Here is a 64535-nt window from a genome sequence, read left to right as displayed (position 1 = left end):
AGCTCCATGAACCCTAAAGTTCATGGAATTTTTTCAAACGGCTATATTTTGGCGCGGATTTTTGGAGGGAACATGTAGATTGCGCGGGGGATCTAGGGCAGGGTTTGGCATTCTTGATTGATCGCTCCATGGATTTCTCGGCTCACATCCTCGCGGCCAAGACGGCATTGCATTTGTCTGCTGTTCCTGAGGCTATTCTGTGCCGGAGCGAGCAGATCGATAGGATAATCAAGTTCTCCAAGGATTGCCTGCTAGAGAGAAGGCCAGGCAGTCTCTACGTGTGTGGGTGTCCTGGAACTGGGAAATCGCTGGCAATGGAGAAGCTAAAAGGCCTCTTGTCACAGTGGGCGGTCGAGGTAAAATCCCAAATAGCTAGACACTTGAGTTTCATCTTTGTTTTTCTATACAGGCAGGGATTTTACCACCGGATGTGGCTTCTGTCAATTGCACAACGCTCACAGATGCTACACAGATCTACTCCAGGGTATGAACTTTTTTTCCTTTGTGCTTGGACGATGGAATGCTCGTTTGTTTCGCAGATTTATCACTCCTTACAACCAGGCGCTGACGATGATCGAAGCGTCGGGTACCAACAACTTAAGAAGTTACTATCGTTCAACAGGGGTGCGAAGAAAATGCAGTATGTTTTTGTTTTCCTTGCCACTTTTTGGAATCGCTAAGCTTTTCTTGCCAGGCTTTTAATCATCGATGAAATGGACTATCTCATAACCAGAGAACAAACTGTGTTGTATGAGCTGTTCCAATTATCCGTTTTGAAAGACAGCAGCTGCATTCTAATAGGTGAGCTGTTTTCTACGCGTTCTTGTGTGCTGATGCTCTTTTCTTGTCAAAGGAATTGCTAACGCCATCGATTTAACTGAAAGATTTCTACCAAGGCTGAGAACTTTCAGCTGTAAGGCTTGCGCTGATGTTTATTCTGTTTGTATCTTATTGTCGATCGTATTGCAGGTAACCCGGAGGTCATCACATTTCCTGCGTATACCAAAGACCAAATTTTCGCTGTCTTGCTTCAAAGATTATCGGTAGAAGACGGCAACACATCTTGTCTTTGAGTATTAACATTGCCTTTTCCAGTCTCTATCGGTGGCTACGTTTCATCCTGCAGCCTTGGAGCTGTGCGCCAGAGTAAGTTATTGCAACCACCTTAGCTGATGTTCTAATCTTTCAATGGAACAGAGGGTATCTGCTGCATCCGGGGACATGAGAAAAGCCTTGTACGCTTGCAGGTTGGTAATTCCCTGTGACTTCTTATGATTCTTAACTTTGGTGCGTTGCAGGACTGCTCTTGATCTTTTTGAAGCCGAGAACAAAAGCAAATCTACAGAGCCTGAAGCGACGTGCTTGCAAAGGGATCAGTTTGTGCAAGTTGATCACATGGCAAGGGCGTTGGCCAAAGTTTTCCGTTCTCCTGTCATTGAAACTATTCAAGCTTTGCCAAAACATTCGCAGGTAATACCAGTGTTTGTCATGCGTTATCTGCTCATTTCGTTATCGATGTACAGATGGTCTTATGTAGTGCCGCTAATCTCTTCCGGAAGAGAAAGAGGGACGCGCCATTAGGCGAGGTAGGCGTTCTTCAAGTGTCAAAATTGATGAGTGGACTTACGGGAAGCTTTGCAGCTGAATAAGCAGTACCTGGGGTTTTGTAAAACAACTGGTATGCGCCCTGTATCTTCTCAAGAATTCTCTGGAATTTGTCAACTAATTGCCGACCAGGTATAAGCTATGTGGCAAGACAAACTAGTGTTTAATCTTCGACATTTCAGGGTCTTCTTGGCCTCGGTACAGCTCGCGAAGATCGTCTCAGAAAGACAAAGTTGCAAGTAGACCATGATGACGTCGTATTTGCACTACAGGTTCGTCTCGCACTGTTTAAACACCACATTCGATATTTACGTTCTTCAAGCAGGGAGTTCGCTTCTTCCGAAACAGCCTGTTGTAAATCTACAAAGGAGACAACAGCTAACTTCAACGATCCACCGGTGCGAGCGTCTCAACTATTGTGAGCACCACACTCGGACATTGCTGCCAGCAGCACGTATGTTCCGTCGTCCTGCGGATTCAACTCTAGAGCTTGCTTTGCTGCTCGGCTTCCACTTCGACCATCACTGTAACTCTTACAAGCGCTCAGGAGCGATTGCCAGTCGACGTCTCCCGGCTTAAACGGCATGCTGGCGATGACTTCCTCGGCTTCCTTCAGATATCCCGCCCGACCAAGCAGATCAATCAGGCTTCCATACAGCTGCTTCGTCGGATCAATGCCAAAGTCGACAGCCATGGACGCGAAGCAGCTCAAAGCGGTGCGGACGCTACCGCCATGGTTGAATCCGACCAGTATCGACACAAAGCAGACATCATCCGGAAGAACTCCTTGAAGCAGCATCCTTTGGAAGTGATCCAGCGAAGTTTTGTACGACATAGTTGGGGTAATCGAGTTCAAGGCCCCAGTCCAAGATACAACGTCACACTCGGGCATGGTCTGGAAGAAGCTGTGAGCTCGAGCGTACAGACCATTGTGGACAAATCCGCCGAGCAGCGCGTTCCATGACACAAGAGTCCTCTCCGGCATCGAATCGAACAGAGCTTTTGCTTCGTCGATATAACCACTCCTTGCATAGGCCGAGAGCATTGCAGTGAAGGAAACCACGTCCCTGTGAGGCATTCTTGCGTGGAACAAGCTGGTGGCTTTGTCGAGATGCCCGCTCTGGGCATAGCCATACAGCACTGCGTTCCATGACTTCACATCAACAGGCATAGATAAGGCTTCCATAGCCAACAGCGCCTCGTCCAGATGCCCAGAAAGGGCATTCACCGCAAGCATCGAATTCCAGGCCACAAGATCCAGTTCGGGTAATCTCACTAGTAACTTCTGTGCTCGATCAAACTCCTTCTCTTGCGCGCAAGCGGCGAGAAGAGAATTCCAGCCAGCCAGGCTCCACACCGGCATTATTTCTAAGAACTCTAGCGCCTTTACAAGATGCCCATTTTGGGCAAGTGCCGCAAGCATAGCGTTCCATGCAACGACGTCCCTCTCCGGCATGCCATCAAAACGTTCTCTCGAGTCCTCGATCTTCCCTGCCTGCGCAGATCCAGCAATCATCGTCGTCCACGAAGCCAGATCCCTTTCCGGCATCGCTTCGAAAAGATACGCTGCTTCGTCCATATGCCCCGAGAGGGCATATGCAGATAGCAGCGCGTTCCACGAGATGATGTTGCGCTCTTCCATCCGCTCAAACACATCCCAGGCGCCCTCCACCTGGTGGCATTGCGATTGCGCGCACAGCATCGCGTTCCATGACACAAGGTTCCACTCGGGCATGGCGTCAATGAGGCGGCGCGCGTGGGCAAGATCTCCGGCCAGTGCAAACGCCGACAGGAGCGACGTCCAGGCGATCACGTCGTGCTGCGGCGACGAATCGAAGATCTCCAGCGCGCGATCGAGGTCCCCGGTGGCAGCGTACGCGGCGAGCATTGCGTTCCAGGCGACGCGGTTGCGCGAGGGCATGGACTCGAAGATGCCGCGGGCCTGGGTAAGATGCCCGGCTCGGGCATATGCTACGAGCATGAGAACCCAGGTGAAGGAATCTCTGCAAGAGGGCGGGCAGAGGTTGTCGAAGACGTGGCGGGCGAGAGAGATGCTCCCGCATTTTGAGTGCATCTCCAGCAGCAGATTGCACACAAAGGTGGTGAGGTTTTGGTGGGTGCAAAGGATTTGGTTGTGGATCACCTTTGCATTGCTCGCAGTCTTGCATGACTTGATGAGCCTCTCCAAAGACTCGCTGCATGATGAGAGCATCTATTTAATTCTGGCCGTCCTGCCCGGGCACAACATCGTCTCCACTCCAGTGAGCTGGGCTATGGTGGGAATGGAGTGGAGCTGGGCTATGGTGGGAAGCATCGCGCTTCGGTCCTCATCCATCTCAGGATCCATATCCTATGCCAAGACCCGATGCATGGCTCTCGAGCCAACAGTTATTCGAAGAGGCTGAAACACCGCAGCATTGAACTCTTGAAAGACAAGCAGACGATGGAGATCATCCTGCCAAGGTAAACAAGATTATCTCCATTGAGCTATTTGGGTCCAATCAAGATATCCTTGATCCTCGGCTTTTGAGAGAATGGCAGGCCATGGAAGCTCCAATCACAGACTAGTTTATGATGATATTGCCCTTCAAATTGCAATGAGAAGTTGAGGAGTTAGAATGCCTGTGGGCAAGCATGCAACCAAGTGAAAAGAGTTTAATATTGCACTAAGCCAATTTATAGAATCAGCACGTGGAGACTGCTAGAATGAGATTCTCAACATTTCAACCCGTGTTTAATTCTATGCTATGGAGGTTTATGGCTTTGACATGTATAGAGATGCTAAATGTCTTCACCATGTATCTTAAATTCTTCATGTGAGAAACTTGTACCAATGAGTTTGTATTACAATCAGTTTTATCAAAAGTAGAGGTAGTTATCAATGTTTATCTAAGGTTAACAATAGTCATCTAAGGCTAAAGTTTATGCCAGTGGAAGAGAATAAAAATAAGTTATAGTTATTTGAGATCAAATGTTTAGTATCTGGATTCTAGCAACACTGGTGTGACATATAGTTATTCTAGTTAATTTTTAAACTTGTTAAATTGTGATATTTATCCTAAAAATGAGAATTATAAATTATATAGTTGCCTGGGTTGAAAGTCTGTTACAATAGTTTAAAAATAGGGTGAACTATCAATTTTTTAAAAAACTTATCTAATTAACTAAAAATTGAAAAAGAATAATTAATAAATAGCAAACTATATGGATTTGTGAGTGCTTGGAATATGGAAAGGGAATACAGAAAATGTGCATATCAATTAGCCCAAAAACCCTAGCTTATATATAGGAGCGAGTGGTCCGGATTGAAACCAATCCAATGGCTACCAAAATCCCACTACACTAATATTAGTATACGGCATCATAACCATACATTTAGCCCTCACATCATCCCCTCCTCTCGGAATAATAGAAGGCCGTCAAGGTTTTCTTGTAGACAGGCTGGAATCTAGAGGAATGTTAGGAGGAGGCATCGGTGGATCTGTAGATGGTATTAATTGCTCCTGATCCCTTTGTATAAAACATTTCAACCACTGCACATGCACAATTTCTGGAGGATTGGCCTGTTGGACGTCATGCCGAACTTCATAAACTTGCGGTTCAACTTGCCGCAACACGCGATACGGTCCTTTCCACTCTGCAAGGAGCCCCTTAGATAAACCACATATTGTAAGATGGGGAAAACAGACTAACACCAAATCATCCATTTTGTACTCCGTAGGTGGACGATGATGGGAGTTATAGTGCTATTGTTGTCCAACTTGTACACAGCCTAAGTGTTCGGCAGCAGTCGAACGGCTCATTAGGACATTCAAAGGGATGATTGCGAAGTATGTAAACTTTCAGCATTTGGATTGGGATGGTTATTTGCCGTCTCTTCAGTATGCCTATGTCACAGGGGTGTAGAGTTGTGGATGATAAGCACTCGTGAAAAGTGTGGCGTATCCCTAACCGAGATGTCAAAACATGAAATGCCTCAGCCATAAAAGCAGGACCATTATTTGAAAGAATCCGTTCTGGACAAGAATGCTAGAACACCACTCGATTGAGGAAGAAGTATCCAACAGCAGTTGTAAAGGCACTAACAAGAGCACTAACTTCCACTCAATGAGTCAAGTAGTCAGAAGCAATAATAACCTACTCATTGCCAACAGTCGACTGTGGAAAAGGTCCTATAAGATTAAACACTAACAACTCCAATGGACGGGAAATTGCAATTGACTCTAACTGTCCTTCCGTAGCACAAGGGGGAGTATTACGAGCTTGGCACCAAATGCAGCTACGCACATACCGGATAACATCACGTCGCATCTCCGGCTAATAGAAAGACCTGCGCAGTTTCTCGGTCACACGATGATGTCCCATATGCCCACCTAAAACAAGAGAATCATGGTAAGTATGGGGAAACCGCGGAATAAAGACAGAAGGCACCACCAGCCGTAAATGATCATCAGGATCCGTCCCCACAAAATAAAGAAGGCCATCTTCAAGGCGATATTGAGAATGTAAATGCTGGAAAGGCAAGCCATCAGTAAGTGATATAGGATTTTCAAACGCATTTCGAAGCCTTCGAATCCATAGCTCAATCTTTTGAGCCTCGCGAACTTCATCAAGAGAAGGTAAACCTTGCTCTGCGCCTTGTGGACACTGAACGTTAAGTACAGCAACTGTCGATGGCATAGAATCCTCGTCTAGAAAATTCACAGATGCTAGAACAACAAACTCATCAGAAACATGAGAAGAGAGTGGAGAAGGAAGAGAAGCTTGAGAAAGGGCATTAGCATCAGCCATAGAACTCCTTGGGTGATGAACAACATCAAAATCATATATCTGAAGCTTCAAAACCCACTGAGCAGTATGACCAACCAGGTTCTTTCGCTTCAATAATGAAGTAACGGCAGCATGGTCACCTTCAAGTAATATTTGAGAACCATGTAGATATGCATGAAGTTTCTCGAAACTCTAAACTGCCACTAAACACTTCTTCTTTGTCATGGAGTAGTTCACCTCTGCTGGTTGTAACGTACGGCTTATATATGCAATGGGATGATGCTGACCAGGCACACTCGGGCTCTCTTGCATTAACACACCTCCAAGACCAATGTCAGAAGCATCTACGCGCAAAATAAAAGGTCTAGTGTAGTCAAGATATGCCAAAACTGAAGGAGTCTTTGAGATCCACAAACACTCGCTCACAATCTCAAGACCAAATGAAAGATGATGTTGATGACTTCAGTAACGCTCGCAATGGTGCAATGCGATCAAAAAGATGATCCACAAAACGACCGAGATACTGCACCTTGCCCAAGAAGCACTACACATCATTCACACACTTCGGAGTAGGGAACTTTAGAACGGCTACAAGTTTGTCAGGATCAAATTGCAAACCTTCACAAGGACACTCAAACATTCTAAAACACCAAGAAGTGGTATTTGGTGTTATGAGGGTATTAAATAAGGCCCAAAGGACTAAGTCTCTAACGAATAATTCCCAATGATGGTTTTCTTCAATGAGCATTCCTTTTATAATATTGATTTACTATATCGCAACATAAATAATTTATCCCCCATTAGGGTACAATGCGTACAATGAGATACACATTGTTCTCATACTTGGATTTTATGATCCTCTTTATCCTTCATAGAGCACAACACACTTCTATCCAAATGCTTCTACCAATCCCTTAAGACCATTCCCGAACTTTACTTGAGTCATCCAACTTTTTGGACTTTACTAATTTGATAACCCATGAGGTCCTACTATTGAAGTGTCAATTCACTAAAATACATCTTCTTGTATTCATGTCTTACTCACAAGGACTATTTTTAGAAATGTTGCTCTGACATTTGATTATTTCCCATTTTCTATGGGTTACCTTTGCCCCTTAGGACTATTCGTCCATATGATGAGAATATCGACTCATCTTTTGAGCATACCCCCAATTCCTTGGGTTTGTTCCAACATTTATAAAATGTAGCTCCGGTTACCATTTCAAGGACTTGTGTCCTCATTTGTATTTGATTCCTACGGTTGTCAATTCTAGTCTCAAATTCATGAGCACCGAGATGGAGTCTGAGATGAACCCGAGATGGAATCTGAGATGGAGTCCGAGAAGGACCCAAAATGGAGTCTGAGGTCGAGACTGCAACCAAGACTGAAACCGGGACCAGGACCAAGACCGAGGCCGAGGCTGAGACTGAGACCAAGATTGAATCCAAGTTTGAGTTTGAGTCCAAGTCCAAGTCTGAGTCTGAGTCCGAGTCCAAATCTGAGTTCAAGTCAGTACCCAAGATAAGTTGTGTCCTTGGACCCAAACACGCACTTCGACCGTTTCAGCTTTAAACCAACATTCCATAGCTAATCCAACACTTTACACATATCACGAATGTGCTCCTCCCACGTCCCCTCTGAATGAATCAAGACATCATCAATGAAGTCAGCAGTCACCTCTGGTATATCACAAAGAACCTTATCCAGCATCCACTGAAAAGTTGTTGGAGCATTGTTCAAACCAAATGGCATCACCAAGAATTCATACAAACCAAACGGTGTATGAAAAGCAGTCTTAGGAATATCTTCCTCGGCCATCGGTACTTGCCAGTACCTAGAAGCAAGATCTAGTTTGGTGAACCAACAACTTCACCCCAGATAATCCAAGAGATCAGCAGTGTGGGGAAGAGGGTACACATCTGGAATCGTCACTTCATTTAACGGATGATAGTCGATGCAGAAACAAATACTCCCATCAGGTTTCGTCACAAGATGAGGTTCACATACCCAAGGACTCTGCGACTTCTGAATAACACCCTTTTCCAACATCTCCTTGACGTTTATACATAAAATTTTGATCTCCTTGTGTGACCGACGATGAACAGGAATCTTGATTTGACGAGCATCCCCGGCTGGAATCGGATGACGTGTGGTAATCTTGGCCCTAGATGATAGGTCAAATTCAAAGAGATCAAAATACTCCTTCATGAGTTGGTCAATAGCTGCAACAGAAAGATTGTCGAAGGGATCGGAAAAGGGAAGAGCAGAACAAAAGATGAAAACACAAGAGGAAATAATGGGGGAACAAAAGTAATGGAAGCAAAGGTAGAAGTAAAGGGACGAAAAGGTACGGAAGAGGTACGGGGGGGGTGGGGGGGTGGGGGGCAGGGGGGGGGGTTAAATCCCCTAAATGTATAATAGGGATAGTGGGTAGGTTGGGTAGGTTGGGCAACTAACCTGAGGCATAGTCTAGCTCTTGTTTGTGTGCCTGTCCTTGTTCTGCGTCCGGCTTGGGTCTAAGCCCAAGTTTCATTCCATGCTAGCTAGTGGAGTATCCATGTCCTCATGTTAGGCCACCGGTATGCCGAAATAGCGCCAGACTCCGTTTGTGTAGCGCACGTGGTTTTGACCCTTTATCCTATGGTGATTTACCATAGGATAACACCACGAAGCGGAACCTAACCCTCTTTGTGCCACGTAACAGATGCCACATGTCACATGCCATGTGTCCATGCCACGTGTCCACAAGAACCTGAGGTTTAGGGCCTTGGGCCACTGAACGAAGGAACAGTGCCAAACTCCCAAGCATGGAGCCGAGGAGTGACAGAACCGAACTACAGAGCAACTCCCAAGCATGAAGCCCAAGGAGCGAAGGGACGGGAGCCCGGAGCGACTTGGAACAGTCCTGGAGCAACCATCATCCCAATGCCAGGACCAACACGCAAAACGGAGCCAAACGGAGTCTAGCGCTATTTCGGCATACCGGTGGCCTAACGCGAGGACATGGGTACTCCACCAGCTAGCATGGAATGGAACTTGGGCTTAGACCCAAGCCGGACGCAGAACAAGGATAGGCACGCAAGCGAGAGCTAGACTATGCCTCAGGTTGGTCAGCCATGCCCGACCTACCCACTATCCCTACTATACATTTGGAACCCCCCACAGCCCCCCCCCCCCCCCCCCCCTTGAGGAACACACGCTTTGGGCTTTCACCCCAAGCCTCCCTTAGTATCAGGAGTTAGTCTCTGGGACAAGCTCGAAACTTACTAAATATGGAATGTCCTTAGATTACGAATTTGGACACGAGACGAACACCATTGTGTTCAGGACAATCTCTACATTCCGTAGATATACCAAATGAGCGAATCTAGATACTTTCCATAAATAGCATTTGGGACCAAAATGAGACTAACACAAAGGGCATGATAGCGAGGGTGTTTGGCAGACACGGTAAGCTATCATGTAGCGATATTGAGAGACCAATCTCAATACGCGAGGGTTCTTGTCAAGCCAGTGCAAGACAGAGCAAAAGAGAACTAACAAGCCGGGCCAAGTATGCTCAGCTAAATAGACACTTAGGAATTCCTTCCTTATGCTCATCTGGCCAAGTACAGATGCAAAGTCCAGTTTACTAACACTTGAACAAGAGGGGCTAATAAAGGGAACCAGCAATACCGACCTCCTGCCATCGTGGCAGTAAGGTAAGAGTGTCCGTAAGGACTGGTCGACAGGTAACTTTCGATACCCGAAGTCACATTCGCGACACTCTCCCCCCCTAGGGAAGATCGACGTCCTCGTCGATGCATACTCGAGTCTAGAATACCGCCAAGGAAACAACTCCAGAAAAAGTTCACGGTACTCACACTATGTGAGAAATGCACCAACTTAAATGAGTTAGAGGTAACCTCTTTGTCTAACGCGGATGTGCTACCAGCTCAGACACCTTCCGGCCGTTGCCGACAAGGAAATGACCAATGGAGTCAGCCACCCCTGCTGCTCTGGGAGTCACCCAGCTTACAAAAGTGTGATACGCCCCTGCCCGCAGGGACATAGAGAGAGAAGCCAGAGGCTGCAACCCTCCTGAGCAAAGAAACCAAACCCGTCGGTAAGGTTTAGATAGACTACTGGAAATAGGCAGTTAGAGTTGTTTACACAGTCACGCCCTTTCAACGAAATAAGGAACATCGACAGAGAGGCAGGTTATGTGACCAGTCGACAGTAGCTACCCCATGACTAGAGATTTCAACATGCACACGAAGTGCCGAAGCCAGTCTGCCTATACTGGCCCAAACTCAAAGATCAATAGATGGACAATATCAAAGTCATAGACAATGATATCTTAGAGTCTTAATTATCAGTGAATAAATCTTAGATTAGAACACAAAAGTATTCCAAGTAAGTTATCATCCGATAAACCAGTATTATAGTAGATAGGAACCACCAAGATCATCATAATTGGTAAACATAGGATTCACCATCAAACAAAATTTAATAACAAGTATATCATCAAATAAACTCAATGATAAAGTTTAACTATTAAAGATTGCAGACAGAATGCTAAACAACTTACGAAAGATAACTCAAAGAACACAAAGTATCATTGACTGACAAGCAAAATGCTCGCGAATGTATCACCCAAAGGAAATAACATCCAAATCTATCAAAACTAACTCGAACAACAATCAACAGAAGAGAATGAATGTGGTAAGATCAACAAACACTCATTCCTGCCAACTATCACAAAAGCCAATCGGAATAGATCCCAGCCAACAATACTAAGGAACTCAAGTTGTTTAAGCAAGTGTTAGCAACATCCTACTGATGTCTCAAACCCAAGAGACCAATCCAGAGCAAACCACAAAGAACATGTGGTATTGCGAAAAGCCAAAAGGTATCAAAGAGAACAACTAACCATCATGAAAGATCATCAATCATTCTATCAATAAAGAAATGCATAATAATCATCGAAAAAAGAATCTACTATCCCGAAGAACAGCAAATCATTCTATATCAACAATAATCAAGCAAAACCTTTTTGACAAGGATAATCAACTATCCCAGATGATAGTCAATCATCACCAATGATTGCCAGATGCAAATACTAACTTCAACATCGAAGCAAAAGAGCCAAAAATGCCTTCACCAATAACTTCTAGCAAATGAAACAATGAGCATGAAAACTCAAATAACCAAAAGCTTGAAGAAGTCTATAGCCAAGTCTTTCTTAACAATGATCACAAGTCTCACATGAACTAACTTCAATGCTAAAGAAGAAAGCATGGTACAACCCACAATATCTTCCTCAACATATCCATAAGCTAAATTTCATATTGCCAAAGCTAATGAAAAGCATATCTGCATCAATCCAAAAGCTAAGCATAACGAAGCTATGCTCAACAAGTGATCATCTAATCGATCCTCCATGAATCTATCAATAGCAAGACGTAACTCACTTCATAGCAAGCACAAGTAGAATCATCAATGATCGATATATCCCAACTGAAATCCAACAAGGATTCAATCACTAATTCCTTCCTTTTATAAAGCTAGCATAGTCCATGACTAAATCACTTTTCAAGGAAAAGCTCAAAACTCAACCTCTACTAAACAATCTTGTCTAGAACACAACTAACTCAAACTTGCCACTCAGTTCATTTGAACGTCAATACAGTTGCTAACTAGCAAATGCATGAATGCTAATAACATAAAGTTACAGCTCAAGCACCAACACTATCTCCATCGAGACTAATGAAACTCGACATCAATCTTTTGAAGAGATATCTCAGTCCACTCAAATCTCAATATCAACAATGTCAATGGCAAGGCATCACTTCAATGCCATTAACACCATAACAAAGCTAAAAGAAAGCACGAGTGTATCGCCACTCAAAGCTCTCTAGCAACCAAGCTAACCAAAGACGAAGATACTTTACTCAGTATCCGAGACCAATCTCTCAATAATACTTAGTCACAGATAACACTTCCTCAAGGAGTGAATCACCACGTCCAAGACTCAATGAAATCCAACACCACGGACTAAATGTAACCAAATGATATTGACAGAGATAGAGTCGACATGCCAACATGGAAAACCTATATAAGTCTAACGACACGATCCTCCGCAACACCATCCGGTAAAGCAAGCCCATCACTACTAAATCTTTATTGAGTGAAGCAAGTGTCAAAAGCCCTTGACAAAGTCTACAAGCAATCACTAGTTGCAAAGAAACCAATAATCACTTGTCTTGCCTTTCACAAGACCCAAACACTAACTTATGCCATTGAGTCATATACTTGTCCAGCATGAATATAATACCCCAAGCACGAGATAAAGGTTCATGGACAAGTACAAATTAAATGACCACCCGAATCCAACTCAACCGCAATAAGCTCACCAATGCGTTTAACCAACAGCTCTGAGTATGCCTTGAAGAGGCTAGCTATACATGACCAACACTTAGCCGAAACTAAAGTGAAAACCATGAGATGGATTTATATCGGTACACAACCTCCTCATATACAAAGCTACAGTACGGGTACCAACATCTCAAACTCAAACAACTAAGTTGAACATCACCATCCTCAGCCAAGGTGTAGGGCCACCAAGACCAAATCAAGATCAGTGAGAGCTCACTACTCTCATAGAGTCTAACGAAATGCAAAGTGCAACCTGCCACCAAGCATAACGCTACAAAAGAAAGGCACAAGGGTCACCTTTCTAGAAAAGCGCAACGGCCACTTTTCTACACCAACACCAGACTCTATCCAACTCAATTGCCTTAGCCCCAAAAGTCAGCATCCCTTTCGGGTTGCATCATACAAACTACTTACTAAGGTCTAAGCCAACCAAAGTCAACTCCAACCCCTTCACTAGTTTGTATTAGCTTACGAAAACGGAATGGTTTTCGGACAAAATGATCAACAGATCAGCCATTGGAAAAGTCTAAGAAAATTTGTGGAAAATTTTCCATCCTAGAGAAAGAATGACTCTCCGTCTAGGAATACAAACTTTCAAGATTAAACCAACTTCCTCCTACAAACAACTTCATATAGGTTCACTTCAACACCAATTCTCATGACCCATAGTATACTTAAGCCTCGAACATCTTTTTGCCCATTCTTTCGACATCTAACTCCGACATTCATAAAATGCAAATGGAACATCCAAGGCTTGATCACGAAGACCATATCTTCGGATATCCATATTGCACTAACACTCTTCTTCAACCACCTTCAAGATCCAATATGAAGCCCAAACACTAACAAGAAAAATGACATAGAAAATCAAGCTTTAAGGAAAATCCTCATCACTTGAAATAACAATGCCACTTCCACTAACACAAGTGTTAGCGATGTCAATGCTTTAACTACACACCTTCTCCATCCAATAATCTACTCCAAGTGTTAACGGATAAACCAGCAAGCTATAGCAAGTGAATGCTATAACCCTTTCCAACATGTTATGGGCAAATCCTCAAGGAAACAAAGAACCAACTTAAGCTTAGCATAATGGACCACTATCGAGAATCTAGTCAAAGCTACTACAATGCTACTTCGTGTAAGTAGACTAGCTTCACCATCAACCACTTTGGGGTTGATCATTGTTTAACCAAGCAACTTCATAAACACATTGTTCATTATCACATGGATATGATATAGAAATCACAATGACCATCAATTGAGTAACACCACAAGTAATGTCTATGTCATTACTTCAAAGGTTTATGTAAGTATCAAGTGCAAACTCGATTCGACAAAATGCAACATAAATGCCACACTTCACCGATAGAGATTTACAACACTCAGCACCACTAACTTTTGTTCACAACATAGACAAACTCATGCCACTCTCTTTTCGACCAAACTCAAACACTGATCCAACACCAAGCTACTCAAGGAGCAATAGCAAGGTTCCTTGGAAAAGAATTGAGCATTGCAACCCTAGTCTTCCATAGCAAGCCTAGACAAAATGGTATAACGTTTCACCGCTATCCATCCCACAACTCACCATTTGTAAAACCATCATCTCCAACATGCATCAAGGTAGAGACTCTTGATTGCATAATGTGAACACGAGCAATGAGTCACACCTCGTTGCAAATCATCTCTCCAAAAGAGAAGATGATTTACGTGTTTGATCCTTCGTCCCCGACGACTTTCTTTTCGGTCTCATCTTTGACTAAACCTCAAGCTTGCTTTCGCACTGCCTTCAGTCTAATCCAAGAAAAGTTTATGAGAGAGCACAACAATGATTACTTGAACCAATAGACTAATCCCTATAGTCTTGATTAATCCACTTGTAACCATGCCTAGGAAGGATCCACTAGTGCTGTGCTTAAACAGCTACGGACCAGCCTATTTGCCACTCATAGCAAACCCAGGGAAAGTTTGCTTTCACCCACGGTACATGGAATAACTCATGGAACCACCGATAGGCTAATATTAATCCTGCCAACTCAAAGTATAACCTCGAGTTGCTAATGTTGCCTCACTCACGAGCCCAAGCTCAAACTCATGTGTACGGAACATCTCAAATCCATCCTATGAACCCAAGAGCAAGCTCACACCATAAGGTACAACAAGGTAACAATATCCATACCCAAGGAACAAATTGCGAACCCTTTGCACATAAACATGTACCCACTCGGATCATCATTTTCATCTCTGCGTATGCAACGAGACTAATTGCCCAATCTCATTGTATAGTACTCGCTGAGACTCATCCTCTGATACCAAATGTAGCGCACGTGGTTTTGACCCTTTATCTTATGGTGATTTACCATAGGATAACACCATGAAGCGGACCCTAACCCTTTTTGTGCCACGTGATAGATGCCACGTGTCACATGCCACGTGTCTATGCCACGTGTCCATAGGAACCTGAGGTTCAGGGCCTTGGGCCACTGAACGAAGGAACGGTGCCAAACTCCCAAGCATGGAGCCGAGGAGTGACAGAACCGAACCACGGAGCAACTCCCAAGCATGAAGCCCAAGGAGCGAAGGGACGGGAGCCCGGAGCGACTTGGAATAGTCCTGGAGCAACCAACATCCCAATGCCAGGACCAGCACGCAAAACGGAGCCAAACGGAGTTTGGCACTATTTCAGCATACCGGTGGCCTAACGCGAGGACATAGGTACTCCACCAGCTAGCATGGAATGGAACTTGGGCTTAGACCCAAGCCGGACGCAGAACAAGGACAGGCACACAAGCGGGAGCTAGACTATGCCTCAGGTTGGTCAGCCATGCCCGACCTACCCACTATCCCTACTATACATTTGGAACCCCCCACAGCCCCCCCCCCCCCTTGAGGAACACACGCTTTGGGCTTTCACCCCAAGCCTCCCTTAGTATCAGGAGTTAGTCTCTGGGACAAGCTCGAAACTTACTAAATATGGAATGTCCTTAGATTACGAATTTGGACACGGGACGAACACCATTGTGTTCAGGACAATCTCTACATTCCATAGATATACCAAATGAGCGAATCTAGATACTTTCCATAAATAGCATTTGGGACCGAAATGAGACTAACACAAAGGGCATGATAGCGAGGGTGTTTGGCAGACACGGTAAGCTATCATGTAGCGATATTGAGGAACCAATCTCAATACGCGAGGATTCTTGTCAAGCCAATGCAAGACAGAGCAAAAGAGAACTAACAAGCCGGGCCAAGTATGCTCAGCTAAATAGACACTTAGGAATTCCTTCCTTATGCTCATCCGGCCAAGTACAGATGCAAAGTCCAGTTTACTAACACTTGAACAAAAAGGGCTAATAAAGGGAACCAGCAATACCGACCTCCTGCCATCGTGGCAGTAAGGTAAGAGTGTCCGTAAGGACTGGTCGACAGGTAGCTTTCGATACCCAAAGTCACATTCGCGACAGTTTGGCTCCGTTTTGCGTGTTGGTCTTGGCATTAGGATGCTGGTTGCCCTAGGACCGTTCCAAGTCGCTCTGGGCTGTTGTCCCTTCGCTCCTTGGGCTGTATGCTCGGGAGTTGCTCTGTGGTCCGGTTCCGTCACTCCTTGGCTCCATGCTTGGGAGTTTGCCACCGTTCCTTCGTTCAATGGCCCAAGGCCTTGAACCTCGGGTTTCGCACCACTGTCCTTTGGATATGTGGCATATGACACATGGCATATGTCACATGGCAAAAAAAGGGTTTAGGTTCCACTTCGTGGTGTTATCCTATGGTAAATCACCATAAGATAAAGGGTCAAAACCATATGTGCTACAGATATGCAACATTTCTGAGGTAAAGTGCATTATCTTGATCATTTTTTTAATCATCTTTCTAATTGCACTACACCGTTACAAGCATTACTGAAGTTGTCAACATCGTCTTTCATCTGGTTTATGGACTTTAAGCATGTGTTTACAGATTTTAAAGAGTTATTGACAATTGCACTTGACCTTTTATTTTATACGTGGATATTTTTTATATTTGTCTTGGAAATATGTTGATACAAGAGAGCCCAAGTGTGTTTGATTAGTGTTATCCCATTGCATACATCAGTTGTATATTACAACTAGTGGAGGTGAATTACTCTATGGTAGAGAAAAGGTGTTTAATAGTAATCATATTGTTTAGTGGGCTTTTGAAGCTTTAAAAATATAATTTTGATATTGTTTATTGTTTGGGGAGATCTAAGGCTAATACTGACACCCTTTCTCGAGCTCTTTTTCCTTCTTTGCTATCTTCTCATATTTTTACGAGCTTATTGTTTCAGCATCTATGGATTTTTTGGACAAAGATTCCATATCATTAGTAGTTATTGTACTTGATTTTCATTGTTCATAAGATGCTAAGAAAAGCATACTTTTTCTTAATGAGGTTCATGAGGCTTAAAAGGTTAAGCTATGGATCCAAAGGTTTTATAATGGATTTATATCACTTCTTAATGACTTTCCATTTCAGCATTTACATTCTCAATATCGCCTTAAAGATGATATTTCTTTATTTTGTAGGGATGGATCATAATAATCATTTATGGCTAGTGATGCTTTCAATCTTTATTCCACGCTTTCTCTACACTTACCATGATTCTCCTATTCTAGGCAAGTATATGGGACATTATTGTGTAATTGAGAAATTACATAGGTCTTTCTATTGGCTGGAAATGCCACCAACTCAAATAGATGGGAAATTGCCATTGACTTCAATCCTCCTTTCACAACAATCCTCCTTTTACAACTACGCACATACTAGATAACATCATGTCATATTTCCAATGGCAAAGTCTTTCTATTGGCTGGAAATATGACATGATGTTATCTGGTATGTGCGTAGTTGCATTTAATGCCAAGCTTGTAATACTTTCTCTCATGTTGTGAATGGAGGATTGAAGTCAATTGCAATTTCCCATCTATTTGAGTTGGTGGCATTTTTTATCTGATAGGGCCTTTTCCATTGCTTTTAACTATTTGACTCGTTGCATGGAAGTCAAAGCTCTTGCTAATGCATTTGCAATTATTGTTAGATACTTATTTTTCAATCAAATGGCATTCCAACAATCCCAAGAACTATCAGAGCGAATTCTTTAGGGTTCTATATTTATGGTTGAGGTATTTCTTATTTTAACATCTTGGTTGAGGATACACCACATTTTTACAAGTGTCTATCATCCACAGTCAAATGGTTTGGTGGAAGGGTTTGTTCAGACCTTCAAATGGATGATTATGAAGTACATGACATTTCAACATTCGGATTAAGATAGTTATTTACCATCTTTTCACTATGTGGTTGTCACAAGGGTGTAGAGTTCTGTTGGTGTTTCACCATATAAACTTCTATATAGTCATAATCTGATATTATTAACAGAGTTGAGTTTACCTTTGTAATTGCCACAAACTACTGATATTAAATCTTGGGATCAATATTTGACAAGCATTTTGTGAGACACAAAATCCCTAGACCCCAAAGTGGAGCCAAAAGGGTGCCACATAATAGTGGCCAAAGTGAAAACTAAACGAACGTAACACGTTTGGACTAAAAGCTCCGACTTGAAAGGTCGAGAGTGGGAGTAAAACTCCTAACAAAGTGCTCGAGAAACAAGCACAAAGCAAACAATAAGTGAGTCTCTAGAAAAGGGACACAAAAGGACCTGAGATGGAGTCCGAGATGGACCCGAGATGGAATCCGAGATGGAGTTCGAGATGGAGTTCGAGATGGACTCAAGATGGAGTCCAAGATGGACCCAAGATGGAGTCCAAAATGGAGTCCGAGATTGAGTCCGAGATGGACCCGAGATGGAGTCCGAGATGGACTAAAATGGAGTCCGAGATGGACCCGAGATGGAATTCGAGATGGGCCCGAGATGGAGTCCGAGATGGAGTCCGAGATGGAATCTGAGATGGAGTCTAAGAAGGACCCAAGATGGAGTCCGAAGTTGAGATCGAGACCGAGACTGGGACTGAGACCGAGACCGAGACCGAGACCGAAGCCGAGGCTGCGACCAAGCCCAAGCCCGAGTTCGAGTCTGAGTTTGAGTTTGAGTCCAAGTCTGAGTTCAAGTCTAAGGGGGTGAAAGCCCAAAGCGTTCGTATCCCAAACCCTGAGGGGTTTGGTGAGCTCCAAAAGTATAGTAGGGGGAGGACTCCAGTGGAGCCAGTTTAGCCAGGAAAGGCCAGTTTGTCCCAGGAAGGCTGTACCCAAGTGTTGGGTGATGGGATAACCACTGGGAAGTCCAAAACTAAAGTGAATACGGTCTGACAAGCTGGGTAGCTTGGTGAAATGTTAAAGAGCTAGCTTTAGTTCCCCCAGGAGATCGAATGGTCGATACTCCCAATCCAAGTGTGGGTGGCACTACCTACTTGGATACTTGGCGTGGCTCAACGGAACCTCGCTTTAAGCCCATGGCTAGAGCACCTAAAGGTGGAAGGCAGGGAGAGTACCCATGAGGCTCGTGTAAGGCCATGGTGTTCCGAAATGTTGTCCCAAAAGCCCAAATTGAGGAAAGGAAGAGGAGTAGTCCTTTGGTGTAGTGATCAAGAATACAGTCAGGTGGTGAGGAAGTCCCAGAGGACCGTGTGATTTAATGGTCGAGTTTGTGGGCCTCAATCTAGTGGCAGTGTTGGCGAACATGGCCATAGGCAGAAAGGGACTTGGTGGGGACCGAAAAAGGGATATTGAGGAAGGCTATTCCCCATGCCTACGGGCATCCTAAGGATGCTAAAGAGTGGATCTAAGATGATCACTCATGGACGAATAGCCCAGTCTTTGAGAGACTGGGCTGTGATGTAGGTGGTGTCAGACCACCAGTGTGACCAAGGTGAATGGGCATAGCCTTAGTGTAACGGGCTGATATGTCGGTGGTACCTTGGGGTGTCAATCATGGGATCGAACACATGGACCACTTGGACCAAGTGCAATGGTTGAGTGGCATGGATGCCATTCTTGGGGCTAGCAAGTCCCTAAGTCCAAAATAGGACTTGTAGAGATTGTGAGTGAGACTCCTCCAAGTGGTCGGAGGTGTGATTAAATGATTAAAGTAGAATGGAAAATTTAGTTGCTTACAATTTGGTATTGGAGTTGTTCTTTAGTCCGACTTTTATTGGTGCTCAAGTATATCACCACTTGGTGTTGGCATCAGAAGGTCCTAGGAGTGGGCCTATCCTTGAGCAGTAGCAAGTCGGGAAGACATGGCTCTCCACTACAGTTCATGTGTGAATTTGTAAGCAAGGTGGTGGATAGAAAAGGGCCAATAATGGAACGACTTTGGGATCTTGGGAATAGTATAAGGTTTCCTCAGAGAGCTGAGGATGTGATCCAGATGAGCTTTGACTTAGCAAATTGACTAATATAGTTGTGGTAAACAACTATAGTTGGGATCACGGGAAAGATAGAAACTCCAAAACAATAAAGGAGTCACAAGATTATCCTCATATAATTGAGATTGGTTCTCATGAATTTGAGACCGGAATTAATGACCATAAGAAGGGTCAAATACGGACGAGGACACAAGTCCTTGAAATAGTAGCCAAGGCTACCTTTTATAAATGTTAGACTAAACCCAAGGAGTTGGGGGTGTATTCAGAGGATGAGTCAGTATTCTCATCATATGAACGAATAGTCCTAAGAGGCAAAAACAGCCCATAAGAAACGGAAAATAATCAAGTGTCAAAGTAACACTTGCATGCGTGGTCCTTATAGGTAGAACATGAATACAAGAAGTTGTAGTCTAACGAGCTGGCACTTCAAAATAGGACCTTATAGGTCGTCAATTAGTGAAAGCTAAAAAGCTAAATGACTCGAGTGGAGTCAAGGAATGGTCCTAAAAGACTGGTGGAAGCATTTGGACTGAGGTGTGTTGTACCCCACGAAGAATGGATATGAAAATCGTGTATGACAATCCAAGTATGAGAACCGTTGGTATCTTATTGATGGCAAAATGTGCCATATTAAAGTTGTGGGAAAGGTGTTCCCAAAAGAAAGCAACTTTGACACAAAGTTGTGTATAAACTCTATAGTGCAATGCTAACGGATAGTTGGCATGAGAAAGAAATGTATTGGTATGGGCAAGAACCTAGACATGATAAAGAAGTGTTGTAAATGTAGGCTTATGGAGCCTACGTAACTTTAATATAACAACATTTTCGACAATCTTTCTTTGGTTTACCAATTCCATTGCCTTACTCACCTTAGGAATCTTGTTTCATAAAAGCAATTTTAGATTTCAAACTCAACCACCTGAGTCACCACTTTGCATATGAGTCATATAGTATATTTTCATATAATCCCTCAATCGAGTCTTCAATTCTTTCATGAAATACTATTTTATGTGCCAATCAATAATGATAATGGATGGTGCAAGTTGACTTAGGGTATTGGTGAAAGTCCAAAATAGTCTTATTGTCCTTCTGAATCCTTGTTATAAACTCATGTAAAAGTCTTTGACTATTTAAATTAAGGAACTGATCCCTAAACTTTTACTCAAACCAACTAAGTACAATCTTACATCCCTCTAGATCGCCCAAGAATTCTTCTTTTAAGGAATTTTATTAGATTTTAGCTAATCTAATGGACATTGCACTTCCAGCCTATAATAGTGTTTTGTTATAAAGAAGGTCACCAACAAATTTTGATTTTTATCTAGTTTACTATCTCCCTTAAAGTTAGGCAATTTAAACTTGCTAAAGATAATAGCATTTTATTCATATGCAACAAAACTTTTTAACTCTCTAAACATCCTAGGAGGGTGAATAAGTGGTCCTTTATAAACAGACATTTCAAACATAAAACTATAAGTAACCAAGATATGAAAATCTTTCTTTTAGTGAACATTTTTATATCTAATTGATTCAGTTTTTTTGCGCCCCAACCAAAATAAATACTCTTTTGTTAAGGGGTCTAGAAACAGCCCTCAAGTCCCCTTGACCCCCTTAGTCATAAACTACTTAATCACTAATTCAAATATTTCTTTTTTTAATTATATCCTTTCTTTATATGCTTTTGTTTCTTTGACATTCTTATTGTTGGAACTTTCCAAATAACTTGATTATGATCTTTTGGCCTCCACAATCATTGTATCCACTTTCATAAAAAAACTCCTATGATTCCAACCATTTTCACTTCAAGGAACTTTTTATTGTAACATTGTAAAATTGCTTCATCTAGAATCCATACCCTTTTCTTCTATTAAGAAATTTACTTTTGTGAATAAAATAAAATTATTATGTGGTGGCTCCTCTCGATTGAGGAACTCAATGGGTTATTATTTCTTTACTTGGAACTCTTATTGACTTTATGCTTCTACATTATTGGAAAAGCTCATAATATAATTTGGTAGAATATTAGCCAGTGACATGTGCTAACTAAGCGAATTGAACAATTTCCCCTTCTTGGATGGTACAAACTATAGGAGTTTACACTTATGATTGAGTTATCAAATATATATATTCCCATTTATTTATTCTTTTTATGATTCTTAGAATTTCTTATTTCTCTCATTATTATGTAATGATTAATTGCATATTTCTGATTCATTACAACTAATTGATGGATATGGTGGTTATTTAAAATTTAAAAATGTTTGGCTTTCTTTGGGAGCTATTCTACACTCTCCAAGCTCATACAGTGCTTAACAATACCAACTATCTAATCTGCATTCATTATTTGTTTCTATATGTACATTCAAACTTTGAAAACAATTGAAAACATATTCTAATTAATGAGACTACATTAAGAAGTTTTCAAGAAAAATTATTACCATAATTTTTAGTGTTGAAATAAAGGTGGAGAAAAAAATTGAGTAACCCGTTTTCTAGGATGTGAAAAATCTTCTTCCCCCAACCAATCCCTTAGTATGCATAATAGGTAAAGTTTAAATTCTCAATTGTTAAATGTTGTGCTAGAAAGATTTAGGACTTCAAGAGGAGGTAACTAGATTCCTTTATTTTCTTTCTTTACCATATAAAATAAATTTCCAAAGTAAGCTATTGGTATTTATTTACTCATAAAGCATTTTATTAACTATTATATTTTCATCATAATAAAGAGCATCTAAACCAACAGGGTTGAGGTTTTGAGACATACATACATATAAGATTTATTAATTATTTTCTCATAAAATTTTATATTGACTCTCTTAAATCCCTTACGATGAGTAAATGGAGAATGAAGAATATAAGCTGTTGGTAATGTTAGTTTTTATTTAATTATAAAATTTTTCACTATTTTATTTTATAAATCTCTCATAATGAAAAAAAGGAGGATAAACTCATAAACTTGCCATGATGACATTTAACACTTGAGGATATAAGGTTTGACACTCATATCTTAGTAAAGTAGCTAGTTATTCTAAACATAAATATTTTCTTTTGTAAATCCCTTATAATGAGAAAATGGAGAATGCATCTGAGTAGTAAAAAAATGAACAAAAATGTTATTTACAAGTAAATTTTTAGTAGATTTTATACTCATTATTTATTAAAATTTTAGACAAATTAAAAACAGTGCATACCAATAACTCAAGATGGTATGTACTGACCTCACACTCATTAAATAATTGTTATTTCTCATTATTATTTATGTCTTTTGCATTCACCAGTAGAAGCCAAGTAAAATAAAAAAATCCAGGTAAATATTTTATACAAATAAAAAAATGCAATTCACTATTTTTGCATATATTAAGTGGTCAGGCATACTTTCAAGCACTATCCTTATTATACATTTAATAACTCTACAACTTTAAAATATATTTGGATTTCATTTGGAGTTATTCTACCTTTTTCACACTTCACATAATGACAATTTAAGAATGCTAGCTATCTTGCTTACATCCATTGTTATTTTTTCTCCACACCCTCAAAACAATTGAAATTATGTTTCAATTACGTTACAAAGTTTTCAAGAAAATACTAAAACCTTAATTTTTATTACTAAAATAAAAACAAAGTAAAAAATTGAATAGCCTTTTTTCCAAAATGTGGAGAACCCTCCTCCCTCACCAAATACCTAGATATACATAGTAATAAAGTTTAAATTTACATTCGCCAAAAACTGCATCAAAATCGAAAGGATTAATGCTAAAAAGTTTTAAAGGTTTAGGAGGAAATAGTTATATTTTTTATTTCTTTTTGTGGCTACCAAAAAATTGTTTTTAAGGTAAACTATTAGCTTTTATTTACTCAAAAATTTTCTTACTCACTCTTTTATTTGTAAATCTTTCACAATAAATTACATTTAGACTAATAAGGTTGAAATAGTGAGACATATATACTAGTAACTTTTATTAATTATTTTATTATAAAGCTTATATTCATTTTTATAAATCTTTCATAATGAGCAAATAAAGAATAAAAAATACAAGCTGTCGGTAATACTAATTTTTATTTAATCACATATTTTTATAATTTTATTTTATACATCTTTTATAATGAGTAATGGAGGATGAGCCCTTAGGACAAAGGCTTTAATACTTGCATGCTAAAAAAGTAACTAGTTATTTTACTCACAAAACTTTATATTTAATAATTTTTTTTTTAGTTCTTTTATGATGAACAAATATAGAATACCTTTAAGTAGCAAATAAATGAATGAAAATGTTACTTGTAAGTTTTATACTCACTGTTTATTGAGATTTTATGGATGAAAAATAGTGTATGCTAGTATCTCAAAATAGTATATATTGATTTTACATTCATTGTGCAATTCTTATATCTCATTAGTGTCTACATCCCTTACATTTATAAGTAGGAGTTAACAAAAATTAAAAGATTAGTTATATTTTCATATATAACATTCAACATTAAAATATATTTAAATTTATTATGGAGCTATCTTACACTCTCCACAACTCACATAACAACAATTTAAAAATATTAGATGTTTAAGCTGCATTCATTATTGTTTTTATACTCGTGTCATGCAAACTTTGTAAACAATCAAAGTTATATTTTAATTAATATGATTGTGTCAAAAACATTTCAAGAAAACTCAAACCCTAATTTTAAAATTTTAATATTGAAATAAAAATAGAGCGAGATATTAAATGGCCCCGTCTTGAAAATATGAAAAACCCTTTCTCACTTAATTCTTAGTTATGCATAATAACAAAGTTTTAATCTTCATCCCCCAAGGGCTACATTAGGATCAAAAAGATAAACACTAGAAAGATTCAAGGCTTTACAAGGAGGTAACTACATTTTTTTATTTTCTTTTTTTATTACAAAAAAATGATTCCAAAGTAAGTTATTTACTCATAAATCTTTTTAGTCACTTTTTTGTTTTGTAGATCCCTTACAATGAGTAACATTTATATTAGTTTTAAAAGTTATATAGTAGTAAGTTCTGTTAGTTATTTTGTCACAAAGCTTTATATCCATTTTTGTAAATCCCTAGTAAAGAATAAAAGTGACTTATATACTAGTAAATTCTATTATGTTACAAAATTTTATTTTCACTTTTGTAAATTCCTAATAAAGAATAAGCAATAAAAGTTGTTAATAATATTATTATTTAATCATAAATTTTTAAACTATTTTGTTATATAAATCTCTCATGATGAGCAAGGGGAGAATAAACCCCTAACATTTCAAAATAAAGGACCAAGTAAGAATCTAGTAAACTAGAAGAAAACTAAATCAAAAATCTTTAACAAAATTTTAAATTTTATTAAAACCATTAAAAACCAAGTGCATTCACACTAGCACTTATAATCTAATTAAAAATATTCCAAAAACAATTTTAATTTCTTTCAAACATTATTAATCACTTCAAAAAAAGGGTGAGGCCTAGTTTAACCCTTCCTTATCATTTCCCTTGTTTTGAAGCAAAAATAAAAAATAAAAATGAATGCAAATTAGATAAATAGCATTCTAAAATCATTATTATGCGAATTATGGAGAATGTAAGATAACATTAAAAAAAGTCCAAGCATATTTAAATGATAGACCACCACTTTGTTGATAAATTCATTATAAAGAACCAAAGATAATCAATTGATCACTGTATAATAAAAAGAAAATGTATACCAAAATTCTTGAGAATCACAAAAAGAATACATAAATTGGAATGTATACCTACTAGCTCAATCAAATGTGTGAAGTCCACTTTTGAAGACATTTTCAACCATGTAAGGATTGAGAGAAGAAAAAAGCTTTTGGCTAATGGAAATATTTAAATAAAACAATGAATGCAAAGTTCATTGCATTCTTACTTATATAAATAAATTTGATTAATTTTTTATTTTATTTGGCTTCTACTAGTGAATGTAAAAGATTTAAACAATAGTGATAAAAAATAAACATTAAATAAGTGTGAAGTCAATATATACCATCTTAAAACACTAGTATATGCCATTCTCCATTTATGAACTCTCGATAAATAATGAATATATAAATTAGTATAATTTTACTTACAATAATATTTTTTCTCATTCTTTTGCTACTCAAAAGCATTCTCCACTTGCCTATCATAAGAAAAGTTTTTAAAAAAACATTAAATATAAAGTTTTATGAGTAAAATAACTAATATTTAAATGTTAAAGTCTTTATTCTTACGTTCTAGAGGCTTGTCCTCCTCTTACTCATCATAAAAGATTTATAAAGTAAAATAGTTAAAATATTTGTGATTAAATAAAAACCTAACATTACCAATAGTTTATATTCCTTATTCTCCACTTAAATGGGGGGAGGGTTCTCCACATCCTAAATAAAAGATCATTCAATGTTTCATTCTACCTCCATTTCAACACAAAAAACTAGGTTTTAGTGTTTCTTTGGAAACCTTTTTGATACAAATTTCAATGCAAGAAAAATAAGTAAATATTACTTCACAAAATTGCTCAAGGATTTTCTATTGCTGTGAGTTACAACTAAAATTCTCTAAAACATTTCAAACCAAGGGCAATTTCACTAGTACTCACTATCTCTTCATTACTCACTTGGGGGTTTAGGGTACATATGCAATTTCTACCCAAAGGTCTCCCCATATAAGATTATATTTATTAAAAACTTTTACCAATCAAGAAAAGATGGCATCCTATTCCTAACTTGCAAGATTTAATTGGGTTTGCAACTATCATTTGAATTTGATAAGATTTTTGCTAAAACCAAGGCTAAAAGGGACTTTACCATGTAGATTCTATTATGTGCATTTAAACAAGAATTTAATGAGCTATGAGGAAAAAAAATAAGGATTATTTTATAAAGTTGCTCAAGAACACTCTATTGCCAACCATAAGCTATAACCAAAACTCTTCAAAACATTCCAAAGCTCACTAATCTGAACATTTATAATCTCCTCACTAAGAATACTCCAAGAACACCTTTAAACATTGTTAAACATTTGTCAATGCTGTTGTCACCCTCTTTTTTCTTGTAGGCTCTCCAACTGATTTCATCTATATCTTTATTGTCCTTAGATCACTCCCAAAAAATATCTATACATCTTTATATCACATCTTAAATGCTATGTCAATCAAAACATGACTTTTGATTGTTTCCAAAGTGATTTCTATTGCTATCCTCCTCCTTATATCTCCTACTCCCATGTTGGGTAAAGCATTCCATGTGACCTCAGCAAACTCCCTCAAAGCTTGAATGGCCTTCTCTTGCATCACAGCAAGCTGTTTATCAACACAAGCTCATTGTTGGAAAACCAGCAGCATAACCCCATAGAAGTTCAAGTGGAGACTGTAACATGTAGGTATGAAGCAGCCCTGTGTAGAAAATTGATCCCACAAGTACAAGGGCATGTACTTGCCATGCTAGCGGTGGAGCAAACTAAAAGAACCCATGTTCTCACAAAGGAAATCACAATGAATGCAAACACTCCATCATACCAATCGTCAGGGAGAGGTGTGAAAAGTCCGCAGCATGATATCACCAGCATGCTCATTATGGAACAGATGCCCCCAACAAGAAAACCGTATGTGTACGTTTTCTTTCCACCAAAGAAAACATACATAGTCACTACATGGACACCCTTGTAAGTCTCTAGGAAAAGAAGAGAAGAAAACTGACCTGAGAAGAACCCGGCTGCTAAGAAAGCAAAGGTTCCAATCATTTCAGATACCTCTTCAGATAGCTGAGGTGGCCAATGTATGATAGCCATATAAAACCAATATGCAGTGAAGCCATGACAAAGGTAATCTTGATCACAAATGGATTACGTGGGCTCAACAATCCCTGCTCAATAGGGTACCCTAAAATTTCCCCTTACCCAATGAGATACTATTTTCAGCTTCAAGTACAAGATTCTGAACGAGATCCTGGGATGAATTGCAGCGTATTCCTACAACCAGCTCCAAGAGAACTTGGAATCATCTTGGTACCAGTGCTTGCTCCACTCCTGCCACATCTCCTCGATTAGGATTTTCTTCGTCTCGGGCAAGAAGAAATGCACAAAGAGCGTCATCCATGTTTACTGCACTGGTCAGCAGATCTCAAGAGAAAAGACTTCGCTGGGAACCAGGCAACTCAAGACCACACGAAAGAAATCACGTGAATGCCTACTACGAATCTCTTTGAGCTCTTCGTTCCTCTTGAACTCGAACTAGCTAAAATAATTCTAGTGGCCACTTTGAAAATCATTGATCATGATGGTGATCACTGCCGAGTAGAGTGAGGCATTGTATGGAACCCAATCGACTGGAACAGAACAAGAGCATAGCTGATGCCTATGACTTGCTGACAGTATGGGATGAGCACAGCCATTGCAAGCTGAGGCTCTAGAGGAGTGATTTGCCTTGCTCGAGATGGCCTTTGTTTGGAGTGTCGGAGAGGAAAATGGCTGCAAAAAGTGAGGAGTGATGCTGGGACTGCCACAAGGCCTAGTGAGAGCCTCCTTCCCCAGAGTTGGAGATTAGCGGTGCCATAATTGATGAGATTGGCACACAAGACCCCAAAGTTGATGGCTTGTTGGAACATTATGTTGATGGTGTGGAAACACTGAATGTGCCAAAGCGTAATGCCTTGAGGTCAAGTTGGTAGGGTAATGAGAACCCCTTCCCAAAGGAATCCTAATGGAAATGGGAATGGCATGGCCTAAGTTGAAAGACATGCAATTGGAGTGTGGTGACCCAGATAATGATGGAGGTGTGGAAGCACCAGCAATGAATTATAGGACTTGACATCTATAAGGCAACTAAGCAAAAGGTGTAAAATGATTGGTTAAATGGGTAGAAGGTAATTACCCAAGACTTTTTAATGGCATAAGGAAGTTAAATATACCCTTATAGGAGATAAATTGCTTATGTTACGATATAATGAGTCAATGTTAAAAAAGGAAATGCTCATTATCATTGGGACACCCAAACACTCTAGAACACTAGGAGGTGGTGTTTAGTGTCGCGAGGGCAATAGATAAGGCCCAAGGGACTAAGTCCCTAGTGAATGATGGACTGAAGGTTCTATCCAAATTTCCAAGGTTGTGGAGACAAAAAAAGACTGTCTACCCGAATTGAAGGAAACCAAAATGGAATTTTGGCAAGGTTAGTGATGGGCATATAAAAGCCCATAAGTAGCAACGTTAATCCCGGTATGTGGGGTTATAAGTTGAGCATACCCAAATTAAGGAACTACTTCCTAGGATATCAGATAGATTCATCCCTAAGAATACTTGCTACGGCATAATAGAAAGTGCAAAGTTATCCTTTTAGTCTAGAGGAAAATAACCAAAGGAAAAGTGTGAGGCCAAAAGCAAATAGTAAGGGAATAAAACCAAACCATAGGAATCAAATTGCATAACCAAGGGTGGTTATGCCAGTTGGGAGTGGAGAATCAAGTGGGTGCTTGTAAGCTCTTAAGTTTAGACTTCCCGGGAGGTCACACAGCCTAGTACTATCCAAACCCAAGGACGGTTAACCCCAAAATATCCCAAGACCCTTAACCGATTGGAAAAGGGGGTGCACTCTTATTCATGGGCCCTTTCCTTCTCCTTATGAATTGTTTCTCAAGTCATTCTCTTTGGTTGTTTATAGTGCTCAAGCATATTGTTACTAGCAACCGTGATGCCATGGAGAATCTAAAGCATGAAATTGTCCATGTTAGACCATATGGCAATTAAAAAACTTGCGAAAGGAGAAGCCTTAGCAAGCTAAGGGACAAAGTTCCTTCAAAGGTTCCCAAAGACAATTCTAGGTAGCTTGGTACCTAGAAAGCCAAGTGTAAATGGTTTATAGAATGCACGAAATCAAAATGGTGCAGCAGAAACATGGCCTTGAAGCTTGCTATAACGCAATGCTATCAAGGTTGAGGAAGCTATTCCCGAGCGCTCAAAGGGATGGCTTTGAATGAAAGTTAATGGTTGAGGACTTTCACGCTTGTGCATGAAACCATGTTACGCTAGTCAGATGACTTGCTAAATGAGATTGGCAAGTCAGGGGAACAAATCCCCTAGTTGAAGGTGCCAACTTCAAAAGGTGGCTTATGGGGCCAAGCATGGAGGAGTCTATGCATGATCATAGACTTGTCAAATGAGAGGACTTGGCAGTGTGGAGGAATTAAGTTCTTAAGCTATGATCTGTAGCGCACTTTAAGTATAAATTGATGCACCGGCGTGGGGAGTCATACTAGACATCCTACGCAATACCGTCCATAGATGCATATACAGAGGTTGGGTTCGAGTCCCGACCCTCTAGTGCTTGGGTTCGAATCCCAAATCACTAAGGCGTGGTGATGGTTTAGAATATGAGGACATTCATTTTTCGGTGATCATGGACTCTCAGTAAGGAGACTGATTTGGGCACACCACCAAGCGAGGGATGCCTCGGAGTCATAATACACAGTTAGATTGCTTAGTGCGAAAGCTCAGTATATCTAACTTGAACTCTTTGGTGCAAGTGGCACCAAGGACGTGGTGAGTGAGATGGGGACACCTAATCTCAATTTCTATAGACCCTTGGCCGTAAGGGCTAGCTTGGGTGCACCACCAAGTGTGGGGGATGCCCCCGGGGTCATGGTTAACAACTTGAAGGTCTAGAAGACCAAGTACCTCTTGGCAACTCTGTTAAGGTGTCAAGGTGAGATCATTAAGTGATCTTGTGGCAAAATATGGACAAAGTCCTTGGTTGGCTAAGAAATAAAGTTCCTGGTTTAAAGTGTTGATTTGAACTATTTATAATGGTGTGGCTTGGTTAAGATGACCAAGTGGGAAAAGCACCTAAGGGAAATAAGTTATGTCCATACGATGGCATAGTGAGTCCGAGGAAAGTAATCTTTATAAGAGACTCATGGGAGGGCCACTAAATTGGGCTATGAATAAAGCTATAGCAAAAAATGATAAAGAGACATACTAGGGGTAAACACCCTCTGGACTTGGCAAGCAAAGTTTTTGCTATAGAACCGAAAGGATACCTTGAGAATGGAAGTAGCAATCTTATGTTGTTGGGTGCAACTATCAAAGGATAGAAGCAAAAGACCAATGGCTAAAAAAAGAGCCATGGGAACCATGGGAAAGAATCCAAAAGGCAAAGTTAGGCCAAGAACACTAATGTGTTAGGGACTAACGAATTGTGGAAAAGGCAAGATGTTTCCAAAGATGGATTCCCAATTGCTCTGATTTGGCGAAAGAAGAATCTCCAAAGGAGAGAGCAGTAAGGTAGCCAAATGATAGGGGCATGGACAACCTTAGCACAAATTATGATAACTGGAACTTAGTGCCTAAGGAGGCACGAAATACAAGAAAGGATGATAGTGCCCTTAAATAGAGAACTTTTTAGGATGGGGAAGTGGAGTTGCACAATTTGTAACTGTTGTTAGATACTTATTTCTCAATCAAATAGCATTCCAACATTCCTATTTAGAACAAATTCTTTAGGATAATGGTTCCGTATTTATAGTTGAGGCATTTCTTGTTTTAACATCTCAGTTGAGGATACACTACATTTTTACAAGTGTCTATCGTCCACAGTCAAATGGTTTAGTGGAAGGGTTTGTTCGGACCTTCAAATTGATGATTATGAAGTATATGAAATTTCAGCATTCGGATTAAGATAGTTATTCACCATCTTTTCACTATGTGGTTGTCACAAGGGTGTAGAGTTTTGTTGGTGTTTCACCATATAAACTTCTATATAGTTATAATCCAATATTATTAATGGAGTTGAGTTTACCTTCACAATTGCTACAAACTACTGATATTAAATCTTGGGATCAATATTTGACGAGCATTTTGTGAGACACAAAATCCCTAAGCCCCAAAGTGGAGCCAAAAGGGTGCCACGTGGTAGTGGCCGAAGCGAAAGCCAAACAAACGTAACACGTTTGAACTAAAAGCTCCGACTTGAAAGGTCAAGAGCAAGAGTGGAACTCCCAACAAAGTGCTCGAGGAACAAGCACAAAGCAAGCAATAAGTGAGTCTCTAGAAAAATGACACAAAAGGAGTCCGAGATGGACCCGAAATGGAGTCCGAGATGGAGTCCAAAATGGACCCCAGATGGAGTCTGAGATAGAGTCCAAGATGGACCCGAGATGAAGTCCGAGATGGGCCCGAGATGGAGTCTGAGATGAGCCTGAGATGGAGTCCAAAATGGAGTCTGAGATGGAATATGAGATGGAGTCTGAGAAGGACCCGAGATGGAGTCCGAAGTCGAGATCGAGACTGAGACTGGGACCGAGACCGAGACCGGGACCGAGACCAAGACCGAGACCGAGACCGAGGCCGAGGCCGAGACCGAGCCCAAGCCCGAGTCTGAGTCTGAGTTCAAGTCCAAGTCCAAGTCCGAGTTCAAGTCTGAGGGGGTGAAAGCACAAAGCATTCGTCTCCCAGACCTTGGGGGGTTTGGTGAGCTCCAAAAGTATAGTAGGGGGAGGACTCCAGTGGAGCCAGTTTAGCCAGGAAAGGCCAGTTTGTCCCAAGAAGGCTGTACCCAGGTGTTGGGTGATGAAATAATTACTGGGAAGTCCAAAACTAAAGTGAATATGGTCTGACAAGCCGGGTAGCTTGGTGAAGTGTTCAAGAGCTAGCTCTAGTTCCCCCAGGAGATCAAATGGTCAATGCTCCTAGTCCAAGTGTGGGTGGCACTACCTACTTGGATACCTGGCGTGGCTTAACGAAACCTTGCTCTAAGCCCATGGATAAAGCACCTAAAGGTGGAAGGCGGGGAGAGTACCCATAAGGCTCACGTAGGGCCATGGTGTTCCAAAATGTTGTCCCAAAGGCCCAGACTATGGAAAGGAAGAGGAGTAATCCTTTGGTGTAGTGACCAAGGATATAGTCGGGTGGTGAGGAAGTCCCAAAAGACCATGGGATTTAGTGGTTGAGCTTGTGGGCCTCGATCCAATGGCAATGTTGGCGAACACGGCCATGGGCAAAAAAAGACTTGATGGGGACTAGAAAAGGGATATTGGGGAAGGCTATTCCCCATGCCTACGGGCATCTTAAGGATGCTAAAGAGTGGATCTGGGATGATCACTCATAGATAGATGGCACAGTCTTTGAGAGATGGGGCTGTGATGTAAGTGGTGTTAGACCACCAGTGTGACCAAGGTGAATGGGCATGGCCTTAGTATAACAAGCTGATATGTCAGTGGTACCTTGGGGTGTCAGTCATAAGATCGAACATGTGGAGCACTTGAACTAAGTGCAATGGTTGAGTGGCATGGATGTTATTCTTGAGGCTAACAAGTCCCTAAATCCAAAATAGAATTTACGAAGGTTGTGAGTGAAACTCTTCCAAGTGGTTAAAGGTATGGTTAAGTGACTAAAGTAGAATGAAAAATATAATCGATTACACATTTTTCCACTAGTCCAAACAGAGTTTGTTGAATGCCTAAGCCATATACAAGTGGAACAATAATAGTGCATCACAAAATATAAATGTTAAGAGTTATCATATGAAATAATGTCTTAATGAATATCTCAAAATAAATAAAATATATAAAGCTTATAACTCTTTTAAGTACTTATTATAGTAAAATATGATAGTAAATATTTTCTAAAAATTTATTACTATCTATAAATAATTAATATTATTTACAGTAAATGGTAAAAAGCAAAAATTTATGTAACAGAATTTATTGTGTAGGTACTTATTTAAAATCCTCAAAAAAGTATAAAAATTATGGAAGTAAAAATCTTTCTGAAGAGCTTTGTTTAAAAAATTATCCTCACCAGAAGAATTCCTTACCTTTGTATCTGGCTTGCTTGACAATGGCTGCGGCAACCTCATGGTTTTGACGTCCACAAAGCGCAAAGCATTCGTCTTCCAGGAGCCCTCCGCTGCCATTTCCATCCTCGAGCAAGCAGCACATTGCCATCAGGGTCTTGCTAAAACCAGGAGAAGTCGAGTGAAGAGCTCGAGCGATGTCTTCCTTCAAAGGCATCGTTTTCTCTCTTTGACAAGTCTCGTTTCTCAAATAAAAAGACAAGTAAGCCAGGCAGTACGACGTCCGGAGCCACTGCTTCTCGGCTTCTCTCAAATCCATATCCCAAACTTTGCGCTCCAGCTCCACTGCTAGCTCTCCCAGCTGCTTGTGAAACTCCGACTCCACCATTGAGGTAGCATTGAGCAGCGCGTCAAATCTCTGGCTTACATCCCGGAGCTCTTCTTCCAGTCGTTTTTCCAGAGCACACCTCTCGCACCGGCATTCCACTCTGATGGACTCCCGCCTCATCGGGTTCCAGGGAGCGAGAGCACTGCCATACGATCGAACGAGCTCCGTCTCGGCCTCCATATCTCTTGCGGCCACCACCAAGAGAGCCTTTCCAACGTAGTGGACACCAACGTTTGGAAGGCACGAATGGTTCAGGAAGCTTGGAAGCGTCCACAAGCCATCGAAGTCTCTGGTGACAAGAGTGTCCGCTGCCTTTCCATTCTCGTTGATGCAGTGGAGGATGTTTGCGATGCGCGTAACATCGAGAAGGAGCTCCTCGTGGAGCTCGAGAGAACCTGTGTTTGGCTGGAAGAGTTCCATCTCTGGGACCTCGTTCTTGTCGATAGTTAATCCTGTGACAGGATCGCTCTCGGCCAAGCTGTACACTTGTGCCAGAGTCCTGGGAGAAGCCATGCAGGCTCTCAGCACCGCCGTGAGAAGAGTGCCAAACTTATCCACCTCCAAAACCGGGCAGTCCTCGTCTGGAAAAACCATTGCTACCGCGTTGCTGACGAGAAGAAGTTGTCCCACGGAGACGCTTTCGGTGAGAAAGAGGCCCCTCCCTCGGCCATCTCGAGTCATCGCCACCTTGACGGGACCAACGAAGTCTGCAAGCTCCGGGGCTCGATCCTCTTCCACATTTGCTCCAGCTGCGAGGTAATGCTCCGAGAGATCGTAAACTCCACGTTCGCTTTGCTCGTTGAAACGCAGCGAAGCATCGTACAAGCTCCTGTAAGTTGGAGAGGCTTCTACTTCGGCCACCTGCTTGAAGCACGAGGTGGAAGATCCATACTGCTTGAGCCCGAGCAGCACCGCTCCTTTCACTGCGAGGCTCTTGAAGTCGTGACGATCCAGTGCCAGTGCCTTTTCGACGTCGGCCAGTGCCTCCTCGTAGCGCTCGAGCTTGATACGTGCCTCGGCTCGCCTCACGAGAGCCACCACCATCTTGGTCTCGTCTCCACAAGCTCGGAGACACTCGAGACAGCGAGTGAAGAGATCCGCCGCAGCCAAGAAGTTTTTCCTCTCGTCGAGTTCCTTGCTTCCCCAGCTGAGATAAACATCCGGCTCGCCAACTTCCATGCGAGGGAAGTAAGAGACGATCTCGAGCGAGAGTGGATTTGGCACCCAGAGTGCCAGGCCCTGGCAAAACTCCGCTTCCACCAAGCATGGGTGCTTCACAAGAACCTCCGCGCCCTCTGGAAAAATCCTTGCCACTTCTTCCTGTGAGGAATTCCAAAACAGCGAGTTGAGAGCCAAGACCCTCGCCATTCTTCCACTGTCGTCTTCCAGTGCCGTCACGGCCACATTGGAGCAGCGAAAGGCCTCCACTCGGAGAAACCCGTGAAGAACACTGCCCGGATTGGCTCGGCCGGGCTCCAGATCCACAAGCCCCACATTCTTGCAGAGAGTGGATCGACTCGTGACCAGCGGCACCGGAAAGGAGGGCAATCCGTGCGGATCCATATAGCTAGGGACGCAGCCGCGGTACGTACCCTGGCTCTTGCTTACCGCCTCCATGGCCGCGGACTCTTGGCGGAGCTGCTTGTGCGCGGCGACGACGCCGGCACGGCTGAAGCTCTGGAGCGCCGCCAGCACCGCCTCGTCCGCCTGGAATACGCCGCCGACCAAATCCTGGGCGTGGAGATTCTCCACCACATTCCAAACAGCCACTCCCGCCATAGCCAGGAAGAAACATTAGGGTTTATCCATATGAGATTTATGTTAAATAATATGTGGTACATTCTTAGACGATTAGAATATGCCAAGATTTCCCAGAAAGAGTAAATTCTTGAAGACAAAGACTACCAAACGAGGAAATGGTGTTCCTAAACAGGATCGTTCGAGCAGGGATTTCTTCCAGCTCCAGGAACAAGATCATCAAATGCCGAGGTAAGATCTACTGTCGAATTGAATCCAAAATGGATAGAAAATGTGTTATAGCTGCTGTTGCGTGGGAGCCTGGAGCTCCACTCCAGATCGAAGACATCGAAGTCTCTCCGCCTCAATCCAACGAAGTCCGGATCAAAATCACGCACACTTCACTGTGTCAGACGGACATAACGTTCTGGCAAAATAAGGTACTCGTCTTCTTCAAGTTCTCGAAGTTCTTCCCCGATTTCTCTTTTTTTCTCTCGATTTCTTGTTCCTTAACTTCCACCAGGGAATGAAGCATTTGTTCCCTCGCATTTTCGGTCACGAAGCCGCTGGGTGAGGACCAAAACCGCTGTTTCTTCCGCAACGTTTTTTCCCAAAATCAAACCTTGATACTTCCAGGATCGTCGAGAGCGTTGGAGAGGGCGTTAGCAATCTTTGTGAGGGCGACCACGTCATTCCAATCTTCACAGGCGAGTGTAGCGACTGTAAGTATTGCAAATCCCAAAAGACCAACCTGTGCGGCTCGCTGCGAGTCAATCCCGAATATGCTGGAGTCTACGGCGGAGATGGCACCCGGTTCAAGCAAGGGAGCGTCGAGATCTCCCACTTTATGGGAACTTCGACCTTTAGCCAGTACACCGTTGTCAACAAAGGCTGCCTTGCCAAAGTCCCCAAACGAGCTCCCCTTGACAAAGTTTGTCTTCTAAGTTGTGGCATCACCACGGGTACTACTTTTCTCGATCATCCATCCTTCCAAGCTTTTACTTCTTTCAGGAGTGGGAGCTGTCTGGAACGTTGCCAAGCTCCAAAAGGACGACACTGTGGCGATCTTTGGGCTCGGCACCGTGGGACTGGCTGTGAGTTGTCATGTTCTTGCCACTCGAGTCGAGAAACCGGGAACTAGATCCAGTGTCAATGCAGATAGCACAGGCGGCCAAGTTGTCTGGTGCTTCCAGAATTATTGGAGTGGACATCAACTCTGAGAAACACGAGCTAGGTGAGCGCTTTGCTTCTAATCAAGGAAAACTCAAAAGAGAAAAAGAGCTTACTTGGTGTTTTGAACTCGAAGGCAAGCAGTTTGGTATCACAGACTTCCTCAATCCTCTAGATCACGACAGGCCCATCCAAGAGGTGTACCAAAATCCACGAGTTTTTGTCAGATCATCATCTTGCATGCTGCTGCTGCTCGCAGGTGATAATGGAACTCTGCCAAGGTGGAGTAGACTACAGCTTCGAGTGCATTGGAAGCGCTGCGTTGATGCAAGCGGCATTCGAGAGCACGCACAACGTTTGTGAATCCACCTAGTTTGTCCAAGCGTCGATTCTGATGTGTGTGTAATCCAGGCCTGGGGAGTGACCATCGTTGCCGGAGTTCCAAGCGGACCAGCAACTCTCAGCACGGATCCGGTAAAGTTGCTCTTCGGCCACTCCTTGAAAGGAACCATATTTGGAGGATACAAACCATCGCAGATCCATGAACTCGTAGAGAAGTACATGCGAAAGGTACTGGTATAGAAATGCTGTTTCCTTGTTCATTTTCCCGCTACAGGAGATCATGGTTGACGAGTTCGTGACGCACACTCTTCCGTTTGAAAAGATCAACGACGCAATTCAGCTGCTGATGCAATCACAGTGCCTAAGATGCGTAGTGAGCATGCACTGAAAACCAGCTGGAAGCAAGAAAAAATCAGAACACGGCTTTGTCAAAAATTGACTTATTTTAGTGTTCTTCCACATTGTTCTGATTAGTGCAACTTTGCCACCTTTCTCTTCAGCCGGAAAGCTAACGTACCTGAGTGTGAGCGTTAACAATACAAGTCCCTTAGAGACTTACCATTTCGAGGATTCCTGTTATCCGCCAATAGTTTTTCAAGGGATAATCTCCTAAACTCGAGCTCTTGGCAATCCTGGCAGTCCTGGCTCCTTGGCTTGTTCCTGGTGGCCATGCATAGGAAGAAGCAAAGGTTTTGGAGATGGTCTCGAATTCAGGTTTTATAACGACGGACAAGGAGATTATCCGGAGCTGCATGCCTGGAAAAACTATTGGTGGATAACAGGAATCCTTGAAACCGAAAGTTGGCCAAGCTCGCCAAGAGGTACCATGCAGAGGAGCTCATGGTCTTCAGCCTGGGCAACATTAGGATGGTCATCACCAGCAAGCCGGAAGTGGCACGAGAGCTGCGAGTTTGTGGCAAGCAGTCGGCTTGGCTCCCTACGGGGAGCACTGGCGTAACTTGTGAAGGATTGCGTCCAACTATCTCTTCTCCAGATTGCTGCTCATGAACCATTGCATCAGGAGGAGACAAGCAGGATGATTGAAGCGATGAGTACCTTTGCGGTGGACAACCACAGCCTTGTTCGAGTTTGGGACTTCTCCAGCAAGCTTCTCTCAACAATATCAGGCAGACAGTGTTCGGCAGGAGCAATCTGTGTGGACAACTTCTCGTCAAATAAGTCATACCATTTCAAGCTCAGTCGAGAAGATTTTTCTGCCGAATGCAACAATGCAAGCAATTTTTTTATAAGAGAAATATTTCACTCTTCACAGCTAGATCACTTTACAGCCATGGGACGAGTGGCCTAAAAAAAACCATCCAAAAGCTCATATCCACTACTATTATATATAGCTGACTATCCAACTCTTCAAGATAACACTTACTTGGGAAAGAAGGCAATTGGTGGTATTTTTAAACATGAAAGTTTAAATATAAAAGGAAAAAAATTATGAATAAGAATGTATTTTTTTTCCAATCGATTACAAATTTTGGGATATTTGAGGTTAAACATCTTTATTGGTGACTTCTTATGAAATCCAAAAACTTACCAAAGATATAATAACCATTAAATCTAAAAGATTTGAGTATTTGGCATATTCTTCTTAGAATACTTAGGGTTTATATCCCACAAATGAAGCTATAGACTTGCTGCCGTACAGCAGTGCGAGGCTAGAGCCACTAAAGACAAATTTCGAGTGTGGAATTAAGGTGGAGGATGTGGTTGAGTGTCTCTTCTCCCGAGGACCTTGCTGAATTCTTGTCTCAGACGAGAGTGGCCGGGATCACATTACTCTGCTTTGCGATGGCCAAGAGAAGTTTGTTGCATTGCACTGGGATGGCATACTTGAAGAACAGGCGAAGGCCAGAAATTTGATGACTACCTTCGAGGGGTCCTCTGACTTCGTAGTTAAGGCCTTGCCTCCTGCACAGAACATCCCAAATACCATGAGGCGGTAGCGCTGAGGCATGTCGTCTTTGGCCAGGTAATAGTCCCATAATAGTTATTCTGCCTGAGAGGATAAATTTATGTGCAGAACGAGTATACTGCATTCCTGCAAGAGACCCTCCTCGGCAAGTTGCTTCAAGAGCATCCTGAACGTGAAGCGGATGTTACTCTTTATGCTGACAAGCACCCATCTTCCTAAACAAGGCTCGTAAAGAGTATGTCGAAGACATCACAGAGGCATTCGTCAACAGGAAGAGACGTTTTCCCAGCCTGTGTACAATGGATCCGGATAATGAACAAGAACTAAGAAGTACCTGGACGAAAAGCGAGACTGGGAAATGGTTCTACTTAACTTCAGGACTTTGAATGCATCAGACTACATCAAGAAGGGCTATGTTTGCAATGGATCTTTTTGCACCAGCTATCTCTATGCGGTACATGTAGAAGCGGCTTTAGAGCGCTTGAAGGGCACAGTCTATTGCTCACCAGAGTTCAAGAACCTTCTGCACAAACTCAAGAAAGCCAACGTGATTTGGCCGGAAGTGGGGTGGACTTGCGAGGGTTTTGTCGGAGAGGCTATCCACGGGTTGAACTTTCAAGGGGAACAAATCGAAGTATTTAAGCTGGAGGCTTTAAAGGGTGAACCAGCAGTGATCAGGCCAGATCAATGGAAGCCGCACCAGGCAAGATACATGTTGCCTGGGAAGTACCCGTTCAAGTATGCAGACGGCGTGCTAGCGTGGGTAAACGAGCAGCGAGTGTTACATATCCTTGCACTTCAGGTGACTGTTAGTCCAGAAACACACGGGAAGACAGAGTACAAGTGTGTGACGCAAGAAGAGATTCAACACTGGTATACTGGACACTGCATGGTGCACTGTGTGTACATCTGCCCAGCCCCGACCAAGCGCAGAGCTGTTTCACATAGTGCAGAGGAAGGGAAGGTAGCATACACGACGCATGAGCTTGAGCTGAGCCAGTGCTTTACCAACCTTGAACAGGATGAAATCGACATTCTTAAGAAGCTGGGCAACCTGAGGAAGGTAGAAGCGGAACGAAGGAAAAAAGAGCGTCTCATGTACCAGGGGGGCTATCAAGTTAGTCTTAAGACCCTTCCCCAAGAATGACAGAGGTGACTGAGCAAAGACCAGATATTTTCTCTTAAGGCTTTCACCTTGGGATACAGACATTTTCACCGTGGCAGACTTTGTGAGTTGGTATGTTTTTGTTTGAGACTGTTTAGTGTTGAATTTACCTAGATATATAGTAGCATTCGCATGCTCCATGGCATCGATCACAAACACTAGTCGCACACTCATCTAGATCACACTCATGCTTCTCTCACAAGGATCTCACTTCGCCAACATGCTAGCAAACATAATCACGGAGCTCTTCTCCCGATACGAGCATGTAAGATAATCTCCATCAGTGGAGAAAGGAAGCAATGCAAAGAGGACATGAAGACTTTCACCTCAAGCACGTCCTTCGCTTCATGTACCTCCTTTACTCCTGCCTATAAGTTATCATGGAAGTAGGCTACAAAACTGATCACCTCCATAGCCACAAGCTTCATGCCTCGACATTCCATCTGATCACCTCCGGGCCCATGGGAAAAAATTAAGAACAAGGAAAGAATCTGTGACTTCGACACACTCCTTGAGCATAGCTGGAGGTTCTTCCACAGGTCCATGTTGAGTGTCAGTGAAGAAAGGGAAAAGAAAACAGGGACGTAATGTCCTCTTGTCCATGGCGGCAACTACATCGTTCGACATGCTGCCTCTCTCCGCTGGTGCAGTTGGCAATTGATGTGCTTGAGGATCGCCATTGCTCGAGATTGTTCTCGTTGAGTTATACGAATCGGCATCTTCTTTATTTCTTCTCTCTCCTTATACATCCTCTTCTTCTCTTTAAAGATCCATATTCTGTCGCGAAGAGTCGTGGCCGGGTGGCAGAAGAATATTCCGAGAATATTCCCGGGATTCTGGGGTGCTATGATACGTACACACCAGATCTTGTCCCTGTTTATGCTGCTGTTCCAGCAAGAACCAGCAACGTACCTGGACGGGGTTGAGCTCAGCATTCGATCGTTTGCTTTCGCTGCTGCCAGCTCGGCCATATTGCTCCCGAGTGCCCGAATACTCGTGCTCCAGTCGACTACCAGCCAATCTGCGGCATCTGCCACACTCAAGGCCTGCACACTCAGGAAACTTGTCCTCACCGGCTGCGCCAAGAACCAGACCAACAAAATGAACCTCCGTCGCCTTCGAGCTTCTCAGAGTCCCGATGTGGACACACTCTGTGCAGCCTTGTTTTGGAACTCTGGCCGCCTTGGCTGTTGCCCAAGCAGATCGCGCTCCTGCAGCCCAAGAGCCAGCACCAACTCACCATTCGTTGCGGCTCCTCAAGCGCCAAGCGCGCCTCCCTGAGCGCCAGCAGCAGCGCCAACCTGCATGCCGCCTACAAGCGCCCATTTTGCTGCCATCCCCGCTCGCAGCTACTCAAGCGTCCTTCGTTATTTCTGGGTGCCCTAATGAAACGGCCAGTTTGAGGCATTGCCGCCTCTTCCACCTCGTGCTACCATAGTGCCAACACCAGCAGCCGCTCAGCCCATGGCTCCTGTGCCTCAGCATCCCTCCTCTCCACCACCTGCCCTCACAGCCGAGGAGATTGAGCGAAAGAAGGAGCAGGTTCAGGAAGATCCAGGCGAGCATAGGTCTCATACGGCGTCAGATTCACTGCGCTGCCACCGTCGATGGTGGCAGAACTGATTTTATGTGTCTGGATTTCAGCGTCCACAGCTGGAGCGGCCATAATCCACATAAAATGGCCAGACGCTTTGAACATCAATTTCTTCGTGATGAGCACGGAGTGCAGAAGAAACTGGTTTGCGAAGATCAGGTGCTGCATGAAGTAGCTGGATAAAACGGCATCTGATTCTCCAGGTCGCGGAGAATATCATACAGGCGCGTTTCCAGGTTGAGCACCCATTTGTATCTTTTCTTTCGCTCAATCTCCTCGGCTGTGAGGGCAGGTGGTGGAGAGGAGGGATGCTGAGGCACAGGAGCCATGGGCTGAGAGGCTGCTGGTGTTGGCACTATGGTAGCACGAGGTGGAAGAGGCGGCAATGCCTCAAACTGGACGTCGGCCCGTGGAAACGTAACCGTTTCATTAGAGCACCCAGAAATAACGAAGGACTCTGCGGGGATGGCAGCAAAATGGGCACTTGTGGGCGGCATGCAGGTTGGCGCTGCTGCTGGCGCTCAGGGAGGCGCGCTTGGCGCTTGAGGAGCCGCAACGAATGGTGAGTTGGTGCTGGCTCTTGGGCTGCAGGAGCGCGAGCTGCTTGGGCAACAGCCAAGGTGGCCAGAGTTCCAAAACAAGGCTGCACAGAGTGTGTGTCCACATCGGGACTCTGAGAAGCTCGAGGGCGACGGAGGTTCATTTTGCTGGTCTGGTTCTTGGCGCAAGTTTCCTGAGTGTGCAAGCCTTGAGTGTGGCAGATGCCGCAGATTGGCTGGTAGTTGACTGGAGCACGAGCATTCGGGCACTCAGGAGCAATATGGCCGGGCTGGCGCCTATATTGCTCGGCCAGGGTACTCATGACTGGCTTTCGATCGTTTGCTTTCGCCAGTAAACTCCCCAATCCTCCCCTTCTAGAGAGAAGGGAAACGGTTCAGCAGTTGGCGACGATGGCACGGCACTTGGAGTGGCCTGTGCTGTCGGAGATGGTGGAACCGAAACTGCACGTCGTTCGTAACGGGCTGCCCGCTGAATCTGTTGATGCCGGGTTCGCTCCTCGTGCTCGAACTGTGCGAATTGTTGGTTTAAACACGCTTTCTGCTGTCTAGTTCCAATGATTAACAACGCTACCTTGGCTTGGCTCCCTCGCTCAAGCTCTAGTAGCTTCTTTTATTAATCAATTGGTTCGGCAGTAATGAAGAAAGGGAAAAGAAAACAGGGACCTAATGTCCTATGCGTCGATGGCGGCAACTACATCGACGACATGCTGCCTCTCTCCGCCAGTGCAGTCAGCGATTGATGCGCTTGAGGATCGCCATTGCTCGAGATCGTTCTCGTCAAGTTATACGAATCAGCATCTTCTTTATTTCTTCGCTTCTCTCCTTTGTCGCAAAGAGTCGTGCCCTAATTGCTAAGGTGCCAGAAGAATATTCCGAGAATATTCTGGGGATTCTACAGTCAGTTCAAACTTTACAATGTGCTGTGAGTGTCTCCAAGCTCTTGAGGTTCATCGTCGGAAAAGTTTGTGAAATCCATGCAGGACTTCGTGTCCTTCGGTATCATGGTGACTTCCAGGTGGGCAGGAGTATCCCTTGCTGGAGATGACACCCGGTTCAAGCAATGGAGCGTCTGGGAACTTCGGTACGTTGTCAACAAAGGCTGCTCCCCAAACAAGCTCCCCTTCTCAAAGTTTGTCTTTTAAATTGCTGGGTACATTTCTCGATTCAAGTCATGATCTGGACTTTTTACTTATTTATTAGAGTGGCTTACCTAATTGCGTTTCCACATGGGCCACCCTCATCAATTGTAGCTGTCTCCCAAATCAAGGCTCTTCCAATTCCGATCTTTGAGCTCGGCACAGTGGGAGTGGCTGTGAGTTCTCGTGTTCTAGCAACTCGAGTCGAGTGTCAGTGCAGATAGCACAAGCGGCCAAATTGTCCGGTGCTTCCAGGATTATTGAAGTAAATATCAACTCAAAAATATTTCGAGCTAGGGTGAGTGCTTGTTTCAGATAATAGAATCAAAGAAGAAAGTTTACTTGTGTTTTGGACTCAAAGGCATATCACAGACTTCCTCAATCCTCGTGATCACGACAAAATTCATGAGCTCTTCGTCATTGTGTGCTGCGGCTGCTCGCAGGTGATAATGGAACTCAGCCAAGGTGGAGTAAACTACAGCTTCAAGTGCATTGGAAGCGTTGCATTGATGCAAGTGGCATTCCAGAGCACTCACAACGTCTGTGAATCCTCCGAGTTTCTGATGTGAATATTACCAGGCTTGAGGAGTAACCATCGTTGCCGGAGTTCCAAGCGGACCAGGAACTATCGACACGGATCCGGTAAAGTTGCTCTTCGGCCACGCCTTGAAAGGAACCATACTTGGAGGATACAAACCATCGCAGCTCCATGAACTCGTAGAGAAGTACATTCGCAAGGTACTGGTATAAAAATGCTGTTTCCTTGTTCATTTCCCTGCTGGGTACAGAAGATCAAGGTTGAGTTCGTGACGCATACTCTCTGAAAAATGTCAACAATGCAATTCAGCGGCTGATGCAAGGACGGTGCCTGTACTGAAAACGATCTGGAAACAAGAAAAAAAGAGAAAATAAGAACACGGCTTTGTCAAAAAAGTCGTTCGAGGGCCCAATGCAACCAACAAGCAAACTTCTAAACAGTGTTCTTCCCCAATAGTTTTTCCAGGCATGCAGCTCAGGATATATAAAACCCAAGCTCGACTTCAAAACCAAAAAGTGTCTCAAGCTTCCCTTGCTTGCCTGGATCATGGAGTTGTTTTCTGGGTTAGATCCAAAGGTAGATCCTCACTCTGCCTTTCTTCGCCCGGCATTTCACCGATCATGCATGGAGATTCGTTGCTGCTGCTGTGGCCGTGCGCAGCAGTCTCGGCGGTCCTCGCTCCTTGGCTAGTTCCCGGCGGGAATGCATGGGGGAGAACGCTGAGAAGCAGACGATCCGGGGCCCCGAGGATGGCCAGTGCTTGGAGTAAGCTCGCCGAGAGGCCTTCAGCCTGAGTAACACGAGGATGATCATCGAAGTGGCACGAGAGCTGCTCAACAGCTCCGAGTTTGCGGACAGACCTCTCAAGCAGTCGGATCAGCAGCTTCCGTTTGGACGAGCAATCGGCTTCGCTCCCTATGGAGATTACGGCGTAACTTGCGAAGGATTGCGTCCAGCTCTCTCTTCTCTGCTCACGAACCATCGTGTCACAAGCAGGATGATGGGTACCTTTGCAGCAGACAACCACAGCCTTGTCCGAGTTCGGAACTTCCCCCAGCGAGCTTCTCTCAACAATATCATGCAGACGGTGTTCGGTAGGAGATTCGAGGATGGCTCCAAGGATGCTGCTGAGCTCTCTAAGATGGTGAAGGAAGGTTTCGAGTTGCTTGGTGCGTTCAACTGGGCCGATCATGCCTGCTGTCAAGGCAGTCGATCCCCAGGACACCTTCCAACCTTCGGGTGTGACGAGCTTTGTCCATCGGTAGCAGGGTAGCAAAGCTGTGCAGCCAGACTTCGTTAGCTCTCCTTGGATGGTGAGGACAAGCTCGACGACGCTAGTTCTTTGGGTAAATCTTCACAGGAGATGATTTTCCGAGAGTCGCTCTCCTCACCAAATGGATTCTCGCAGAGCTCGTCATCCATCCAAAAGAAGTTGCGGAATGAGATCACTAGCGTGGTTGGAAACACTGGAGTTGCCAAGTCTGACCAACAGGCGTAGAAGGAGACTTGAGGATGCATCCTCCGGGTCCCTTGCTCTCTTGGGCTCGTTTGGCGATTCACGACGTAAGCTTGGCTGGCCGTGGTCCCTGCAGGGACCACGGCCATGGTGAACATGTGGTCATCATTCATGATCCATCCATCTGGTCCGAGCCTGAGAGATTCAACCCGGAGACATGTCTTGAGCAGGATATTGACGTGAAAGGGACCGACTTACGTCTCGCTCCGTGTGTCCCGGACGAGCTCTCGGTCTTGCTCCAGTTTTTCTCTGGACTGCTCGACTGGTGCAAGAGTTTCGAGTTCCAGGCAGAACCGAGTCATCCCGTGGATCTCACCGAACTCTCAGAGTGAGATGGTCACACCTTTGGTGGTAAAGGTGCTATAGCTGTTTGTACCTTCAAAAAAGTTGAAGGCCGGCAGATTACCATCAATGTCTAGGAATGTGGTCTCCCTCTTCACATCTGGAAAGTGTCTTTGTTTCTCCGAGAAAACTTTACAAATTTTTCCGTCGCGAGACGAATAGCCAGATGAGAAACAAAGGAGAGAAGAATCACTTACAGTTACCGGGAAAAGCCAAGAGTAAAAAATATAATGGATATATTTCGAGGAATTGCACACCTCGCTTCCAGATGCCCCACAAAGGCATTCACAGCAACCATGGAATCCCAGGCTACAAGGTCCAGCTTGGAGTAGTAATTCGTGCGGTTGATCAAACTCCGATTCTTGCGTGCAAGCGGCGAGAAGAAAATTGCAGCCAGTCGAGCTCCATACCGTCATTGTTTCCAACACCTCTACCACCTTTAGAAGATGCCCCTTTTTGGGCATAAGCTGCAAAACGTAGCGTTCTACGTAACTACGTCACTAGCCGGCATGGCATCAAAGCAAGCTCTAGACTCCTCGACTTTCCCTGTCTAAAGAAAGATCATCGCAGGGCAGCTACTGGGCACTCGATGGTCTTGCAACCAAGTAGTCCTCGACGTTGTCCAGGCCACACCAAGCTCTCACCCGATCGATGCTCGCGGGGGCATCCATTTGGAAGAACTCCTTCTTTCCAGCGTCCATCCGGGCGGACATAACGGCGTGCCGGATCGCCGCGTGAACGGATCCCGCCAGAAGAAACGGTGGCTCTCCCGCCGCTGGACAGAGAAGAAATGCCGCTGTCAGTCAAGGCAAAGCACCGAGATAGAACTTCTTACTCTTGGAGGAGAGTATCCTCTTCTCGTGGACGGGACTGTTGAGGAGCTCGATGTTGAGGATCTTGGGGAGATTATCCGCGGTCGGGGGCTTGTACGTCCAAGTTCCATCCGTCAAGAGCCGGCCTTGCTCGTCCATGACACACTCCTCGCTCACAAAATACCCGAGGCCTTGCGCGAAAGCTCCTTCGATCTGTGCTCATTGCCGGTTTCTACCACGAAGAATGGAAGCTTTGGCGATCGAAGCTTACTTGTCCGATGTCTACTGCTGGATTCATGCTCTTGCCGCAGTCGTACACCATATCCGTCCTCAAGATCTCCACCTCTCCCGTTAGAACATCGACTTCCACCTGATGGTTTCATGGCGAGAAATCTCTCACGTTTGGACGAAGATCTGAGCAATGGATCTCACTTCCATACCTCGCTCGCAGCAGCTCCAAACGTAACATAGGCCGCAGCCTCCGGGGCAGCCACATACAGCTCTTGTGCTGACAGATTTACATTCGCCATCTTTGCCTGTTCGAAGAGAAGAACGACTTAGAATAGTCGAAACAAAACGATCGAGAAAGAAGGAACTTACAGCTGCCACGATGGATTCCCAGGAAACTCCTTCACTCCCTTGCAAGCTCGCCTTCACGGGTTTTAGTCTCTCCACCAGCGCCTCGCAACACATCCTCGCGGCCTCGCAGCTGGACTCAGACGCAGTGCTCCCGGCAGTCCAGCTCCCGTTGGGCATACTGATAGAGTCCGTTTGCACGACACGGATCTTGGAGACTGGAACTCCCTGTTCCTCGTCGCCAAACAGCTCGCTCAGTGCAAATGCCGCTGCCTGCCGGACTTTCGTCCACAGTCCCTGGCCGAGCTCCACTCCCCCCACCTCCACCACCACGGATCCATCCAGGAACACGCTCGCTCTCGCCGGCTTGGGGACCAGGAACACCAAGTAAGTTCCCTGGACGAGATCCAGCCCCCGTTTCTTCCACAAGTTGGCGGAGTTGAATCCTTTCGTGAGCTCGAGCCGGCTCTCGAAGCTTGCTCGATCTTTCAGCCTGCGGAGCACCGTCGGGAGCGTGAATCCTTCGCCGCCACCTACGAAGTCCCGCCCGTAGAAGGCCTCCGCCGTGTGGAGGGAGTGGAGGTTTCGTTCCATGACGATGTGGAAGTCGAGGCCGAGCTCGGTGGCGACGTGCTGGATGATGGTGTCCGCCACGAACGATCCCTGGCCATCTCCGGGCGCTCGCATGGCGCTCCGGCTGGGAATGTTCGTCTTGCAGATGATGAACTCGGCGTCGAGAACTCCCCAGTTGAACTTCTTGAGCGCGTGGAGCATGTTTCCCGTGAAAAGCCACGACATGTCCATGGACCAGCCGGCTTGGATGAAGAGCTTTGCTTGGAGAGCTGTGACATTCCCGTCGGAAGTGAAGCCGGCTGTGTAGACGGCCTTGCAAGGCTCTCGCCCTCCCATCATCACCATATCGGTTCTTCGATCCAGGCACAGACGAACGGGGCGCTGGAGATTAAACGCCGCGAGAGCACAGGCAGCGGCCACCTGTAGACATATCGGAAACAAGGTGATGTTTCGGACGATGGTATCACGGAAAAACTGCTTACCAGACAAGCTTTTGAAGCTTTGCCCCCGAAAGCTCCTCCAACTCTTTTGGTGATGACTCTTACGTTGTGCATGGGAATTCCAACGCAGGTTGCGACGCTCGCTTGGACGTGCTCCGGAGCTTGGCAAGCGCTGAACACTGTCAGGCAATTGTCTTCCTCTGGGACGACCAAGGCTGTGTTGGTTTCCATGTAAAAGTAGTACTGGCTGGACATCCTCACCTACAAGGTTCTCCAAAAAATTGGACCTTGTGTCTCTACGAAGAAAGTTTTACGTACCTCCGCGTCTTTGATGATATGATCGGCCCTTGCGAGGCCTTCGGATATGTCACCGTGCTGCTTTTGCAGTGTGCTTTCGAACCACGCTGGGATTTGGAAGAAGGATCCTCTCGCCACAGCGTCTTCGATTGTGAGAATTGGCGGCTCTCCCAGCGATTCAGTGTCGTAAGTCACTTGGACTCGTTTCGCAGCTCTTCTCGCATTCGCAGGCGTGTCGGCAATCTTAAAGAAGAAAAACTTAGCTTTCCCGATGAGATATCTGGTGAAATATCTTACCATGATTCCTATTGCCTGTCCCACGCACTCAACAATCTCCTCGGCAAACAGTATTTCATTGGCGAGGTCCGACTTGATTCCAACGTTTCCTCCACCTGATGGTATGTCTTTGACGCTCATGAACGAGACGGCACCGGGAGACGCCATTGCGGCAGACACGCTGATATCTTTGATCTTCGCGTAAGCTTTCTGGCTGCAAACAAATGCTGCGTGGAGAGTGTTGCATGGAGAAGCAATGTCATCAACGTAAACAGCTTCCCCTGGGAGGAACAAACTGGAAAAGTTAAGAAAACACAAAAACGAGAGGAAGAAGTCACCTGATACTTGCAAGTTTCCCATGGTTTTCTCGGAAGGCTGGCCAAGCGCGCGTCTCTTGTCTCGCTGATGAAGTTCCTGGCAGCCTCGAATCAAGCTTTGCTGGCAAACAGAACCATCTCGAGCGATCGATTGTTTGTGGTGGCCACCTTGTCCAAGTTTTCGTTTGAAGAACTTGAAGAAGAAACTCACAGCAAGAGCCGCTCGGTAGGCCGATTTCCTCCTTGAGTTTGTTTCTAGAGTCAGCAGCGACTTGAGCATCTGGATTGCTTCCAACAGCACTTCCGCCGTGATAATCTTCCCTTTCAGAAACTCTTCGACTTGGATAGCACGAATGGCGTGCTTGTCACCAATGGCTCCGAATGCAAGCCTCGAACTCTCAACTTTGTAGAGAGAAGAGCCCGACGAAAGTTTAGAGAAGCGAACGACAAACGCAGCGTTTGCATACGCTACTGCATTTCCCAGAGGTCTCGGTGATGCTCGGTACGTCTTAAACTCGGCCGCTTCATGTGATCTTAGTGGTAAGAAGATCATTGTCAGCAACGAGCTTGGATAAGCATCCACTCCACCACCACCTTCTAAAAACTCTTTCATGCTCTGGATTACTTGCTTCTCAGGAGAAACCAGCAGCTTCAACGTAGCACCGAATCCCAGAAACACCGTCGCGATGTCCGAATCGAAGCCAAATTTCTGAGCCATGATCAAGTTGCCACCAACACTCCCCGCGTTTCTAACGTGTGGAGAAGCAACCTTTCTCAAGTGTTTCGCAATAGCACTGCCAGCTTTCTTAAAGTTTTCGTCGAGAAAGTCGATGAGCTTTGCGATGCTCACTGCAGCACCGAACTCAATGCCGTCGCTCCTTGCTTCTACGACATGGAGCTCCGGAATCCTGCTGATATCGATGAAGACGCTATGATCCCAGTCCCTGTACACTCCAGCACTGGTGTTTCCTACCACGATCTTCACCTCCTTGCTCGTCTTGGAACGCGCTTGGAAGTGTTTGAGCAGTCCAAAAGCATGTCCAAAGCTCGTAGCGCAAATCCACTTTTCGTGCTCGATCATAGCAGAAGTGCCATTAGAATCTTGGACAACGTTAGCGGATTGCCTTTGAATGATCTCCTGCTTGAGAAACTCCGGGAACTTTGGATCGTCACCCGGATCATAGCACGGCAAAAGCTCCAATCGACCATCCTTCCTGTCCTTCCAGAAGATGTTCAGGCCGAGATCTTCAACGTCTACACTGCTTCCAAAGCTCTTGCACACGTCAACTATGGGCCTGTATCCCGTGCAGCGGCATAAACTCCCCTGGATCGACTGCTCTAGAGCACCACTTTCATACTTTCCACCATCCACAGAGACCCTTCTTTGCTGGTTCTTGAGGCCTCCATAGAGCGACATGCACATACCAGGCGTGCAAAACCCACACTGGGACGCGTGAAATCCCAGAAACCTTCGCTGGACAGCGTGGAGCCGAGTTTTGGAGCTCCCCAGGCCCTCGATCGTCGTCACGGCGCGGAGATGAAGAGAGCCCAGCAAAGCCAGGCAAGAGTTTATGCTAACTTCCTCCACGCTGTCTGTGGAGGCATCGTAGCGGGAAGCCACCACCACGCAAGCTCCACACCCCCCTGGATGTTTGATCATATCGTCAGCGAGAAAGAAAAAAAAGAGAGCTACCAGATCGATCGATCTAAGTTCTTGTAAAAAAAACTAGTTTTTTACTTACCTTCTCCACATCCGAGCTTGGTGCCCTTGAGATCGGTGTGGCATCTTAGAAATTCCAGCAGCGTCATGCTGGGATCGACATCGCTGAGCTCGATCTTTCGCCCATTGAGCGCAAAGAGAAGCGCCATTCTCCCACCACCTACATGGCGCCTCAAGAACCCGTGAGCAGTGGAACTTCAACTAAAACCCCTCGAGAAATTTTAGGTTGGGAGGGATGGGCCATGGCGACGATGGCGCTGGAGATGGCGGATCGATGGCGCATGTCCAGCTCCACACCGGCGGGCGCATGCCCGTGATCGGGCTGGGAATGTGGCCGGGATACTCGCAGGAGGAGAAGAGGCAAACGGGAGCAACAGTGAAGGCCGCTGTCGCTGTAAGCATCAAATTTCTTTCTTTTCTCTTCGTAGCACTATCTAGCTCACTGTTTGCTCTTCTTCCCAGGCTGGGTATCGTCACTTCGATAGCGCGAGCGTCTATGGCAACGAGAAAGATGTCTCTACAACTTAAGAGTTCTTCCCTCTTCTCTTTTCTTACTCGCTTCGTTCATGCATGTGTAGATTGGATTGGCGCTGCAAGAGATCTTCCTTAGTGGTGCAGTGACGCGTGGGGATTTGTGGATTACGTCCAAGCTGTGGTTTTTGGAAACGTTTTTTTTTTTTTGTCCTCTAAATAGATTTTTTCTATCTTCTCAGGAACCCTGATCACGATCGTGTCCAAGAGGCTTGCGATCAAACACTGCAGGATTTGCAGCTGGACTATCTTGACCTTTATTTGGTAAGATATCCGGATTCTTTGTTTCTGTCTGTGACAAGAGGACATGCTTGTGTGTAGATTCATTGGCCTGTTCGTGTGAAGGAACACTACCAACAGGAAGATGGCACTCGCAAAACTGAAATCGTCCCCTTGCAACTGGACGAGACCTGGAAGAAAATGGAGCAGCTTGTGCGCACTGGCCGAGTTCGTGCAATCGGTGTGAGCAACTTCTCGTCAAAGAAGATCGACCACCTTTTGGCGAACGCCACCATCGTTCCTGCCGTGAACCAAGTTGAGTGTCATCCGGTGTGGCAGCAAAAGGCTCTTCACGACTACTGCACCTCCAAAGCCATCCATCTCTCTGTAAGTCCTGGATTGGATCTCGTTTTCCGTTGGAACTCAATGCTATTCTTATTGTCAGGGGTACTCTCCTTTGGGAAACTGGGGTCCGAAAGTCCTCGGCCATCCCATCGTCAGAGAGATCGCGGACAAACTCAGCAAATCACCAGCGCAAGTAGCACTACGCTGGGGAATCCAGATGGGTCACAGCGTCCTTCCGAAGAGCTCCAATCCCGATCGGCTCAAGGAAAACCTGGACATTTTCGGATGGAGCATTCCGGACGAGGATTTCCAAAAGCTTTCTGGAATCCAACAGGTTTGTCACTCGCATTTTCAAAGCAAGCCGACTTTTCTCTTTTTCTACAGGAGAGGCTGATCAAAGGAACAATGTGGGTGAACGACACATCTCCATACAAGAGAGTCGAAGATCTATGGGACGAGTAAAAAACTTTAACCTGTATATGCCCTTTAATGTTATGCAAGGGTAAAAAGGTTTAGTATACGTGTTTAAATTGTGGGATTAGGGTTAGGGCTCTTCTATGTTCTTTATCGAGCATGGGAGTGATCAACGAAGAAATGCTCAAGCGACGAGCAGAGCACAACGAGGGGATCCTTCACAGTCTCGGTGATGCTCGGTACGTCTTAAACTCGGCCGCTTCATGTGATCTTAGTGGTAAGAAGATCATTGTCAGCAACGAGCTTGGATAATCATCCACTCCGCCACCACCTTCTAAAAACTCTTCCATGCTCTGGATTACTTGCTTATCCGGAGAAACCAGCAGCTTCAACGTAGCACCGAATCCCAGAAACACCGTCGCGATGTCCGAATCGAAGCCAAATTTCTGAGCCATGATCAAGTTGCCACCAACACTCCCCGCGTTTCTAACGTGTGGAGAAGCAACCTTTCTCAAGTGTTTCGCAATACCACTGCCAGCTTTCTTAAAGTTTTCGTCGAGAAAGTCGATGAGCTTTGCGATGCTCACTGCAGCACCGAACTCAATGCCGTCGCTCCTTGCTTCTACGACATGGAGCTCCGGAATCCTGCTGATATCGATGAAGACGCTATGATCCCAGTCCCTGTACACTCCAGCGCTGGTGTTTCCCACCACGATCTTCACCTCCTTGCTCGTCTTGGAACGCGTTTGGAAGTGTTTGAGCAGTCCAAAAGCATGTCCAGAGCTCGTAGCGCAAATCCACTTCTCGTGCTCGATCATAGCAGAAGTGCCAGTAGAATCTATAGCGGATTGCCTTTGAATGATCTCCTGCTTGAGAAACTCTGGGAACTTTGGATCGTCACCCGGATCATAGCACGGCAAAAGCTCCATTCGACCATCCTTCCTGTCCTTCCAGAAGATGTTCAGGCCGAGATCTTCAACGTCTACACTGCTTCCAAAGCTCTTGCACACGTCAACTATGGGCCTGTATCCCGTGCAGCGGCATAAACTCCCCTGGATCGACTGCTCTAGAGCACCACTTTCATACTTTCCACCATCCACAGAGACCCTTCTTTGCTGGTTCTTGAGGCCTCCATAGAGCGACATGCACATACCAGGCGTGCAAAACCACACTGGGACGCGTGAAATCCCAGAAACCTTCGCTGGACAGCGTGGAGCCGAGTTTTTGGAGCTTCCCAGGCCCTCGATCGTCGTCACGGCACGGAGATGAAGAGAGCCCAGCAAAGCCAGGCAAGAGTTTATGCTAACGTCCTCCACGCTGTCTGTGGAGGCATCGTAGCGGGAAGCCACCACCACGCAAGCTCCACACCCCCCTGGATGTTTGATCCGATCGTCAGCAAGGAAGAAAAAGAAGAAAGCTAACAGATCGATCCATCTAGGCCTAAGTTCTTGTAAAAAAAAACTAGTTTTTTACTTACCTTCTCCACATCCGAGCTTGGTGCCCTTGAGATCGGTGTGGCATCTTAGAAATTCCAGCAGCGTCATGCTGGGATCGACATCGCTGAGCTCGATCTTTCGCCCATTGAGCGCAAAGAGAAGCGCCATTCTCCCACCACCTACATTGCGCCTCAAGAACCCATGAGCAGTGAAACTTCAACTAAAACCCCTCGAGAAATTTTAGGTTGGGATGGGCGATGGCGCTGGTGATGGCGGATCGATGGCGCATTTCCAGCTCCACACCGGGGCGCTCATACCCGCGATCGGGCTGGGAATGTGGCCGGGATACTCGCAGGAGGAGAAGGGGCGAGCGGGAGCAACAGTGAAGGCCGCTGTCGCTGTAAGCATCAAATTTCCTTCTTTTTCTCTTCGTAGCACTAGCTAGCTCACTGTTTGCTCTTCTTCCCAGGCTGGGTATCGTCACATCGATTGCGCGAGCGTCTATGGCAACGAGAAAGATGTCTCTACAACTTAAGAGTTCTTCCCTCTTCTCTTTTCTTACTCGCTTCGTTCATGCATGTGTAGATTGGATTGGCGCTGCAAGAGATCTTCCTTAGTGGTGCAGTGACGCGTGGGGATTTGTGGATTACGTCCAAGCTGTGGTCAGGTTCTCTCGCTTTCTTTGGAAACGTTTTATTTGTCCTCTAAATAGATTTTTTTCTTTCTTTTCAGGAACTCTGATCACGATCGGGTCCAGGAGGCTTGCGATCAAACACTGCAGGATTTGCAGCTGGACTATCTTGACCTTTATTTGGTAAGATATCCAGATTCTTTGTTTCTGTCTGTGACAAGAGGACATGCTTGTGTGTAGATTCATTGGCCTGTTCGTGTGAAGGAACACTACCAACAGGAAGATGGCACTCGCAAAACTGAAATCGTCCCCTTGCAACTGGACGAGACCTGGAAGCAAATGGAGCAGCTTGTGCGCACCGGCCGAGTTCGTGCAATCGGTGTGAGCAACTTCTCGTCAAAGAAGATCGACCACCTTTTGGCGAACGCCACCATCGTCCCTGCCGTGAACCAAGTTGAGTGTCATCCGGTGTGGCAGCAAAAGGCTCTTCACGACTACTGCACCTCCAAAGCCATCCATCTCTCTGTAAGTCCTGGATTGGATCTCGTTTTCCGTTGGAACTCAATGCTATTCTTATTGTCAGGGGTACTCTCCTTTGGGAAACTGGGGTCCGAAAGTCCTCGGCCATCCCATCGTCAAAGAGATCGCGGACAAACTCAGCAAATCACCAGCGCAAGTAGCACTACGCTGGGGAATCCAGATGGGTCACAGCGTCCTTCCGAAGAGCTCCAATCCCGATCGGCTCAAGGAAAACCTGGACATTCTCGGATGGAGTATTCCGGACGAGGATTTCCAAAAGCTTTCTGGAATCCAACAGGTTTGTCACTCGCATTTTCAAAGCAAGCCGACTTTTCTCTTTTTCTACAGGAGAGGCTGATCAAAGGAACAAACTGGGTGAACGACACATCTCCATACAAGAGAGTCGAAGATCTATGGGATGAGTAAAAAACTTTAACCTGTATATGCCCTTTAATGTTATGCAAGGGTAAAAAGGTTTAGTGTGCGTGTTTAAATTGTGGGATTAGGGTTAGGGCTCTTCTATGTTCTTTATCGAGCATGGGAGTGATCAACGAAGAAATGCTCAAGCGACGAGCAGAGCACAACGAGGGGATCCTTCACAGCCTTGAGGTACACACGGCCTTGATTTGGATTCTGTTCCAGCGACACGATCTCCTCCTCTTGCAGGAGCTTGTGCTCCAAGAGGAAGGCATCATGGACATCAACCGAAGCCTGGGAGCGTTTTGTCCCAACCTCAAGATTCTCTATCTTCCAAATAATCTCATCTCCAGGCTAAGTACGCTTTCCCCCTTGGCTTTAGTCGCTCGATGGATCGACTTTTGTTTTTAGGCAATTTACACCGGCTAAAGCAGCTGCAATACTTGAATGTAGCTGTCAACAACATTCTAAAGGTTCGGTTCTCTTCTTTTCCTTTTTTTCTTTTTGCGAGCTTGTGCGACAGGTAGAAGGACTTGAGCAATGCGAATTCCTGGAAAAGCTGGATATGACTCTCAACTTTGTTGGGAAAAAGGAGCTCCCCTCTGTTGCAGCTCTGAGGGCCAACATTCACCTCCGAGACTTGTGAGTAACTTCTTTTTTGCAAGAAGAAACAGAAAATTAGCTTCTTTTACCTGGCGTGTCTCGCTCGAAGGTTTCTCACTGGCAACCCGTGCCAAGAGGTCCCTGGTTATCGAAGCTATGTTATTGCGACTCTTCCATCCTTGAAGGTACATTGGGGTCCTGTTTCGTAAACTCATGGTTTTGTTGCAGCGTTTAGATGGTATCGAGGTTCGACCATCAGAAAAAATTCGATCCCAGCAAGTATGTGTACTTTCTGCTATGTTTTCTTCATCTCATTTTTCTCAGTTGTAGGAATACCCCTTCGTAAAGGATGTCTTTGGCAACGAAGACGATGTAGTCGACTGTGACGCTTCTGCCGAAGATGTGTGAGTTACTTTGGACTGTTCCCCCGCAGTTTTACTTTTTATTTTCATTAAAAAATGACCAACAGGGACGAAAACGGTCACGTCGTTCGTGAATATACACCGGCTTCAAGAGTAGCGGAGTATGTCGAGCTTGAGCAGAAAAAGAACAAGGATAGTGGAAAGGTAAAGTGTGATTTCAAGTCTCTCATCTCATTACTCCTGCATTTTCAGGTAAACAATCAGAATCAGAGAAAGGTTCCAGAGCGCAGGACTGGATTTGATCCATTACCAATGGAAGGCCGTATATATCAGAAGAACGAGGGCAAGTAAGCCTTGGATTTCACTAGCTCAAGGCCTCTTCCATCTCAAACTCACAGCTGGAGTTTCAAGCTAGCAGAGAGTGAATGCGGAACCAAGCTAGTGTTGGATGTAGCTATTGGTCGATACATGGATACATCCGCAATGGACATTGATATCCAGCCGCTGCTCGTGCGCGTGCTGATCAAGGGCAAGCTTCTGCAGCTACGACTCCCGGAAGAGGTAGAAACTTCTCTCTCTCAATGCGCAACTTCTTTCTCTCTCTCGATCAAGCCAGGTTAAGACTTCCGAGAGCATCGCACAGCGGTCGAGAACGTCAGGTCATTTGGTTGTGACTATGCCCAAAGCCGTGGTAAAGAGCCGACATCAAAAGGACACATACGTTGTGGAAGCTACCAAAGAGAAAAAAGTACGGCAGAAACCACACGTCAAGTTCTCAGAGATCGAGAACATTATCACACCTCCAAGCAAGGTAAGTTTCCCTAGTAAACTTTAGTCCCAGCTCTTAACTCTACTCCTTCGCAGCCAGTGGAGGATCCAAGTAGTGACGTCCCGGACCGTCCCCTTGCAAGGATGCGACGCGAGGAATCTGACGAAGTTCCACCCCTGGAATAACATCAGTGGCAATTCCTCGGTGGTGGTAAGCTTTTCTTTCCTGTTAGTCGTAGGCTTTAGCTACTAGAGCTTTTGCAATGGCAGGGGTTCTCGAAGAGCTTGTTGCGAGTGCGTGCCACCTATGGCTCTGTGCTGTCGTAATTTTACGAACAAGCTAAAGAATTTGGCTACCTGGAGCACTCGGTCCATATTTCCATACGGTGATCGAGCGCAATGAGTTGACATATTCTCAAAACTGCGAGGAGAGAAAATCACTCGCTTTTGCTCGATCAAGGGTGCGTGGAAGAGGGAGCAGTGACTTAACACCACATTGCAAAGGTGGAAAAGGAAAGAACAGAGGAGATTATTTTGCTCCGCTCTCGAGAAAGATCATTGAAGAGTCGACGAGACGAATAAAACAGTGTGAGTGTGGTCATTATCGTGGAATATACAGGAGTCCCTTCAGTGCGAGAACAAAGGCATCTCCTTTAGATGCCTCCCCCAGATTGTGGGGCCGTGGGGAGATTTCTGTTAATCATATGCACAAGATCATAGTCTTATAACCGGCTTTAACGTGGAACAAATTTAAAAAGGTGGCGGAGCAGTCTTGGACACGGGTGAGATGCCTCAACGTGACCTTGTCGAGATAGAGCATCATATGCTCTACCCATTTAAAATGGTATCACCAATCTTCTTCATTGCTAAGATTTGGCAGTGATTCCGAGTGCCTGCTTGAGGAATATATGATTGCAACGTTTGGGCGGAGAAGAAGCAACATCTATCAATTTGGATATTCCCCGCTCGCATTTACAAAGCATATAGACATGGCTTCCGCTAAGCCAGCGTTTGGTTCCATGATCCAACATCGCTCGTTATCTTGAATATTATAATGCATTGGCTTGTTGTTTCAAGACAATGACCAAGAACTACCATTCTAAAGACATAGTGCCGAAGGATCGATGCTTCGACACCACAAACAACAAAGTAGTAATCTATGTTACGATCAGACTTTGCAACATTTTAAGATCAAACGTGATCCTTGCAAAACACAGGAGAAACTTGACACTATACTTTTATAATGTTGGGGATGTTCGTGCAAGCAAGCCCAAGGAGCGGATCATCACAAGCAAGCTCAATGTGCATGCACTGACACACCAGGCGAGACGAAAAACGGGGCCACCACCACACCAACACCACTGACCAGAAATTTCTCCTTTTTTTTCTCGCCACCTTTATCTCTCGGCTTCTGCTGGGTCGGGAAAGAAAACAAAAGAGAAACCCACAGGTGAGTGAGGCTTTTATGATAATGGGGTGACGCACGGCTGTGTGCGGCACTAGAAAAAACAGCCCGCTTAGAAAAAGAGAAACCGAGAAAACTATCCGAGGGATGAGAGAATCATCTTTGTTTTATCGTCTCCAGGATGAAGACGATACACAGTTCAAAAGAGATCTATATAGAAACTAGGGGAGCAAACTTTTGATCATGAAAAAGAAAAGTTGTGAGCTCGAGTTTCGGCACGAGAGGGTTGATCTTTTTCCTCTCCAGGCAGAGATTTTGTTCACTTGGGAGATAGTGTGTGTTTGTGTGTGTGTGTGCGTTGGAGCTTGATGGGTACGATGCGATGCAATTTCCCTGTGAGCAGTGAGTGAGAGATTACAGCAAAAGCCTCGAGAAGAATAAGAACCTCACTTTCTTTTTTACTCGAAATGGCGGGGTGGGGGAGGCTTTACTTCTTTTGCTAATGGACCGTGGCATTTGAAAATTATATCGTGTGCCAATATATGCTTTTCAATGATACAGTTTTTCTCTTCCCGCAACTTGGCTCCTGGCAATGAATGCAAAAAATGTTCCCAAAGCACAAGACTAAAGAAAACTTGGAGGGAGTCTCCAATGGGAACTAGTACGACGTGGTCAATAAACAACCAACAACGAAAGATCGAGAAACGATGGTCGTCACCTCCGTTTAATCACAAGCTTGTCACCCTAAATCGAGACATAACCAGCAGAAACCAACGGGGCAACGAAAAGAACTCGATTCTTATTACAGCCCATGAGCAAAGAAAACAAATAATCTCGATCTGCGTGGCCGCATTCTGCTGGAAGTCCAGGACTCCATCCAATCCACGACATGCCAAATCGTAGCAAGCAAGCAAAAGCTGGAGCTCCCCGAGTCCACACACATCGCTGAAACAGCTTTTGTTCCTTGGAAAAAATCCACCCGTGCATACAGGCCAGAAGAGTCCAGACTAGACATAGATTTCCAAAACTTGGCAGCTTCTAACACTTGCAACAGCGACCCGCATAAATCCCACCGGACGACGATATCGTCCCCTTTTTCCACCTCACTGTACACACACACTTCCAAACTCCTGCTAGAGCTTACAGCACTACAGTACGAATGAAACACCTCTTTCCTTGGACTGAGAAACTTGAGTTGCAAAGACAGTGACCCCCGAGCTAACTTGGCCAGACGCTGGCTTGTCTCCACTGGAAGATGATCACGACATCCATCCACACTTGTAAGCGTCTCATATCATAGTACAGTGCTGTTCCCCACGGCCAGCCCAAAACCCGGGATGATCCCGATCGATCCACTCGATCGATGTGTTGTTCTTCCACACTCCAGCATGCGTGGAAAGCAGTAAAGTTGGGGATAATCTGGATGCCGATCCCGTAAGTTCTTGCGGTGTTTGTTCCCGAGAGATCAACATCATCTAAGCAGTGATACTAAATGGTTTTCCTGTGTGTGGGAGAAAAAGAGTGGAACAGCTATAAACGCTTGGCGACAAGCGCAGGCTTGGTTGTTTGCTTGGTGGATGGGATGAGGCTGGGCAAAAGATTGCTGATGGGGGGCGCACCATAAAGCTAGAACCAAGGACACATTTGTTCCCGTCGTGTAGCACCATGAGACAAAACAGCTTTTGTACTGCTGCTGGAGACCTGGCTCTTGCGGTGGGCTCTCACTCACTCACACACTCCGCCACCTTTTTAATTCTCCATTGTTCTTGGGTGGTCTTTTCCCTCTTTTCCCTTTCCATTTTACCACACTCGAAAAGATATTTCTTGCACTGCTTGAAACACGCACAAACACGCAAGAGACCCTCGAAGAGAGAGGAGAACAAAAAAAAGATGGAGAGAGAGAAACCGCTATCAAGCTATACGATGATAAGGAACTTGTAAGCTGATAATGAGAGCGAGCAATGCAGTGCAATATTGGGGAGGCATCTTGCGATGTCTTTCCTTTCGTTTTTTCTTTTCATGTAAATTTTTTAAAGAAATACTACTGTTGACTGGGTCTATCTCTTCTCCCAAGTTGGTGGTGTTTTTTACATCTAAGCTCTTTCGGACTGCAAATCCATTATCCAATGGAGCTGTGCCCATTTTCTATGCCTTGTCCATAATAAAAAGGAGTGGACGAGGGCTTGTGGAAGAGGGGCGGAAGATTAGCGCACTCACTCTCACTCTCTCACTCTCTCACTCTCTCTCACATACACACGGCTTCTTCACAAGGCAAGCAAGATCAGAGCCCAATTCTCTCTTCGGCGTGTCTCACTAAGTTTCTCTACTAGGAGAGAGAGGTCTTGGATTTTGGGGAGTGGCCGTGCGTGGTGGTCAGTTATCACGGTTTGCTGAGTGTGGTGCGCTTGAGAGTGATATATCGCTCTCCGTTTCCCTCCAAACTTTGTCGTTGTCGATTCGAGATCGTCCTTTGCTGTGGTGGCTTGTTTGGCTGAAGCCTAGTGTTAAAGTTAGGTCCATCCACATCTCTTTGTTCTTGGTTTTTTTTCTTTCTTTTTTTCTTTCCAATCGCTATAAATTGTTTGACCCTGTTCTTCGGGTTCTAGGTAGCAGCTGATCATGCAATTAGCATCATCTGGAGGGGCTTCTTGAGTAGCACAAATCTTTGTCCGCGAAGAGCGAGCGTGTACAACTCTGGTTGTTGTCTCTGTTCTTCTTTCTTTGCGTGTTCCACTCTCCAGATTTCTCATGGCTTGGAACCCGGCAGTGGCAGTGTCCGAATAATCACCGCTAGTGGTCCTTCGTGCTCCCTCTAAACACCATTTTGGCTTTGCTTGTGTCAAGAGAGTCGTGGAGCGTTTTCCCGATCTATAATGCTGCTCGCACACAAACAAGACGAACCGAGGCGTCTGAGGGTGCCTGCTGTTCGTTTCTTCGTTGTCGAGGACATTGCTCGCCTCCTCTGCTGCTTCGTGAGGTACTTCCCCCCGAGCTAGCAAGTCGGTCTCCAGACTTTTGCCTTTATTCTTCCTTTGTTCTTACGGCCCGTATACGTCAATCGTCCCTGTCTCGCTTTGCACACCAATCTCTCATGTTAGGATTGCTGTCCAAGAGTCCGCGGTCGAATTGTTTTAGAAGAAGACGCAGGAGGCGAAGACGAAGAATAGGTGCTAGCAACAAGAGCAAGCCAGCAGCAGCAGCTCACCACCACTTTCAGTAAATACTCCCGAAATCATGGAGAAGAGCAAGATCTGGGTCGAGTACAGTAGCATCAGTTTTTTGTGGGCTGGACACGGCGGCGACGTGAGTGTATGGTATTCCTCGCTCTACAATACGGCGGTGATCTCTCGCACTTCTTCTTGACGGTAGCTAAGAGCTCTGCATTGATATCATAGCGGCAGGAAGTTTGCTCTAGGAAGAGAAGCTTGTTTGCATCTAGAAATCTCTCTCGCATGACCATGCAGCTCTTGTGAAGGAGAATAGTGTTTACTGTTAGAACCCTGTGGTGCAGTGGTGGTGGTGGAAAGTTTGGCTATGGATTGGAATATCAACAACAGTAGCAGCAGCAACAGTAAAGGCTCGACAGCGCCAACACCACCAAGCATCATGGTGACGACAATGAGGAACGAGAGCGTTAGCAACTCAATGTCCGCCATCTTTTATCCGCGGTCGTCTAACATCCCACCAGGTATGTTTAAAGGTTTGCAATACTCGATCGAATAAACAAATTGCGTTTTTTCTTGTTCTTTTCTACAGGCTTAGATGATCATAACAACTGTGGAACACCCACAGGGCTGCGCGGTAGTGACGCGCTGCTCTACGCAACCTTCGAGGGCTCGAGCGATCAGGAGAGCGGAGACGTGGAGGCGAGCGATCACGAAGTTCACCCAGTGGAGAAGAAGCGGCGGCTGAGCGTGGATCAAGTGCGCTCCCTGGAGCTCAACTTTGAGATGGAGAACAAGCTGGAGCCCGAGAGGAAGAAGCAGCTGGCACACGAGCTGGGGCTCCAGCCCCGCCAAGTCGCCGTGTGGTTCCAGAACCGGCGAGCCCGCTGGAAAACCAAGCAGCTGGAGCGAGATTACGAGTCCCTCAAGGCGAGCTACGACAAACTTCTGCTAGAGAACAAGAAGCTTCAAGCCGAGGTAAGCTCTGTTTCCGTTTGCGAAGTCCTTCGTCGAAAAGTGTAGAGAGTTTTCGAGTAAAGTTCTCGACATTTTCCGAGAGAGAGAAACGAGCTTTACAGAGCTTCTCTGACCATTTTCTATGCCAGGTGACCGCCCTCGCTGCGAGGCTGGACTCTAGCAAGTCGCCCACAGCAGCAGCGGCCAACGGCGACGAGGCGATTGTAAATAGCGTGGAGCACAAACCGGAGGCTTTCAAGGGCCAGGAAGCCACGGTGATGGTGACGACGGGGAAGAACCTGGCGGTGGTGGAGGACATGGACGTCGCAAGGCCGCCGGGCAAAGGTGGTGAGAAAGAAGGCTCCCCGTGCTCGGATGGCTATACAAGCGAGATCTTGGACGTGGACTTCCCGCTGGTTCCCGTGGTCCAGGAGAGCGTGCTCTCGTTCGAGCACACGGGCGTGGCGGTGGCCAAAGTCCTCAAAGACGAACCCGACGGCATGGTTTTCGATCCACACTCAAACCAGCTGGTGCTTTATAAGTTTGACGATGGTTTGCTAGATTACAACAACACCAGCATCAGTATCAACAACAACAACAACAACAACAACAACAACATCAACACCAACAATAGTAATAGCATCAACGCCAATGTCAACGAGTACGACATGGCTACCTCGTCATACTACTACATACCTGATGGAATCGGGCCATGGTGGACGTGAAAGAAACTGCACGAAACCATGATGTCTGCGAGAAAATACTTCTATGCACTATATAAATGAATGAATGTTAATGCTTTGTACCTTAAGAATATTCTTAGAAATTCAAGTATATTCTAGATGTAATCTAGAACAATAAAAGAATATACCAACAGTTCTCGGTGTAACGGGCTAAGGTGACGCTGGTGATAACGGTGTCCAGTTTGGTCAAGCCCTAACCGAGGGTGGCAAGTGGGCGAGCGAGGGTTCTTGGTTCGAGAGGAAGGATGGAAGGAGAAAAGTGTGGGCACTGGATGTAAGCGCACGGGGTGTTCTGTTGTGTGTTCTAGTGGTTCAGAGGTGGATCTTTCTTGGTTTCTTTGCTAGTGTCCATGAATGGAGGCGGTCCCTGTTTTGACCGCTACATCGGTTGTTAGCTGAAAAAAATTCCTCTTATCAATTATTATTGAAATAATTTCATCTTATAATGGGACATACCTATTTTAGTGCTTCTGCTCAACTAGAAGCATAAGATTGAACTTGTGATTGCATCTCACGTTCATGTAAGCATGTAGGAAATATTTTATTTATCTGTATGTCATATAAGAGAAAATTTATCTCATTGGAATTTCTATTTGATGTCATATGAAAAGCTAAAAGTTCAATCATGGCATTAAGATTGGAAAAATTATTTATTGGCTCAGTATCTAT

The 64535-nt window shown here is 44.8% G+C and overlaps 9 protein-coding genes and 1 pseudogene across 14 annotated transcripts in view; 6 read left to right on the top strand and 4 right to left on the bottom strand.

The window, feature by feature from the left end:
- LOC9640643 overlaps nucleotides 1-44 on the bottom strand; it is a 668-nt gene extending 624 nt beyond the window's left edge. Inside the window, exon 1 of the mRNA XM_002971766.2 lies at nucleotides 1-44. This exon is cut by the window's left edge and continues 252 nt beyond it. Within this exon, the coding sequence (XP_002971812.1) occupies nucleotides 1-8 (8 nt within the window). The 5' untranslated portion in view covers nucleotides 9-44.
- Nucleotides 29-2047, top strand: LOC9640398 (cell division control protein 6 homolog B). 2 transcript variants are annotated; one of them, XM_002971953.2, is made up of 13 exons: nucleotides 29-356; nucleotides 410-484; nucleotides 540-640; nucleotides 695-801; nucleotides 854-913; nucleotides 970-1043; nucleotides 1096-1146; nucleotides 1198-1247; nucleotides 1299-1470; nucleotides 1524-1586; nucleotides 1642-1737; nucleotides 1788-1877; nucleotides 1931-2032. In XM_002971953.2, the coding sequence occupies exons 1-13, from the start codon at nucleotides 129-131 to the stop codon at nucleotides 1961-1963; spliced, it is 1200 nt and encodes a 399-aa protein (XP_002971999.1). In that variant the 5' UTR covers nucleotides 29-128; the 3' UTR covers nucleotides 1964-2032. The 2 variants fall into 2 exon arrangements, with proteins under 2 accessions (XP_002971999.1, XP_024532679.1); XM_024676911.1 differs by having other exon boundaries at nucleotides 1788-2047.
- A 41-nt stretch (nucleotides 2048-2088) lies between these two features.
- On the bottom strand, nucleotides 2089-3340 carry LOC112346954 (pentatricopeptide repeat-containing protein At4g02750-like). The gene is made up of 2 exons (XM_024676996.1): nucleotides 2236-3340; nucleotides 2089-2129 (listed from the first exon to the last, which is right to left on the bottom strand). The coding sequence occupies exons 1-2, from the start codon at nucleotides 3338-3340 to the stop codon at nucleotides 2089-2091; spliced, it is 1146 nt and encodes a 381-aa protein (XP_024532764.1).
- A 32855-nt stretch (nucleotides 3341-36195) lies between these two features.
- LOC9640641 (alcohol dehydrogenase) lies at nucleotides 36196-38062 on the top strand. The gene is made up of 10 exons (XM_002971952.2): nucleotides 36196-36303; nucleotides 36355-36491; nucleotides 36575-36621; nucleotides 36688-37013; nucleotides 37063-37145; nucleotides 37210-37285; nucleotides 37358-37419; nucleotides 37481-37576; nucleotides 37633-37791; nucleotides 37838-38062. The coding sequence occupies exons 1-10, from the start codon at nucleotides 36231-36233 to the stop codon at nucleotides 37949-37951; spliced, it is 1173 nt and encodes a 390-aa protein (XP_002971998.1). The 5' UTR covers nucleotides 36196-36230; the 3' UTR covers nucleotides 37952-38062.
- A 7041-nt stretch (nucleotides 38063-45103) lies between these two features.
- LOC112346953 lies at nucleotides 45104-46331 on the top strand (annotated as a pseudogene).
- A 397-nt stretch (nucleotides 46332-46728) lies between these two features.
- On the bottom strand, nucleotides 46729-51576 carry LOC9640639 (probable aldehyde oxidase 3). 2 transcript variants are annotated; one of them, XM_002971764.2, is made up of 10 exons: nucleotides 51375-51576; nucleotides 49654-51276; nucleotides 49337-49596; nucleotides 49061-49282; nucleotides 48785-49003; nucleotides 47754-48722; nucleotides 47594-47689; nucleotides 47425-47523; nucleotides 47177-47366; nucleotides 46729-47116 (listed from the first exon to the last, which is right to left on the bottom strand). In XM_002971764.2, the coding sequence occupies exons 1-10, from the start codon at nucleotides 51499-51501 to the stop codon at nucleotides 46917-46919; spliced, it is 4005 nt and encodes a 1334-aa protein (XP_002971810.1). In that variant the 5' UTR covers nucleotides 51502-51576; the 3' UTR covers nucleotides 46729-46916. The 2 variants fall into 2 exon arrangements, 1 of the variants encoding a protein (XP_002971810.1); XR_002992598.1 differs by lacking the exon at nucleotides 46729-47116 and having other exon boundaries at nucleotides 47252-47366; nucleotides 47586-47689.
- Nucleotides 51552-55935, top strand: LOC9640403 (aldo-keto reductase family 4 member C10). 3 transcript variants are annotated; one of them, XM_024676740.1, is made up of 7 exons: nucleotides 51552-51746; nucleotides 54767-54817; nucleotides 54883-54959; nucleotides 55030-55111; nucleotides 55169-55453; nucleotides 55512-55745; nucleotides 55796-55935. In XM_024676740.1, the coding sequence occupies exons 1-7, from the start codon at nucleotides 51588-51590 to the stop codon at nucleotides 55871-55873; spliced, it is 966 nt and encodes a 321-aa protein (XP_024532508.1). In that variant the 5' UTR covers nucleotides 51552-51587; the 3' UTR covers nucleotides 55874-55935. The 3 variants fall into 3 exon arrangements, with proteins under 3 accessions (XP_024532508.1, XP_002971995.1, XP_002971994.2); XM_002971949.2 differs by lacking the exons at nucleotides 54767-54817; nucleotides 54883-54959; nucleotides 55030-55111; ... (1 more) ...; nucleotides 55512-55745; nucleotides 55796-55935 and adding exons at nucleotides 51815-51865; nucleotides 51931-52007; nucleotides 52066-52147; ... (1 more) ...; nucleotides 52548-52781; nucleotides 52832-52971 and having other exon boundaries at nucleotides 51555-51746; XM_002971948.2 differs by lacking the exon at nucleotides 51552-51746 and adding an exon at nucleotides 54516-54697.
- On the bottom strand, nucleotides 52910-54515 carry LOC9640638 (probable aldehyde oxidase 4). Its single transcript, XM_002971763.2, has 2 exons — nucleotides 54339-54515; nucleotides 52910-54233 (listed from the first exon to the last, which is right to left on the bottom strand). The coding sequence occupies exons 1-2, from the start codon at nucleotides 54463-54465 to the stop codon at nucleotides 53080-53082; spliced, it is 1281 nt and encodes a 426-aa protein (XP_002971809.2). The 5' UTR covers nucleotides 54466-54515; the 3' UTR covers nucleotides 52910-53079.
- LOC112346888 (protein tilB homolog) lies at nucleotides 55935-58201 on the top strand. Of its 2 annotated transcripts, XM_024676739.1 has the most exons (13): nucleotides 55935-56056; nucleotides 56114-56222; nucleotides 56276-56337; nucleotides 56388-56506; nucleotides 56577-56652; nucleotides 56696-56746; nucleotides 56798-56871; nucleotides 56937-57033; nucleotides 57082-57176; nucleotides 57228-57390; nucleotides 57446-57640; nucleotides 57694-57808; nucleotides 57868-58201. In XM_024676739.1, the coding sequence occupies exons 1-12, from the start codon at nucleotides 55985-55987 to the stop codon at nucleotides 57781-57783; spliced, it is 1203 nt and encodes a 400-aa protein (XP_024532507.1). In that variant the 5' UTR covers nucleotides 55935-55984; the 3' UTR covers nucleotides 57784-57808; nucleotides 57868-58201. The 2 variants fall into 2 exon arrangements, with proteins under 2 accessions (XP_024532507.1, XP_024532506.1); XM_024676738.1 differs by having other exon boundaries at nucleotides 57694-58201.
- Nucleotides 58202-61222: 3021 nt separating this feature from the next.
- Nucleotides 61223-63989, top strand: LOC9650397 (homeobox-leucine zipper protein HDG1). The gene is made up of 3 exons (XM_002971947.2): nucleotides 61223-62690; nucleotides 62759-63144; nucleotides 63273-63989. The coding sequence occupies exons 1-3, from the start codon at nucleotides 62537-62539 to the stop codon at nucleotides 63846-63848; spliced, it is 1116 nt and encodes a 371-aa protein (XP_002971993.2). The 5' UTR covers nucleotides 61223-62536; the 3' UTR covers nucleotides 63849-63989.
- The last annotated feature ends 546 nt before the right edge of the window (nucleotides 63990-64535 follow it).

This window comes from Selaginella moellendorffii, unplaced genomic scaffold (assembly GCF_000143415.4).
Source record: "Selaginella moellendorffii unplaced genomic scaffold, v1.0 SELMOscaffold_18, whole genome shotgun sequence".
In the NCBI taxonomy this organism is placed as follows: Eukaryota; Viridiplantae; Streptophyta; class Lycopodiopsida; order Selaginellales; family Selaginellaceae; genus Selaginella; species Selaginella moellendorffii.
The sequence above is the reverse complement of the archived record's forward strand: the minus strand, read 5'-3'. Positions and strand labels throughout refer to the sequence as shown.

Bases quoted from the DNA above. Each gene is read 5' to 3' on its own strand.
- LOC112346888 (XM_024676739.1), top strand. From the start codon at position 55,985: ATGGGAGTGATCAACGAAGAAATGCTCAAGCGACGAGCAGAGCACAAC. The intron at 56,872-56,936 runs GTGAGTTACTTT...AATGACCAACAG, and splicing joins GACGCTTCTGCCGAAGATGT to GGACGAAAACGGTCACGTCG. The intron at 57,034-57,081 runs GTAAAGTGTGAT...CTGCATTTTCAG, and splicing joins AGAACAAGGATAGTGGAAAG to GTAAACAATCAGAATCAGAG.
- LOC9640639 (XM_002971764.2), bottom strand. From the start codon at position 51,501: ATGGCGCTTCTCTTTGCGCTCAATGGGCGAAAGATCGAGCTCAGCGAT. The intron at 51,277-51,374 runs GTAAGTAAAAAA...TCAAACATCCAG, and splicing joins CAAGCTCGGATGTGGAGAAG to GGGGGTGTGGAGCTTGCGTG. The intron at 49,283-49,336 runs GTAAGATATTTC...TTCTTCTTTAAG, and splicing joins GACAGGCAATAGGAATCATG to ATTGCCGACACGCCTGCGAA.
- LOC9650397 (XM_002971947.2), top strand. From the start codon at position 62,537: ATGGATTGGAATATCAACAACAGTAGCAGCAGCAACAGTAAAGGCTCG. The intron at 62,691-62,758 runs GTATGTTTAAAG...TCTTTTCTACAG, and splicing joins GTCGTCTAACATCCCACCAG to GCTTAGATGATCATAACAAC. The intron at 63,145-63,272 runs GTAAGCTCTGTT...TTTCTATGCCAG, and splicing joins ACAAGAAGCTTCAAGCCGAG to GTGACCGCCCTCGCTGCGAG.
- LOC9640403 (XM_024676740.1), top strand. From the start codon at position 51,588: ATGGGCCATGGCGACGATGGCGCTGGAGATGGCGGATCGATGGCGCAT. The intron at 51,747-54,766 runs GTAAGCATCAAA...TCTTCTTCCCAG, and splicing joins CAGTGAAGGCCGCTGTCGCT to GCTGGGTATCGTCACATCGA. The intron at 55,454-55,511 runs GTAAGTCCTGGA...TCTTATTGTCAG, and splicing joins CCAAAGCCATCCATCTCTCT to GGGTACTCTCCTTTGGGAAA.
- LOC112346954 (XM_024676996.1), bottom strand. From the start codon at position 3,340: ATGCCCGAGTGGAACCTTGTGTCATGGAACGCGATGCTGTGCGCGCAA. The intron at 2,130-2,235 runs GTCGGGCGGGAT...TAAGAGTTACAG, and splicing joins AAGCCTGATTGATCTGCTTG to TGATGGTCGAAGTGGAAGCC.
- LOC9640398 (XM_024676911.1), top strand. From the start codon at position 129: ATGGATTTCTCGGCTCACATCCTCGCGGCCAAGACGGCATTGCATTTG. The intron at 485-539 runs GTATGAACTTTT...TTTGTTTCGCAG, and splicing joins CTACACAGATCTACTCCAGG to ATTTATCACTCCTTACAACC. The intron at 1,147-1,197 runs GTAAGTTATTGC...TCAATGGAACAG, and splicing joins CCTTGGAGCTGTGCGCCAGA to AGGGTATCTGCTGCATCCGG.
- LOC9640641 (XM_002971952.2), top strand. From the start codon at position 36,231: ATGGTGTTCCTAAACAGGATCGTTCGAGCAGGGATTTCTTCCAGCTCC. The intron at 37,146-37,209 runs GTGAGTTGTCAT...GTGTCAATGCAG, and splicing joins TCGGCACCGTGGGACTGGCT to ATAGCACAGGCGGCCAAGTT. The intron at 37,286-37,357 runs GTGAGCGCTTTG...TTGAACTCGAAG, and splicing joins CTCTGAGAAACACGAGCTAG to GCAAGCAGTTTGGTATCACA.
- LOC9640638 (XM_002971763.2), bottom strand. From the start codon at position 54,465: ATGGCGCTTCTCTTTGCGCTCAATGGGCGAAAGATCGAGCTCAGCGAT. The intron at 54,234-54,338 runs GTAAGTAAAAAA...TCAAACATCCAG, and splicing joins CAAGCTCGGATGTGGAGAAG to GGGGGTGTGGAGCTTGCGTG.